Source organism: Carcharhinus amblyrhynchos, chromosome 24, assembly GCF_965287045.1.
Source record: "Carcharhinus amblyrhynchos chromosome 24, sCarAmb.v2.hapA, whole genome shotgun sequence".
NCBI lineage: Eukaryota > Metazoa > Chordata > Chondrichthyes > Carcharhiniformes > Carcharhinidae > Carcharhinus > Carcharhinus amblyrhynchos.
This window is the reverse complement of record NC_137347.1, coordinates 26,105,319-26,177,407: the sequence shown is the minus strand read 5'-3', so window position 1 is coordinate 26,177,407 and position 72,089 is coordinate 26,105,319. Positions and strand designations below refer to the sequence as shown.

The following is a 72,089-nucleotide window of genomic DNA, read 5'->3' as shown; positions in this document are numbered from 1 at the left end:
GGGGTGTTATGGCTGTATTTAGGTCTGTGTGTGTGACTGTGTCTGTTTGTATGTGTGTGTATTTGAGACAGTGGCTGGAATTTTACTGGAATCGGGGTGCAGAGGCTTGCACAACATTTAAAATATCTGCATTGTTGTAAATTACCTAAAACTTGTTTAAAGATTATATGGTAACGTTCTCTGATGGTTCTTTTTCTTCAGAAAGATTTGAGTCAGTTCTTCAGCGCCATTTAAGTGTCTGTGGGATTGGCCTTTCTCACCCCTGATCAGCTGAGGAGTATGCCTGATCTGGAATTACTCCAAAAAAGGGGCAAGGATTATATTCCAGTTCAAGGTGGAATTCTGGAGCACATGATAACAGCATTATTTTAGTGTGTTTGAGTACTGGGCTGCCTAGCAAACATTCAAAGTGGCAAATTAAGCAGGAGGTTGAGAATATACAATTTTGGCTCAATTAAACAGCTCCATCAGTCTTTCAGATAAACTCTGGCAACCCCTGGGTTATAATGAAGAGACAAAGATCTGAATCTCCATCCATTTTTCCTGCATTGGGGGAAAGCTCAGTTTGTTGGAGCAGAGGCCAGGAAGGTCAGCCACGTAACATTTTACGGCATTCTGGACTGATTTTACAACATGCATAAAAATCCTGAAGTAAACATTTTCTTTTTAGTAACAGATCCATAATGGACAATGAAGAAAACAGGCAAATGTTTGATTATTTTCAGCATAATGGCATCTTATTTGTTTCACCACTACAGTCAATTGAACATCTTAAATGGTTAAAAGATTTCAAAATGGATGCAGATATTCATCTCATTGTCAGTTAACTCAAAACAGGCCAATATGTTGCAATCAGTCATTGTTGTGTTCAGTTACTGCACAACTGAGTTTGTCAAAACATTTACGAGTTGCTTTTCCCCTTTTAATTTTTTTCCCCTTTCCTTTTATCTGCTGGCGTTGTATCTGATATGCTATAAATATGCATTTAACACACAGGGGGCTTTACTTAATGGTGTCTGGGATTCTCCGGTCTCATATGCCTTTACCATCGATGCCAGCAAGAACAGAGAATTTGACGCTTAGCCAAATCTCCATTCACAGCAGCAGGACTGGAGAATCCCAACTGTGGACTAGGTCAGAGAATTCTCTGATTGGATTGGATTTGATTTATTATTGTTACGTGTATTACTACAGTGAAAAGTATTGTTTCTTGTGCACTATACAGACAGAGCATACGTATATAGAGAAGGAAAGGCGAGAGTGCAGAATGTAGTGTTACAGTCATAGCTAGGGTGTAGAGAAAGATCAACTTAATGTAGAGTAGGTCCATTCAAAAGTCTGATGGCAGCAGGGAAGAAGCTGTTCTTGAGTAGGTTGGTATGTGTCCTCAGACCTTTGTATCTTTCTCCCGACGGAATAAAGAGGATGAGAAAATGTCTGACGTGCTTCAACATGATTCACTCTGTGTGAGCAGGGCCAATTCCCACTCAAGAGACCGGCAACGTAGCATTGATTGCTGGCCCGCCATGCAACACCCCATTCCCCCATTCGCTAGCTTTCCAACCCCTGCCCCCTCACCTCCTGATTACTGGCCTTCTGGCCCTCCTTGGGCCAACCACGACTGTGCCCACCACGACTGTGCCCACCAGCAAACACCCCCCCACCCCATCCTGCCCACCCTTAACCTGGCCCGAAATGTCAATTACCATGTTGCTCATCAGCTCTGCGCCGCTTTCCATTGTGGAGCTGGAGCTGATTGCATCACAAATCTTAGGCTGGGAGACTCGTGGAGGCCATGACACCCATCAGGAAGCCTGTGAAACAGCCAATGCTGTTGTCTCCCAGCTGTAAGAATTGTCTCAATGTTGCTGTTACTTTTTGGTTCCAAGAAGCTATTAGTAATCATCTCGGGGGAATATAGTCCAGCAGCTGGGGAAACGCATGCTACAACGGCCAGCCCTGAGCTGTGCTCCCCACTGTATCCCTGAGCTCTGCACCGTCCCCTACCCCTGAGCTCTGCTCCTCACTGTATCCCCGAGCTCTGCTCCCCTACCCCTGAGCTCTGCTCCCCACTGTATCCCCGAGCTCTGCTCCCCTACCCCTGAGCTCTGCTCCCCACTGTATCCCCGAGCTCTGCTCCCCTACGCCTGAGCTCTGCTCCCCACTGTATCCCCGAGCTCTGCTCCCCTACCCCTGAGCTCTGCTCCCCACTGTATCCCCGAGCTCTGCTCTCCTACCCCTGAGCTCTGCTCCCTACAGATTCCCTGAGCTCTGCACCCACCCCTACACCTGAGCTCTGCTCCCCTGTATCCCTGAGCTCTGCACACCCCCTATTCCTGAGCTGTGCAGCGCCCAACTGCTGCTTCTTCCACTCTTCCCTCTGTTGCCTCAAGCAACACTGAGCCCCGAATCCCGAGGGATGCATTCCCAAACAGCTGTTGCTGCTTTCTCCCCATCCTGACCCCCCCCCGCAACATCCCCCCCTCCACGCTGCCGCCCCCCACCACCACCACCACTACTGCTGGTCCCAGCCAGCACTGAGCCCTGAGCTCAAAATCACATGACTGGTACCATTCCTCCACACACCCCAACACACACGCAGACTCCCCCCAACCCAATATGCAACATGCTGCTTCCGTGACCGTCACTCCCCCATCCCCCCAAATCGGAGGCTGAGGTTGAAGCAACTTACTCCTCGCTTTTCCTTCAATACTGCTGCACCTGCAGCAGACCTTTATGGAACAGATGGCATTGTTCATTCCAATGTGCCATGGATAGCACATTCCTTGTTGGCATGATGTCCCGCCAACGAGGTTGTTAAGGTAAGTAAGGGGAGGGGGAAATGACTGCAAGTGCAGCGCATTAATGATATTGAGGTGCATGCTAATATGTGTAAGTTGATGTTTCAGCCATTTTGGCGTTCTCCTCATCAAGCCCAGTAAAACGGTGTGGTAAGATGGGAAACACAAAATACTGTGGATGCTAGAATCGGAAACAAGGGGTCATCTAGACTTGAAATGTTACTCTATTCTCTCTCCCCAAATGCTGTCAGGCCTGCTGAGGTTTTCCAGCATTTTTCTGCTTTTGTTGTGTTGGTAAGATGGGAACTAGCAGAAAAATGGTCACAATTCCCTTTTTTTTCTCCTCTCGTGATTTACAACCTCATCTTATCGAGAAACGGGTCGTATGATCACCCCCATGGAATGTTTTTGGAATGATTCCACTTCCTGTCTTTATTATCAAGCAGACATTACAGTTGACTAGCCGTCATGATCCAGTGTAGATTGTACTAAATCCACAGCAGCTGCCAACTATCTGAATGTTCTGTTCTTGTATTTATTATCAGACTATTTATGTTGCCAGAAATCTCAAGGATGTGATTGTGTCATCATACTGCTATCACCAATACTGTTATTTGAAGGCACCAAAGGTTTTTCTCACTTTCTGGAAGGAATTGTTGAAGGAAATGGTAACTTATTTATTAACAGTTTTGCTCAGCTCTTACCAAAGATATTAATGTGCTAAAAGTTTGTTTGAAATTATCAAATATATTTTGGAAACAATTCTTTTTGGTACAGAACACAATATGTGCTTAAGATATATATATATATATAAGTTTACACTGAGTATTGTTAGTGAGGTTTTATTTCTGCAAAGAAGTTGTATATTGATTGTTTGAGGGTTTACTAGACTCCATAGGACAAGAGGAGGCTATTCAGCCCCTCAACATATTCCAGTCACAAACAAGAATCTTAAGCAAAGGTATGAACGGAGAGCTGGCTAAATTTGATGGGTGATCAGATTATGGGTGAAATAACCAATAGGAAAGATTCTCAACAGCAGGACAGACCTAGCAGAGGTGGCGGAACAATGATATACAGTCAGGTGAGTTATCCTAGATTTCCTCAACATGGACTCCGGACCTTATAGAGTCCTTTGGCATCAGGTCAAACCTGGGCAGGGAAACCCCCCTGCTGATTATCAGGTACTGTTCGCACCCCCCCCCCGCACCATCTGATGAATCAGTATTCCGCCATGTTGAACAACATGTGGAGGAAGCATTGAGGGTGGCAAGGGCACAGAATGTACTCTGGATGGGGGAACTTCAATGTCCAACACCAAAAATGGATTGGTAGAGATCACAGATTGAGCTGGCCAGGTCCTAAAGGACAAAGCTGCGAGACTGGGCCAGCGACTGGTAGTGAGGAAACCAACAAGAGAGAAAAACAAACTTGACCTCATCCCTACCAGTTACTCGCCATACTTAATTGCCTTTTCATTGTTTATTGGATCTTGGTTTGACCACATTAGAGACTGGTATAGCCTTAAAGATCAACTCAGCATCTTTGTAACATATGAGGATATGCAGAAGGTAAGTTTGTTTTTGTATCTTATCACTAAAGGTGCTTAAATAAATCATGAAGTTTAAGCACCTGATGCAATTAATATTCTGATTTTAGGTTTTGTAGGAATTGTATGGATGGTTAATTTTTTTTTCAAGATTTCTGAACCCTATAGAGGCCAATATCTTTTAAACAATGTTTGTATTTCCAGTGAAAGAATCACATGACAAAATTTCAAGTTTTAAGAATTTTTCTGTTACTCAAAATAAAAACAATATTGGCTAAAGAGAGTTTCAGCAGCAAAGTGATGCTCTAAGCTTTGGAAATGTTTCCCCATTTAACTTTTAAAACTAACCAAATGTTCCTCTCCACTGCTCAGTGATGACCGATTTGGGTTTTGCCAGGGCCACTCAGCTCCTGACCTCATTGCAGCTTTGGTTCAAACATGGACAAAAAAGCAGAATTTCAGAGGTGAGGTGAGGGTGACAGCCCTTGACATCAAGGCCACATTTGACAGAGTGTGGCATCAGTGAGCCCCAGCAAAACTTGGAAACAATGGGTATCGGGGGGGCAATCTCTCTGTTGGCTGGAGTCATAAGCCTAGTACCAAGGAAGATGGTTGTGTTTGTGAAGGATCAGTTATCTCAGCTCCAGGACATCTCTGCAGGAGTCCCTCAGGGTAATGTCCTGAGCCCATGACCTTCCCTCCATCATAAGGTCAGAGGTGTGAATGTTCACTGATGATTTTATAATGTTTAGCACCATTTGTGACTCCTCAGATACTGAAGTAGTCCATGTTCAAATGCAACAATGTCTGGACAATATCCAGGCTTCAGCTGGCAGTAACATTCACACCAAACAAATGCCAGGCAATGACTATCACCATTAAGAGACACTTCAACCACCACTCCTTGACATTCCGTTGTGTTACCATCACTGAATTCCCACTGTCAACATCCTTGAGGTTACCATCGACCAGAAACTCAATTGGACTTGCCACATAAACGCATTGACTACAAGAGCAGATCAAAGGTTAGAAATACTCGCAAGTAACTCATCTCCTGATTCCCCAAAGCCTGTGTACCATCCACAAGGCACAAGTCAGGGGTGTGTGTGTGTGATGGAACTCTCCCCACTTGCCTGGATGGGTGCAGCTCCAACAACGCTCAAGAAACTTGACCCCATCCAGGATAAAGCAGCTGCTTGATTGGCACCACATCCACAAACATCCACTCTATCCACCATTGACACTCAGTGCAGACTGCTGCTACTATCTACAAGATGCACTCAGCAAATCACCCAAGATCCTTAGACAGCATTTTCCAAACCCACGACCACTTCCATTTAGACGAACAGGGTCAGCTTTACATGGGAGCACCATCACGTCCTGACTTGGAAATATATCACTGTACTTTCACAGTTGCTGGGTCAAAATCCTGGAATTCATCCCCTAATGGCATTGTGGGTCAACCCACAGCATGTGGACTACAGCGATTCAAGAAGGCGGCCCACCACCACCTTTCAAGGGCAACTAGGGATGGGCAATATGTGTTGGCCAGCCAGTGATGCCCATGTCCCACGAATGAATAAAAATAAATTATACTCTACATCATAAGTCAGCAAGTAATTCTCCAGGAACAGTCCAAAGCTATTCTCAGCTCCCAATGACTTGTTTCCTTTTTCTGTGACCAGCCGGATAATTTTGAAGCCCCTAATTGACTGTCACAGTGAGGGTTATCCTGGAGATTCCCCCCTCTCGCGAAAGATAATGTGAATCTTTCAGCATTGTTTAAATCCTCATCAACCTGGCCTCTTCAATCCAAGCGGGAGCTTCCATCTGTATTCTGCATGGTTAGAAACAGAGACAAATTGCCTCCATCTCCGATTCTTGCAGACTCAGCTGGCTCTGTCATGTTCAATCTTAGAAGATGCTGCAAGCTGATACCATAGTGACTTATAATGGATCTGCTCGGCAATATCTAAGACAACGTGAGTCTGAATCCAGGTAGAAAAGCTAATTAGCTAATACCCCAGCGGCTCTATTCAAAGTTGCAGTTGAATAGATAGTTTAAAGTATAACTGTTTCAAGATTAACATCCCTAACACTTTCCTGTAAAAATGCCCCCTCCCCTTTCCCGCGACATATTTTTCTACAGTGGAAACAGCCCATCATTAACCACCAACGAGATCGTGCAGTCGAGCCGAAGTTAATGGCAATTTGCATGACATGCCCATACTGCTTCCAGGGAATCCACAGTGGGGGTCATCTTTAGCAGGACTGAAAGATCCTTCCAGTGGGAAACCTTTTAGGACTGAGGTATGGAGAAATTTCTTCATCCATACAATAGTGCATGTGTGGAATTCGCTGCCGTAGAAAGTAGTTGAGGCCAAAACCTTGTCTGATTTCAACAAGTGCTAAAGGGATCAAGGGATATGGGAGGGAAGAGGGGATCAGGATATGAAATTTGATGATCAGCCATGGTCAGGCTCGGAAGGCCGAATAGTCTATTCCTGCTTCTAGTTTCTATTTTTCTATGTTAAGAGCTGGAAAATCCCACCCTAAAAGTCGATCTACCGTCACCACAGCTACTCTGGTCATCATTTGCAGGTGTGAATATAATGCACTTTCTTCCCAGCAAGACAACCTGAATTTCCCTTTAATCTTTAACAGCCAAACCACCCAAGTTTACACTCTGACAGAATTTAGGATATATGACCCCCCCATTATTCCTCCATTTTACCCTAAATTGAAGAGACAGTCCAAAACATAACAATTTTACAAGCTTCATGACTAATAGCACTAAAACATTGAGCGTTAAAATTGTGGAGTTTAAATTGAAGTTAGGTGATCGTGGAGAACCAACAAATGTGAAAGGCAATTTAAGGGAAGAGTTCAAAAGCATGAGAGACCAGACTGAGCAGATAGTGAGAAACCTTTGTCATTGACAGATTGAGAATTCAAGGTGGCTGATAGTAGGACCAAATCTGACGAGGAAGAAGTTTTCTATGCAGCATGTGGTTAGAGTAATGGAATACACTCCCTGAGAGTGTGGTCCAGACAGATTCAATCAGGGAATTGTATAAGTAAAGAGAAAAAGATCGCAAACTTTGTGGAAAGGTTGGCAGGATTGGGACTAGCTGAGTTACACTTTCAGGGTGCTGGCATGGACATATCAAGCTGAATAGCCTCTTTCTGTGCTGCAACCATTCTGTGATATTCTCCAAAGTCCCATATACCCATTTCTCTTGTTTTCATTCACTTACACAGGTCCTTGTCAAGCATTGTTTCAATTTTAAAATTGTCGGAGACGGGGTGTGGGGAGGTGGGGGATGTTAATTTAAACAGCTTTAATTTTTCCTCTCACCATTTGCCTGGAAACAGAAAGATTCTCTTGTGAGGGAACCTAAAACTAGGGGTTACTGTTTAAAAATAAGGAGTCACCCACTTAAAACAGAGATTATTTTTTTTTTCCCCTGTGAGTCATGGTCTTTGAAGCTGTTCCCCAAAAAGCAGTGGAAACAGAGGGCAAGATTTTCCAGCCACCTACGCCCCAAGACTGAAAATTCCTGCCCGAGGTCAACACACGTTTGCGTGGGCCGCTGAAATTTCTGTCCAGCCCACTACGATTCTCATAGCTGGCAGGACAAAAACATTCCGTCCGGAGTCTATGAATGTTTTTAAGGCAAACAAAGTAGATTCTTGTAAGCAAAGGGATGAAAGGTTATTGGAGGTAGGTAGGAAAATAAAAGTGAAGTTGCACTCAGATCCGCCAGGGTCTTATTGAATGACAGAGCAGGCCTGAAGGGCTGAGTGGCCAACTCTTGCTCCTAGTTTGAATGTGTGTATGTTCCTATGTTCAGTTCTCTGGTGTGGGGCTTGAAGAATCAACTACTGACTCAGAGGTGAGAGTGCCGCTGAGCCATAACTCACACATACTAAAAATGTTAACAATTATATATAAAAAAAAACTTCAGTCAGGCAGCATGGAGACAATTTCACAATCTTTATCTTCAGTGAAAGTCTTGTTCAATAGTACGAAAATACTGATCAATGAATCTATTAAAAAGGAATTATACTTCAGATTTATAACTGAGCAACTTAATGCTAATTTTAATTTGATAAATGATCTCAGGAGCGTGAGAGAAAAAATTGCAACTTTTGTCAATAAAAGATTGGATGAAGAAACCTTGGAGTTAATTTTGGATCATTGCAGCTTCAAGTATATGAAAGAAAATCCTGCAACGAACTACCGAGCTGCATCGAAGCTGTACAATAATGATAGTGGGTCTTTTTATAGAAAAGGTGAGTAATGTTAATCAACACAGGAAAGAACCAGGTAAATATGACCATGTCTGCTGGGGCACATAGAATACATACCTCCTTCCCAAATAGGGACAGTGAGATCCTTCCAGACTATTTTGGGCTTTCCCTGTTGATTCTTCTCTCTGGAACTTCTTTCTTCGATGGTACTTTTTCTATCTAGATGGTGCTTTCTCTAAGATTAGATGGCGCTATGAGAGCCAGCGATTGAGAGCTGGTAACTTTGGCAGGTGGCAGTTGCTCTACCTCTCTGTTCCATTTCCCCCTTCTTTTATACTCATGATGACACATCAATATTTCCCTCAATAGGATTGGTTCCAGGTTGTCAAAACCATCAGATTTAAATTTAATAGGATTTTGGTATCCAAGTGCCTGATTCAAATTGATTGGCTAAATTTAGAAGTCTGTTGTCTTGGTAAAAACTGCTGCTTGGCCTTTTGATACAAATGTTTCAGTTTGGATTCTGTGTGTACTTTCATTTAAATTTCTAAGCACAGAAAAAGCACAACCTCTTAACTTCCTAACTCCAAATCTACAATTACTCTATCCAACTTCACAGCAAGAGACTAACCATCATAAGAAGCATGTGCCCTGAAGGAACTTTCCTCAGAAGAAGACAGATCCTACATTGACGATATTTCTTGGCCAAGGTATTTGCTAAACTTGGTAGTATCTATTTTCTGTTATATAATTAAAGTTTATATTCAGTAAAATTAATGTGCAGTTAAGAGTTAAAGTTCAGTTGAAAGTTGATGTTCAGTTAAGTGTTGAAGTTTAGTAAAAGAGTTACTGAGTTGCAACTGTTTATGTTTGAGTTGTACAAGAAATATCAAATGAAGGAACATAGGACATACAGCGCAGAACAGGCCCTTCGGCCCTCAGTGTTGTGCCAACCTGTGAAAACCAATCTAAAGCCCATCTAACCTACAGTATTTCAATATCATCCATATGTTTATCCAATGACCATTTAAATGCCCTTAATGTTGGTGAGTCCACAACTGTTGCAGGCAGAGCATTCCACACCCTTACTACCCTCTGAGTAAAGAACCTACCTCTGACTTCTGTCCTATACCTATTATCCCTCAATTTAAAGCTATGTTCCTTCATGCTAGCCATCACCATCTGGGGGAAAAGGCTCTCAGTGTCCACCCTATCTAATCCTCTGATCATCTTGTATGCCTCTATTAATTCACCTCTTAACCTTCTTGTCTCTAATGAAAACAGCCTCAAGTACCTCAGCCTTTCCTCATAAGACCTTCCCACCATACCAGGCAACATCCTGGTAAATCTCCTCTGCACCCTTTCCAATGCTTCCACATTCTTCCTATAATATGGCAACTAGAACTATACGCAATACTCCAAGTGAGGCCGTAGTAGAGTTTTGTACAGCTGCAACATGACCTCATGGTTCCAAAACTCAATCCCTCTATCAATATAAGCTAACACACCATACGCCTTCTTAACGAGCCTATCAACCTGGGTGCCAACTTTCAGGGATCTATGCACATGGACACCGAGACCTCTCTGCTCATCCACATAACCAAGTATCTTACCATTAGCTCAGTACTCTGTATTCCTGTTACTCCTTCCAAAGTGAATCACCTCACACTTTTCCGCAATAAACTCCATTTGCCATCTCTCAGCCCAGCTCTGCAGCTTATCTATGTCCCTCTATAACCTGCAACATCCTTCCGCACTGTCCACAACTCCACCGACTTTAGTGTCATCTGCAAATTTACTAACCCATCCTTCTACGCCCTCATCCAGCTCATTTATAAAAATGACAAACAGCAGTAGCCCCAAAACAGATCCTTGCAGTACACCACTAGTAACTGAACTCCAGGATGAACATTTCCCAACAACCACCACCCTCTGCCTTCTTACAGCTAGCCAATTTATGATCCAAACCGCTAAATCACCCTCAATCCCATACATCTGTATTTTCTGCAATAGCCTACCACGGGGAACTTTATCAAATGCTTTACTGAAATCCATATACAACACATCAACTGCTTTACCCTCATCCATCTCTTTGATCACCTTCTCAAAGAACTCAATAAGATTTGTGAGGCATGACCTACCCTTCACAAAACCGTGTTGACTATCCCTAATCAAATTATTCGTTTTCTAGATGACTATAAATCCTATCTCTTATAATCCTTTCCAAAACTTTGCTCACTGGTCTATAATTACCAGGGTTACCTTCTTGAACAAGGGGACAACATTTGCTATCCTCCAGTCTTCTGGCAATATTCCTGTAGACAATGACATAAAGATCAAAGCCAAAGGTTCTGCAATCTCTTCCCTAGCTTCCCAGAGAATCCTAGGATAAATTCCATCTGGCCCAGGGGACTTAGCTATTTTCATACTTTCCAGAATTGCTAACATCTCCTCCTTATGAAGCTCAATCCCATTTAGTCTAATCACCTGTATCTCAACATTCTCCTCGACAACATTAGTATTCACACAGGAAAAAGACAATGAAAAATATTCATTTAGCACCTCTCCTATCTCTTGGGATCCACGCACAACTTCCCACTACTGTCCTTGACTGGCCCTAATCTTACCCTATTCATTCTTTTATTCCTGACATACCTATAGAAAGCTTTAGGGTTTTCCTTGATCCTACCTGCCAAAGACTTCTCATGTCCCCTCCTGGCTCTTCTTAGCTCTCTCTTTAGGTCCTTCCTGGTTAACTTGTAACTCTCAAGCGTCCTAACTGAGCCTTCATGTCTCATCTTTACATAAATCTCCTTCTTTCTCTTCACAAGAGATTCAACTTCTTTAGTAAACCTAGCCGGAAAGAAAAGAAAGGCATATAGAAGGTTCAGAGAGCTAGGCGATGTTAAGGATCTAGAGGAGTATACGGGTTGTAGGAAGGAGCTTAAAAAGGAAATTAGGAGACCCAGAAGGGGTCATGAGAAGGCCTTGACAGGTAAGATGAAGGAGAACCCCAAGGCATTCTACAAATATGTGAAGAGTAAAAGGATGAGATGTGAAGGAATAGGACCTATAATAGGTGAAGGGGGAAAAATTTGTGTGAAACCGGTAGAAATGGCAGAGGTGCTTAATGAATACTTTACCTCGGTATTCACAGTGGAAAATGATCTGGATGGTTGTACTGCAGGTTTGCAGCAGACTGAAAAGATTGAGTATGTGGACGTTAAGAAAGAGGATGTGTTGGAACTTTTAAATTGTATCAAGGTAGATAAGTCGCCGGGCGTGGATGGGATGTACCCCAGGTTACTGTGGGAGGCGAGGGAAGACATTGCAGAGTCTCTAGCGATGATCTTTGCATCGTCGATGGAGACGGGAGAGGTTCCGGAGGATTGAAGGATTGCGGATGTGGTTCCTATTTTCAAGAAAGGGAACAGGGATAGCCCAGGAAATTACCAACCGGTGAGTCTGACCTCAGTGGTTGGTAAGTTGAACATAAGAACGTAAGAAGTAGGAGCAGGAGTAGGCCATCTAGCCCTTTGAGCCTGCCCCGCCATTCAATAAGATCATGGCTGATCTGAAGTGGCTCAGTTCCACTTTCCCGCTTTCTCCCCATAACCCTTAATTCCCTTGCCTACCAAAAACCTATCTACCCGTGTCTTAAATATATTTAGCGAAGTAGCCTCCACCAACGGGCAGAGAATTCCAGAGATTCACCACCCTTTGAGTGAAGAAGTTCCTCCTCAACTCCATTCTAAACTGTGCCCTCCTTATCTTGAGGCTGTGCCCTCTAGTCCTGCTGTCCTTTCTGAGCGGGAAGAATCTCTCTACCTCTTTCCTATCCATCCCTTTCATTATCTTATACGTTATCTATAAGATCCCCCCTCATCCTTCTAAACTCCAACGAGTACAGACCCAGTCTATTTAGTCTCTCTTCATAGTCCAACCCCCTCATCTCTGGTATCAGCCTAGTGAACCTCCTCTGCACTCCCTCCAAGGCCAAAATATCCTTGCGCAAGTGCGGCGACCAAAACTGCACGCAGTACTCCAGCTGCGGCCTCACCAGTGCCCTGTACAGTTGCAGCAAGACCTCCCTGCTTTTATATCTATCCCCCTCGCTATAAAGGCTGGCATTCCATTCGCCGTCTTGATCACCTGCTGCACCTGCAGACTGGGTTTTTGTGACTCATGCACAAGGACCCCCAGGTCCCTCTGCACCGTAGCATGCTGCAGCTTTTCGCCCTTTAAATAGTAATCCCTCCTACTATTATTCCTGCCAAAGTGGATAACCTCACACTTGCTAACATTGTACTCCTTCTGCCAGGTCCTCGCCCACGCGCTCAGCCTATCTAGATCCCTCTGTAGACTTTCCACACCCTCCGCACAATTTGCTTTTCCACTTATCTTCGTGTCATCAGCAAATTTCGTCACCCTACACTCAGCCCCCTCCTCCAGATCATCTATATAAATGGTAAATAGCTGAGGCCCCAGCACCGATCCCTGCGGCACTCCACTAGTCACCAACCGCCAATCAGAATAGCACCCATTGATACCAATTCTCTGCCTCCTATTAGACAACCAATCCTCTATCCATGCTAACACCTTACCCCCAACTCCATGCCCCCTAACCTTCTGAAGCAACCTTTTGTGCGGCACCTTATCAAACGCCTTTTGAAAATCGAGAAACACTACATCCACAGGTTCCCCTCTGTCTACCGCACTAGTCACATCCTCATAGAATGCCAATAAATTTGTCAAACACGACTTCCCCTTAACGAATCCATGCTGCGTCTGCTCTATCAAACAATTCCTCTCTAGGTGCCTCGCTATTTCTTCTTTGATGACGGATTCAAGCATTTTTCCAACAACAGACGTTAAACTAACCGGCCTATAATTCCCTGCCTTTTGCCTGCTACCTTTTTTAAACAGCGGCGTAACATTAGCCACTTTCCAATCTTCCGGCACTTCCCTGGAATCCAGCGAAGTTTGGTAAATAATCACTAAGGCATCCACTATCACCTCTGCCATTTCCTTCAGAACCCTGGGATGCATTCCATCCAGTCCTGGGGACTTGTTCACCATCAGTCCCACTAGTCGATCAAGCACTACCTCTCTAGTGACAGTAATCGCATTCAGGCCCTCAACTCCTACCATCCTTCTATCTTTAATATCTGGCAAACTTTTCGCGTCCTCCTCCATGAAGACCGAGGCAAAAAACTTATTTAAGGCCTTAGCCATTTCCTCATTTCCCACCACTAAATCCCCCCTCTCATCCTCTAAGGGTCCAACATTCACTCTAGCCAGCCTCCTCCTCTTTATATATTTGTAAAAACTCTTACTGTCCTTTTTTATATTTAGTGCTAGTTTAGCTTCATAGTCTATCCTTTCTTTATCAACTTCTTAGTCAATCTTTGTTGATTTTTAAACCTCTCCCAATCTTCTACTCGCCCACTACTTTTAGCCACTCTAAAAGTATCAGCTTTTAATTTAATACTTCCTTTATTTCCTTCATCTAGAAAAGATGAAGTCATCTAGAAAAGTTGATGGAGAGGATCCTGAGGGACAGGATTTATGAACATTTAGAGAAGTTTAGTCTGTTCAAAAGTAGTCAGCACGGCTTTGTCAAGGGCAGGTCGTGAATTACGAGCCTAATTGAGTTCTTTGAAAATGTGACTAAACGCATTGACGAAGGAAGAGCGGTGGATGTGGTTTATATGGACTTCAGCAAGGCGTTCAATAAGGTCCCCCATGTAAGACATCTTGAGAAAGTGAGAGGGCATGGAATCCAAGGGGCTGTTGCCTTATAGATGCAGAACTGGCTTGCCTGCAGAAGGCAGAGAGTGGTTGTAGATGGGTCTTTTTCTGCATGGAGGTCGGTCATCAGTGGAGTGCCCCATGGATATGTTCTGGGACCCTTGCTGTTTGTAATTTTCATAAATGACCTGGATGAGGAAGTGGAGGGATGGGTTGGTAAGTTTGCCGACGACACGAAGGTTGGTGGTGTTGTGGAGAGTCTGGAGGGATGTCAGAAGTTGCAGTGAGACATAGATAGGATGCAAGACTGGTCAGAGAAGTGGCAGATGGACTTCAAAACGGATAAATGTGTAGTGGTCCACTTTGGCAGGTCCAATGGGATGAAGGAGTATAATATCAGGGGTAGGACTCTTCACAGTGTAGAGGATCAGAAGGACCTTGGGGTCCAGGTCCATAGGACTCTTAAATCGGCCTTGCAGGTGGAGGATGTGGTCAAGAAGGCGTATGGTGTACTAGCCTTCATTAATCGAGGAATTGATTTTAGGAGTCGGGAGATGATGCTGCAACTTCATAAGGCCCTTGTCAGACCCCATTTGGAGTAGTGTGCAGTTCTTGTCACCTCACTACAAGAAGGATGTGGAAGCTATTGAAAGGCTGCAGAGGAGATTTACAAGAATGTTGCTGGGATTGGGTGACATGTCTTATGAGGAAAGGTTGAGGGAGCTCGGTCTTTTCTCTCTGGCGAGACAAAGGATGAGAGGTGACCTGATAGAGGTTTATAAGATGTTGAGAGGTATAGATCAGATGGATTCTCAGAGGCTATTTCCCAGGGCTAAAATGGTCGCTACGAGAGGACACAGGTTTAAGGTGCTGGGGAATAGGTACAGAGGAGATGTCAGGGGTAAGTTTTTCACTCAGAGGGCGGTGGGTGAGTGGAATCGGCTGCCGTCGGTGGTGGTGGAGGTGAACTTGTTGGGATCTTTTAAGAGACTTCTGGATGAATAGATGGGATTTAATGGGATTACAGGTTATAGATAGGCCTGGTAGATAGGGATATGATCAGCGCAACTTGTGGGCCGAAGGGCCTGTTTGTGTTGTAGTGTTCTACGTTCAATGTTCTAAACCACAGTTCCCTTGCTTGACCACTTCCTCCTTGCCTGACAGGTACATATTTATCACGGGACACGCAGTAGCTGTTCCTTGAACAAGCTCCACATTTCAATTGTGTCCATTCCCTGCAGTTTCCTTCCACATCCTATGCATCCTAAATCTCGCCTAATCGCTTCATAATTTCCTTTCCTCCAGCTATATACCTATCCCTTTCCTTCGTTAAAGTAAACATAACCGAATTGTGGTCACTATCACAAGTGCTCACCTACCTCCAAATCTAACACCTGGCCTGGTTCATCACCCAGTGCCAAATCCAATGTGGCCTCGCCTCTTGTTGGCCTATCTACATACTGTGTCAGGAAATCCTCCTGCACACATTGGACAAAAACTGACCCATCTAAAGTACTTGAACTATTGCATTTTCAGTCAATATTTCTAAAGTTAAAATCCCCCATAACAACTACCCTGTTACTTTCACTCCCATCCAGAATCATCTTTGCAGTCCTTTCCTCTACATCTCTGGAACTTTTTGGAAGCCTATCGAAAACTGCCAACAGGGTGATCTCTCCTTTCCTGTTTCTAACCTCAGCCCATACTATCTCAGTAGACGAGTCCTCATCAAATGTCCTTTCTGCCACTGTAATACTGTCCTTGACTAACAATGCCACACCTCCCCCTCTTTTACCACCTTCCCTGATCTTACTGAAACATCTAAACCCCAGAATCTGCAACAATCATTCCTGTCCCTGCTCTCTTTATCCATGTCCCGAAATGACCACAACATTGAAGTCCCAGGGACCAACCCATGCTGCAATTTCATCCACCTTATTCTGAATGCTTCTGGCGTTGAAGTAGACACACTTCAAACCACCTTCCTGCCTGCCGGTACACTCCTGCGACTCGAAACTTTATTGACCTCGCTACTCTCGACCTCCTGAACAGTGGAGCTTCCCATCCCAACAGGTTCCCGTCCCCCTGCTGAATTAGTTTAAACCCTCCCGAAGAGCATTAGCAAATTCCACCCCCCCCCCCACGCAGGATATTGTTACCCCTCTGGTTCAGATGTAGACCATCCCGTTTGTAGAGATCCCACCTACCCCAGAATGACCGCCAATTATCCAGGTATCTGAATCCCTCCCTCCTGCACCATCCCTGTAGCCACGTGTTCAACCACTCTCTCTCCCTATTGCTCACCTCGCTAGCACGTGGCACGGGTAACAAACCAGAGATAACAACACTGTTTATTCTAGCTCTAAGCTTCCACCCTAACTCCCTGAATTTCTGCCTTACATCCCCATCCCTTTTCCTACCTATGTCGTTGGTGCCTATGTGGACCATGACTTGGGCTGGATCCCCCCTACCTTAAGAATCCCAAAAACACGATCCGAGACATCACGGACCCTGGCACCTGGGAGGCAATACACCAACCATGAGTCTCTCTCGTTCCCACAGAGTCTCCTTTCTGTCCCCCTAACTATGGAGTCCCCAATGACAACGCTCTACTCCTCTCCCCCCTTCCCTTCTGAACAACAGGGACAGATTCTGTGCCAGAGATCTGTACCCCCTTGCTTACCCCTGGTCCCCCCCAACCATATCCAAAATGGTATACATTGTTATACAGAGGAACGGCCACAGAGGATCGCTGCACCGATTGCTTCTTACCCCTTCTGACAGTCACCCAAGTATCTTCATTTCTAGAGTAATTACCTCCCTGTAGCTTTTATCTATAACTGTTGAAAGAATTGTGGAGTCAATTGTTCTCATTAAACTGGAATGCTTGCAAGGTGTTTAAATTAAAAGTCAGATAACACCTGGGATCAATCAGGTGAACCATCCCTGCGTGCCTCTAATACCAGTATATCTTACTTCGAAAAGGGGGCCTGTGACTGGCCACATTTACTGCACCTGCTCTCCTGATACAGCTGGCCCACTGGGAGCACTCTGTGTGTTCTGGTAAGATCTAGTGGGAGTCTGCTAGCTGCTAGTATGCAGTTCCATTAGTCATCACTAAGGGGAAAAGGATTGCAGTTTCTCTCCAACAACAGAGCAGGGTGATGGTGCTGTTGTGGCTGGAGCCTGAAGACTACGTTTCCAGCCCTGTCTCCATTGCTTTCTCTGCCTACGGTGCTCCATGAAGCAGAGTCCAAGCCATCCCTAGGCCTCAGTCAATTCTCTCTCCTGAGCCTTCCTGTTTGAGGGACAAAGACTGTTTTCCATTTGCCTTTATTTTGGACTTGTGTAAGAACTTTTGTCCCTGCTGGACTTATTGAAGCGATGTTCCAGCTGAGATTCATGTGCCCTATAAGGTATGGCCCAGGAAGTTCAGCCCTGGAAGACCCAAGCCAGGAAGGTGTGCTTCGGAAACTGTAGCTCAGGAGGGTTCAGCCCCAGCAGATGCCACTTGAGAAAATCTGGCCCAGAGGGGTGGGCCTTGGAAGAATGTAGTTGAACTTTGTGAACTTTGGAAGGTGCAACATTGACAGGCAAAGTCTCTGGAATGTCCAAAGATTTTATGGTTGTTAATGAACTGTCTGTTACCGTATCATGTGCTTTTTTTATATTGTGTTAGTTGGTTTGTTGTTTCCCCCCACCACCCCTCCCCCAACTTTTTCCCTTGCATTATTTGTTGCCTGGGGTTGAGGGTGGGGGCATCCCCCACTGGATAGAGTAACCCCCAGGGGTGTAATATCTGGTTAGGGAGAGTTCTGGGTGGGGAAGCCCCAGACATAGTAACAGTGGAGGATCACCATTCTCTTGGAAAAAATCCATAAGTGCAGCCTGGACTGAGTACCCCGGAGAACCTCCCCCACCCACCCTGGCTGAAAATGTGGAAGGGGAGGGGTGTTCTGGGATGGCCTCCCCCCCCCCCGCCCCCCCCCCCCGGCTGAATATCTGAGGTGTAATCCTTTGGATATAAGTACCTTCTGAGGATTGCACCCCCAGAGAGGGGAAAAATCTAGGAGGCAGTGCCCTGCAGGGCAAGGGATATGTTTCAATGTTTATTTTTGTTGTGTACAATTTGCTGTGTTGTACTAATGCTTGTAGATTTGTAAATTGAGATGTATTCAGAGGGCAGTGCCCTGGAAAACTGTAACTAATAATGAACCCTTCCTTTTTAGAAGGTAGTCATTCATCCATTATTGACAAATGGATGGTGTTAGCCATTGGTAATGTATCTTTTGTATTTGTACTTTGAATATTTGTAATTCTTTTGTAATAAACAAAAGAACTCCTTCGATAAGGAAACTAAAAACGTTCAGTAACTGGTCTAACTGGTGCCTTCTATAGCTTTAGCAAGACTTAAAGAACATAAGAACATAAGAAATAGGAGCAGGAGTAGGCCATCCAGCCCTTCGAGCCTGCCCCGCCATTCAATAAGATCATGGCTGATCTGTCGCTGCTCAGTTCCACTTTCCCGCCCTCTCCCCATAACCCTTAATCCCCTCTCCTATCAAAAACCCATCAACCCGCGTCTTAAAAATATTTAGCGAGGCAGCCTCCACCACTTCAACGGGCAGAGAATTCCAGAGATTCACCACCCTTTGAGTGAAGAAGTTCCTCCTCAACTCCGTTCTAAACCGCCCCCCTTTTATCTTGAGGCTGTGCCCCCTAGTCCTATTGTCTTTTTTGAGCGGGAAGAGTCTTTCCACCTCTATCCTATCCATCCCATTCATCATCTTATACGTCTCAATGAGATCTCCTCTCATTCTTCTAAACTCTAACGAGTACAAGCCCAGTTTATTCAGCCTCTCCTCATAGCTCAACCCCCTCAACTCCCGTATCAGCCTAGTAAACCTCCTCTGCACTCCCTCCAAGGCCAAAATATCTTTGCGCAGGTGCAGCGCCCAAAAATGCACACAGTACTCCAGTTGCGGCCTCACCAATGCCCTATACAGCTGCAGCAAGACCTTCCTACTTTTATATTCAATCCCCTTCGCTATGAAGGCCAGCATCCCATTCGCCTTCCTGACCACCTGCTGCACCTGCAAGCTGGGTTTTTGCGACTCATGCACAAGGACCCCGAGGTCCCTCTGCACCGTCGCCTGCTGCAGTTTTTCGCCTCGTAAGTAATAGTCCTTCCTACCATTTTTCCTACCAAAGTGGACCACCTCACACTTGCCAACATTAAATTCCATTTGCCATTTCCTGGCCCATTCGCCCAGCCTATCTAGATCCTTCTGCAGACTCTCCACACCCTCCGCACATTTGCCGTTCCCCCAATCTTGGTGTCATCAGCAAATTTCGACACTCTACACTCGGTTCCCTCCTCCAGATCATCTATATAAATGGTAAAAAGCTGAGGCCCCAGCACCGACCCCTGGGGCACTCCACTAGTCACCATCCGCCAATCCGAATAGCACCCGTTGACCCCCACTCTCTGCCTCCTATTTGACAACCAATCCTCTATCCACGCTAACACCCTACCCCCAACTCCATGTCCCTCGACCTTCTGCAATAACCTCTTGTGAGGCACTTTGTCAAACGCCTTCTGAAAATCTAGAAAGACCACATCCACCGGCTCTCCTCTATCCACCGCCCTAGACACATCCTCATAGAACTCCAGTAAATTTGTCAGACACGACTTCCCTTTAATGAAACCGTGCTGCGTCTGCTCTATCAAGCAATTCCCTTCAAGATGCCTCGCAATTTCCTCCTTAATGACAGATTCTAACATTTTACCTACCACAGATGTTAAACTAACCGGCCTATAATTCCCCGCCTTTTGCCTGGCACCCTTCTTAAACAACGGCGTAACATTAGCCGTTTTCCAATCATCCGGCACTTCCCCGGAATCCAGCGACGTTTGGAAAATAACCACCAAGGCATCCACTATCACCTCCGCCATTTCTTTCAGAACCCTCGGATGCATTCCATCCGGTCCTGGGGACTTGTCCACAATCAGCCCCTCCAGTCTGTCGAGCACCGCCTTTCTAGTAACAGTAATGTCATTAAGACCCTCCAGTCCTACCACCTTTCTATCGCTAACACCCGGCAAATTATTCACGTCCTCCTCCGTGAAGACAGAAACAAAAAAGTTATTCAATACCTTAGCCATATCCCCATCCCCTACCACTAGGTCCCCTTTCTCATCCTCTAAAGGACCAACATTCACCCTAGCCAGCCTCTTCCTTTTTATATATTTATAAAAACTCTTGCTATCCTTTTTTATATTAAGTGCTAGCCCAGCTTCATAGTTTCTCCTACCCTTCCTTATCAACTTCTTTGTCAATCTTTGTTGACATTTAAACCTCTCCCAATCCTCTTCTCGCCCACTACTCTTAGCTACTCTAAATTCCTCCGCTTTTAGTTTAACACTTTCCTTCACCTCCTTTGTTATCCACGGCTTATTACCTCTCCTCCTACTATCCTTTTTGACCATCGGAATAAATTTCCGTTGAGCACCAAGAAAGATCTCCTTAAAGATCCTCCACTGCTCCTCAACAGACCCTCCCTCCAACGCGCTCTCCCAGTCCACATTCGCCAATTCTTCTCTCATCCTACCGTATTTCCCTTTATTCAAACAAAGGACGCGTGTCCGGGAACCCACTTTCTCCTCCTCCATCTGCACCAGAAACTCCACCATACAATGATCACTCTCCCCAAGAGGATCCTTCACCACAAGGTCCCTAATTCTACCCACTTCATTACATAGCACCAGATCCAAGATAGCTCGCTCCCTCGTCGGCTCCAACACACACTGTTCGAGGAAAATATCCCGGCAGCATTCCAAGAACTCTTCCTCGAGCCCCCCACGTCCAACATGGGTCGACCAATCAATATGCAGATTGAAATCCCCCATAACTACGGCCGTCCCATTCCTGCATGCCGCACTTATTTGCGCGTTAACAGCCCGCCCCATATCCAGATCATTATTCGGGGGCCTATAGACGACACCCACCAGCGTCTTCCTCCCTTTGCTGTTCCTAATCTCCACCCACAACGATTCCATCCTCTGCTCCTTGGCTCCAGTATCATCCCTTGCTACCACCGTGATGCTATCCTTAATTAGCAGAGCTACGCACCCCCCTTTTCCCTCCTGTCTATCCTTCCTAAACACTTGATAGCCCTGTACATTCAGCTCCCAGTCCCTGTCACCCTGCAGCCACGTCTCTGTAATGGCCACCAGATCGTATCCATTTGTGTCGATCTGTGCCACCAGCTCATCCACTTTATTCCGAATGCTTCGTGCATTCAGATAAAGTGCTTTCATCCCAGCCTTCACCTGGACCCTATTTGCCGCAATGCCACCAACTATACTCACGCCCCCTACTCCCTCTATTATTGGGACATCCTCGGCCTCTTCCCTTACATGTACACTCTCCTTAACTTTAGACCTCGTAAGGTCACCTACCCTCACACCCTCCCCCCCCCTAATTAGTTTAAAGCCCTGTCTACAGTCCTCTTTACTCGATTCGCCAGCACTCTGGTCCCAGCACTTCCCTATCTTTATACTCCACTCCCTTTGACATGAAGGCCAACATTCAATTTGCCTTTCCAATTACCTGAAATTTGCATGCTAGCTTTTTGTGATTTATGCACGAGCTCCCCCCAGGTCCCTCTGTGCTGCCGCTTTCTACAGTCTTTTCTCCATTTAAATGATTCTCAATTCTTTTATTCTTCCTACTAAAGTGCATCACTTCACATTTTCCTACATTATATTCCACCTGCTAAGTTTTTGCCCACTCACCTAACCTGTCTATATCCCTCTTCGACTTTGGGCCCGATTTTTACTATTTCCATTCTAAGTGCTGAATCTGAGCATAATGCAAATCTGATTTGGGAATCTGCCTGAAAAAAACATCGCAGAAAGCGGCCTGGGGTGACAAGTGGAAGCGATGGTGCGCACACACAGCGCTGACCCCCTTATCCACCCCCCCCCCCACTATCCACACACTTCGCTGTTCCACCTGCTCCGATCACCTGCAGATTGGCAGTGGACCCCCCTACACCTCTGCATGCCCCTACCAGATACCCATCTGCTCGCCCTCTCCCTATCAGACGTCCATTTGCCTCCTCCTCCCACCAGTGAGCAATTGCCCCCCCCCCCCCCCCCCCCCCCCACAAAGCAGAGAACAATCTGGCCTCACTTATTCCCCATTCCTCTCCCCTCCATCTGGCCTCACTCACCCCTCCCTCGCTCCCAGAGGAACATTTGACCTACCTCCTCCTCCCCCACCCCACCAGACAACAATCAGCCCTCCTCCCCCCCACCCCACCAACAAAAAACGATCGGCCCTCCACCCCACCCCATCACAGATTCATCTGATCTGCCTCCTCCTCCCCCCCCCCCCCAAACCCGACAACAATCTGGCCTCGCTCCCCTCCCCTCCTGCCCCAACCAGAGAATGATCTGACCCACCTTAGTCCTCCCCTCCCCCAACCACTAATCTGAGTCAGGGAGCCGTTGGAAGCTCTGAACATGCTCTTCAGCAGCTGGAGTGCCCGATTCAGACTTTTATTTAGCAGGTCCATTATGGCACGGTTCTGGATTGGCAAACGCGTTGGTAAAGGGGAAAATACTATTAAAGTTGGGTGGGCAGTTCATTAAATGGCTGTTGTGCCAGTTTTGGGCGCGAAGTGGATCGCCACCATTCCTAGGTTTCAGTAAAGTGGCAGTCTGCAGGGGTGTGGATTGCCTCACACGTGACTTTACTACATTTTCGCGCCCATTTTTGAGCATGACCCAATGGTAAAATTGGACCATTTATGTCATTCTCACCACTTGATTGCGTATTATCCATAAATTTGACAATAGTACATTCATTTCCCTCATCCAAGTCATTAATATATTATAAGTAATTGTGACCTCAGCATGGATCCCTGTGGCACTCCACTAGTTACAGGTTGTCACCCTGAAAATATACCTCTAATTCCAATTTTGTCTTCCATTGGTTAGCCAAACTTCTATCTATGCTAATATATTAAGTAGCCTTTTGTGTGGTCCTTATTGAATGCTTTTTGAAAATGTAAGTATATTAATTTACTTGATCCTTTCTATTCTGCTCGTTGCCACTTCAAAAAATTCTAATAGATTTTTCAGACATGACTTCCTCTTCATGAAGCCAAGCTTCAAGAAGTGAATCAAGAAGTGTTTGATTATATTGCATATTTCTAAATACTTTGTTATTTCATCATTTATAATAGACTCTAATATTGTCCCAATGACAAAAGTTAAGCTAACTGGCCTATAGTGCCTATGGGCGAGCACAGTAGTTAGCCCTGCATTAGGAACCTGGGTTCAATTCCGGCCACTGGTCACTGTCTGTGTGGAGTTTACACATTCTCCCCATGTCTGCGTGGGTTTCCTTTGGGAGCTCCGGTTTCCTCCTACAATCCAAAGATGTGCAGATTAGGTTGATTGGTCATGCTAAATTGACCCTAGTATCAGGGGAATTAGTAAGGTAAATATGTGGGGTAATGGGAATAGAGCCTGGGTGGGATTGTGGTTGATGCAAACTCAATGGGCCAAATGGCCTCCTTCTGCACTGTAGGGATTCCATGGTAGTTGTTGTTTTTTGTCTTCCTCCTTTTTTGAATAAAAGTGTTACATTGGCAGTTATCCAATTCTCTGGAACTTTTCCAGAATTTAAGGATTCTTGTAAGATTACTACCAGTGCATCCACTATCGCTGTCACTACTTCCTTTAATACCCTGGGATGCAATCCATCAGGGCCAGGGTAATTACCAGCCTTTAGCCCCATTAGTTTCTCTAGTACATTTCCACTGGTGATTATTATTATATTTGTTTCCTCCCCCCATCTGCTCCTTGATTATTTAGTATTTTTGGAATGTGAACACTGACACAAAGTATTTGTTTAACTCCTTTGCCATTTCCTAATTTCCCCATTATTATTTTCAATCTCATTCTTGAAACGGGATGGGAGGTGTGCAGGCAGGCAATGTTCGCTTTACAATAAAATTATTAATTCATAAGGGAATTTTGAACAGTTAAGTAATTTACTAATACTAGTGAATGATATAGCCATATAAGGGTAAAGAAGTGGGGTTAAACACAGATAACACCCATGTTTGCAAAAGATGAACTATCAAATCAGAAACAGAATAAAGACAGAGGACAGGATGAATGAAGATACATCCTTGGAAGGATTTCTCCATACTGTCCTCCAAATCATGAGATGTCCAATTGATCTAGATAAATGAAATCAAACCACGGGTAATGTTAAGAGTGAGCAGTAGCAATGAATGTGAGTGACCAAGTGGAAAGAGAATAGACGCAAATACATTGCCGACCATGGCCTCCAGTTTGACCATCTCCATGCTGTGTTACCTCTCTATCAATTAGAATTATGATGTGGAGATGCCAGTGTTGGATGGGGGTAAACACAGTAAAAAGTCTCACAACACCAGGTTAAAGTCCAACAGGTTTATTTGGTAGCAAAAGCCACTAGCTTTCGGAGGTAAGTGGAAGTTCTGATCACAAACAGGACATATAAAGACACAAACTCAATTTACAAAATAATGGTTAGAATGCCTTGTTTGTGAACAGAACTCCCTCCGAAAGCTAGTAGCTTTTGCTACCAAATAAACCTGTTGGTCTTTAACCTGGTGTTGTGAGACTTCTTGTTGAATTAGATTTGTAGCTTGTCCTTCCATTGACGCCAGGACCAGAGGCAGCAAACCCTCCCCTTCTTGTATTCTTCTCTCAGTTGAGTGACAATTTGTCCTGCAGTGTCAGTTGATACGACAGGGTAAATAGGACCTGGTGGCAGTCGACAGCACGGGATAGAGGCAGTGAGAAGCACTGAGCAGAGGCAGGTGAGAAGCATCGAACAGACATCTAAAAGAGCTATCTAATCCTGTTCAGTTTTCGGGAATTAACAATGGAAAATAAACATATCGAGTGGCTAATTTACAAATAATTTGCTTTCCCAACTGGAAAACCCTTCGTGGGGAGGATGATTAGTATTAGCAGTCCGATTACGTTTCAGTTCTTGGTCCCCACTGGTTCAGTCAGCGCAGTGACTCAGAAACCAACTAATTATTAAAAATCTCTTCCAGTGTAACAGATCAAAACATAGAGTACAACAAACTACAATTGTAAATCAAAGCTTAAATCATGGCAATCAATTCTAGTTAGAGAATGTCAGGAGAAAGACTTCTCTGTGAAATTATTCATTACTAATATGTTTTCTCCATGCTGCCACAGACTTGTACATGTACATGAAAATGACCATTTATGGTCAAAGTCCGCTTCCGTTTTAATACTTAAAATGTGCATCTAATCGATTTGCTGCCTCCCTTGCTCTTCCTACTAAACTAGACCAATCAGGTTAGTCATGACAAACCCTTCTCCGATTGCACTTGCAGCTGCATAGAAATAAGGAGTTGTGGCTCGATTCGTTTTGGGAAGGTGTTGAATCGTACAGCTATTGATCCACAACTCTCAAACGGTAAGAGTGTTCCTGCTGATTAAGGCTGTTAATTGCTTTCAATTTGTGTATATTAAGAATATTGACAGTCTGTTTATAAAGTTTATTCCAGTTAATCTGTACAGAAACTCGGAAAATAAATATTGCTGCTCCACCCACATTTGTTGTCAATATGACTTCACAGATAGAGGAAGACCAGAACTGCAATCAGTTGTTATAAAATAATAAATAGAAAAAAATAAGGAAATCAGAAGAATATTTGCAATGTAAAGTTCTACTTCAGTCATTTTGATTGGACAAAAGTTCTTCAGTCATTTTGGTGGGCAATAGATCATATTTAAAATCATTTGATCCCTTGCAGAAGGATTTCACAACTATCAGGAAATAGAAGCAATCTGCAATGGAGAAGATAAGCAGTGTTTAAAGTAATGTTTTTATACCATTTTTGTAAGTATCCTGGATCAATTTAGAGCCATAGAGGTTTACAGCATGGAAATAGGCCCTTTGGCCCAAATTGTCCATGTGCCTTTTTTTAACCACTAAGTTAGTCCCAGTTGCCTGCATTTGGCCCATCTCCCTCTATACTCATCTTATCCATGTAACTGTCTAAATGCTTTTTAAAAGACAAATTTGTCCACTACTACCTCTGGCAGCTTGTTCCAGACACTCATCATCCTCTCTGTGGGGGAAAAAAAACTGCCCTCTGGATCCTTTTGTATCTCTCCCCTCTCTCTCCTTAAACCTATGCCCTCTAGTTTTAGATTCCCCTACCTTTGGGAAAAGATGTTGACTATCTAGTTGATTTATGCCCCTCATTATTTTATAGATCTTTATAAGATCACCCCTAAGCCCCCTAAAGGGAAAAAAAGTCCCAGTCTATCCAGCCTCTCCTTTATAACTCAAACTATTAAGTCCCAGTAGTATCCTAGTAAATCTTTTCTACACTCTTTCTAGTTTAAAAATATCCTTTCTATAATAGGGTGACCAGAACTGTACACAGTATTACAAGTGTGGTCTTACTAATGTCTTGTACAACTTCAAGAAGACATCCCACCTCCTGTAGTCAATGTTCTGACCAATGAAACAAGGCATGCTGAATGCCTTCACCACTTTGTCCAACTGTGATTCCAGTTTCAAGAAGCTGTGAACCTGTACCACTAGATCTCTTTGTTCTATAACTCTCCCTAATACCCTACCATTAACTGAGTAAGCCCTGCCCTGATTCGATCTACCAAAATATAACACCTCACACTTATTTAATTTAAACTCTATCTGCCATTCATCAGCCCACTGGCCCAATTGATCAAGATCCTGTTGCAATCCTCGATAACCTTCTTCACTATCCACTATACCATCAGTGTAGAATTGCAGAAGGACATAGATAAGTTGGTGGTCTGGACAGATAGGTGGTAGATGAAATTCAGTGTAGTAGGGATGCATTTTGGTAGGAAGAACATGGATAGACAATATAAATTCAGGGGTACAATGCTAAGGGGGTGTAGGGACAGAGACCTAAGTTTGTATATATGTATAGATTATTGAAAGTGGCAGAATAGGTGGAGAGAGCAGTTAATAAAGTGTACAGTATAGAGTTTTATTAAAAGGGGCAGATAATACAAAAGCAAGGAGGTTATGTTGAAATTAGACTTTAGTTAGACCTCAGCTGGAATATTGAGTACAGTTCCAGGTGTCACACTATAGGAAGTACAGGAATGCAGAGGAGGGAGTGCAAAAGAGGTGTATAACAATGGTTCCAGGGATGCGAAACTTCAGTTTTGGAGATAGATTGGAGAGGTTGGGACTGTTTTCTTTGTAGTGAAGAAGGCTATATGTAGATTTGATAGTCAAAATCATGAGGGGTGTGGACAGAGTAGATAAAGGAGCAACTGTTCTTGCTTGTAAAAAGATCAAGAACGAGAGGGTGCAAAATTAAAGTGAGATGCAAAAGAAATAAATGTGAGGAAAAAATGTTTTCACACAATGGGTTTGGAATACACCACCTGAAAGTGTGGTGGAGGCAAGTTTAGTCAAGGCATTCAAGAGGGCATTAGAGCATGGTAGCACAGTGGTTAGCACTACTGCTTCACAGTTCCAGGGTCCTGGGTTCAATTCCCAGCTCAGGTCACTGTCTGTGTGGAGTTTGCACATTCTCCTTGTGTCTGTGTGGGTTTCCTCCGGGTGCTCCAGTTTCCTCCCACAGTCCAAAGATGTGCGGATTAGGTTGATTGGCCATGCTAAAATTGCCCCTTAGTGTCCTGGGATGTGTAGGTTAGAGGGATTAGCGAGTAAATGCGTAGAAATATGGGGATAGGGCCTGGATGGGATTGTGGTCGGTGCAGACTTGATGGGCTGAAGGGCCTGTTTCTGAAAATGGCACCTGAGGTCAACGTACCTTTGCATTGTCTGCTCCCTGCCCGCTATGATTCCTGTGGCAGGCAAGACAGGAAAGCTCCCCCTCAATCTTTTATGCAATCAGCACGTACCTCATTTCACTTGCCCTTGCTTTACGTGTGTATAACTTCAGTCATACTGGTAAGAGAAAAGTTACTTGGACAGAAATCAATGGAATGTGGCAACTCTGTACATGGGCAATGGTCAACAAAATGTCTCATGGGCTGCATGCAGAACCCTGGTGGCCACAGGTTGCCCACCACTGGTCCAGCATAACAGTAAACTAACTCTCTTCAGAGGGAGCTTGACTCCAGCACACACAATTATAATTTCCCAAGTATTGTAAAGGTCCAGGTGAGAGCCCCTCAAAGTATTCTCTGGTGGATTTTGTGTATTTGAATTTTCAGAAGGTTTTTGATACCGTTCCGCACAGGAAGTTAGTGAGCAAATTAGAAACATGCATTAGGGGATAATATAACAGCATGAATTAAGGATTGGTTAACAAACAGAGTAGGAATAAACAAGTCATTCTCAGGTTGGCAGGCTGTGACAAAAGGGGTGGCGCAAAGACCTGTGCTTGGGCTCTAGCTATTCACAATCTATATTAATGATTTGGATGTGGGATCCAATGTAATATTTCTGAGTTGTTGATACTCAAAACTCAGTGGTAATGTGAGTTTTGAGGAGGATGTAAAGAGGCTTTAAAGGGATTTAGACAGGCTAAGTGAGTAAGGACATGGCAAAGGTAATAATTGTTATCCACTTTTATCAATGTGCCTGCCTCGAAACTTTCTCAGACCACTGAACACTGCGATTCTGGAGGATACGGAGGCACGGTAGCACAGTGGTTAGCACTGCTGCTTCATAGCTCCAGGGCACGGTAGCACAGTGGTTAGCACTGCTGTCTCACAGCTCCAGGGTCCTGGGTTCGATTCTTGGCTCGGGTCACTGTCTGTGTGGAGTTTGCACATTCTCCTTGTGTCTGTGGGTTTCATAGAACATAGAACATAGAACATAGAACACTACAGCACAAACAGGCCCTTTGGCCCACAAGTTGCGCCGACCACATCACCTACCAACCTACAGACCTATCTATAACCCTCAATCTCATTAAACCCCATATACTCATCCAGAAGTCTTTTAAAAGACCCCAGCGAGTTCGCCTCCACCACCACTGACGGCAGCCGATTCCATTCACTCACCACCCTCTGAGTGAAAAACTTACCCCTAACATCACTTCTGAACCTCCCTCCCCGCACCTTAAATCTGTGTCCTCTCGTAGCGACCATTTCAAACCGGGGAAATAGCCTCTGAGAGTCCACCCTATCTATCCCTCTCAACATTTTGTAAACTTCTATCAGGTCGCCTCTCAACCTTCGTCTCTCCAGGGAAAAGAGTCCCAGCTCCCTCAACCTAACTTCATAAGGCATGCCTCCCAGTCCAGGCAACATCCTTGTAAATCTCCTCTGCACCCTTTCAATAGCTTCTACATCTTTCCTATAGTGAGGCGACCAGAACTGCGCACAATACTCCAAATGAGGCCTGACAAGGGTCTTATAAAGTTCCAGCATTACCTCCCGACTCCTAAACTCAATCCCTCGATTAATGAAGGCCAGTACACCATACGCCTTCTTGACCACCTCCTCCACCTGCGAGGCCGATTTAAGAGTCCTGTGGACCCGGACCCCAAGATCCTTCTGCTCCTCAACACTACTCAGACTTCTGCCCTTAATAGTGTACTCGTTCATCCCGTTGGTTCTGCCAAAATGGACGACAACACATTTATCCGCGTTGAAGTCCATCTGCCACTTCTCCGCCCAGTCCTGCATCCTATCTATGTCCTGCTGCAACTTTTGCCATCCTTCCAGATCATCCACAACACCACCGACCTTCGTGTCATCAGCGAACTTACTTACCCATCCCTCCACTTCCTCATCCAGGTCATTTATGAAAATGACAAACAACAAGGGTCCCAGAACAGATCCTTGAGGCACTCCGCTGGTGACTGACCTCCATTCAGAAAAAGCCCCATCCACAACCACTCTCTGCCTTCTGCAGGCAAGCCAGTTCTGGATCCACAAGGCCAAAGGCCCTTGGATCCCATGCCCTCTCACCTTCTCAAGAAGTCTTGCATGGGGGACCTTATCAAACGCCTTGCTGAAGTCCATGTACACTACGTCCACGGCACTTCCTTCGTCAATGTGTTCAGTCACATTATCGAAGAACTCAACTAGGCTTGTAAGGCACGACCTGCCCTTGACAAATCCATGCTGACTATTCCTGATCATGTCAAACCTCTCCAAATGTTCGACTGGTTTCCTCTGGATACTCTGGTTTCCTCCCACAGTCCAAAGATGTGTGGGTTAGGTTGATTGGTCGTGCTAAGAAATTGCCCCTAGTGTCCAGGGATGCATAGGTTAGAGGGATTAGTGCGTATAATATGTAGCGGCATGGGTGTAGGACCTGGGTGGGACTGTGTTGGTGCAGACTCGATGGGCCGAAGGGCCTCTTTCTGCACTGTAGGGTTCTATGATACAGAAATTATGGAGCATACACAGCAGAATATTTCCTGGGCTGTCAAGCAACCATTCCTGGTGGGGAAATTAAGCAGGAGACTGGGAAGAACCCATTTTAGTTTATTTAAACAGCCCCATTATGCCCTTAGTCATATTGAAGGGGCACAAATCTGGATCTCCACCCACTTTCCTTTACATTTGCAGCAAGGGAAAACTCAATTTGCTGGAGCAAAGGCCTAGAAAATTAGCCTTACAATATTTTGCAGCATTCTGGATTGATTTTACAACTGTCTGCTACAATGAGTGCAAAACAAAATCCTGAAATGAACCTTTCCTTTTTTTTAGGTAACAAATCCACAATGGAAATGGCCAAGAAATCGTTCGAGTATTTTCAATATAACGGTGTAACATTCGTTTCACCGATTCACTCTATTGAACAGCTTGAATGGGTGAAAGATCTCAAAATGGATCCAGATATTCCGCTCCTTGTCAGTTATCCCAAATCTGGTAAAAAAAAAGTCATAATACCTAGAGATACTACAAATTAATTTTTAAAAAGCATTTTAATGTATATTTTCTCCTTTTAATTTTCCCTCCCTTATTTGTGAACCACCGTTTTGCTGTGCAGTTTTATCTGTTAAAACAGATTACTGTTGAGTATACAGTAAAAGCATATATAACACACAGGCTCTTTACATATTGATAAATCATTTAAAAAAAAAATCCTGTTGCCTATGGTTTGCATGGTATGCACATTCCCTAGTTTTAAATAGAGCCATTATAAACTTGCAGAAAACTCTGATTTGACCCACTGTCTATGCTAGATTGTACAATTGGAGTAATTGTAGTGCTGTCTAGGTGCTGCTTTTTTTTGCCAACTGAGGTAGCATGTGCCGGTCAGTGATGGGGAGCACTATACAAGTGTCAAGGAATTACCATCTCCTACAAGAAAAAGAAACTGATCATAGAATCATAGATAGGTTACACCACCGGAGGCCATTTGATCCATCATCACTGCAAGAGCGACTCACCTAGTCCCATTTCTCCTTTTTCCATAGCCCCGCAAAATTTTACTCTTCAGATAATGATCCCATTTTCTTGTGAAGCCTTCAATTGAATCTGCTTCCAATCCTATCTTTGGCAGTACAGTCCAAATCTTTACCACTTGCTGTGCAAAATAGTTCTTCCACATATTGTTATTGCTTTATTTAATTAATTCATGGGACGTGGGCATCACTGGCTGGCCAGCATTTATTGCCCACCTCCAGTTACCTTTGAGAAGGTGGCGGTGAGCAGTCATCTTGAAACGCTGCAGCCCAGATGCTGTGGGTTGACTGACAATGCCGTTAAGGAGGAACAGTGACTGTGTCCCAGCGACTGTGAAGGAACAGTGATATATTTCTAAGTCAGAAAGGTGAATGACTTGGGGGTAAACTTGCAGATGGCGATGTTCCCATGTATCTGCTGCCTTTGTCCTTCTAGATGGAAGTGGTTGTAGATTTGAAGGGTGCTGTCTAAGGATCTTTGGTGAATTGCTGCTTGAGTGATGTTGAAGCTGCACTCATTCAGGCAAGTGGGGAGTATTCCATCATATTCCTGACTTGTGCCTTGTAGATGGTGGACAGGCACTGGGGAGTCAGGAGGTGAGTTACTCATTGCAGCATTCATAGCCTCTGATCTAACTTGTAGCTACTGCATTTATGTGGCGAGTCCAATTGAGTTTCTGGTCAATGGTACCCCCAACCAGTGTTCTCTGCTTCTTGATCCTTTTGCTAACAAAAACAGTTTTGCCATATCTACTCTTTCCAGAGCTGTCGTGATTCTGAATAGCTCAATCAGACAGGGATCGAAGTGTTTTTTGCAGAGTGCAAGGTTTTGATTTTAAGGGGTTCCTTATGTTATTCTCACAGCCCCTTTATTAGGTGATTCAGTCATGAAGTGATAATTTTCGTATTTGTATTTTTTATGGATTTCCTTCTTCAGATAGATTATCTAGTCATTTACCTTTATCCATTTTGGTCACTTTGACTGAAGGATAACTATTGTCCTGGACGCTGAGGGAAGTTCCTTATACCTACTTGAAAACTGCCATGGTGTCAATTAAGTTCACTCAGGCAAACAGATGAGGTTTTGGTTCAACAGTTTATCTTAAAAACAGTCCTTGGAATTTTGAAATCCCCAACATAGCAATGAAGTGCCAGACAAGATGATGCACTCTGGAATGAGACTTGAACACACAAGCCTGAAGCCAAAGTGCTACCAGAAAAGTTGAGAGCGTTCTCCTGAGAACATAGTTTGTAATAAAAGAGAATGTAAATTCTTAAAATTTGTTGACAACTTTAAAATAGGAAGTAGTAGTAGTAGAGAAACATCAAACAGAAAAAAATTTAGTTCAGTACTTGGGCTTATTTGGAAAATGGGTAAAAGTTAAATTTAAAAACACTGAAAGCCAATATAAAAACTCAATATAAAAGAACAAATACATTTCATCTCTCTATCTCGCACCTTTAGTCTAATATCAAAATGCTGGGGTTTACCATTGACTAGATCTTGAACTGGGCTAGCCATATAAATATTATGGCTACAAGAGCAGGTGAGAAGCTGGGAATTTTGTAGAGAATAACACACTTCCTGTCTTCCCAAAGCCTACAAGGCATATGTCTGGAGTGTGATGGAATATGCTCTACTCGCCTGGATGAGTGCAGCTATATCAACACTTAAGGAGCCCAGCACCATCCAGGACAAACCAGCCTGCTTGGCTGGCACCACACCACCACCTTCAACGTTCACTCTGTCCACCACCAACAGTGGCAATACTGTGAATTGCTGCAGTGCACCTACAAGATGCAGTGCGGCAACTCACCAAGGCACCTTTGACAGCACTTTCCGAACATAAGAACATAAGAAATAGGAGCAGGAGTAGGCCATCTAGCCCTTCGAGCCTGTCCCGCCATTCAATAAGATCATGGCTGATCTGAAGTGGCTCAGTTCCACTTTCCTGCCCTCTCCCCATAACCCTTAATCCCCTTGCCTGTCAAAAACCTATCAACCCACATCTTAAATATATTTAGCGAGGCAGCCTCCACCACTTCAACGGGCAGAGAATTCCAGAGATTCACCACCCTTTGAGTGAAGAAGTTCCTCCTCAACTCTGTTCTAAACCGCCCCCCCCCCCCTTTATCTTGAGGCTGTGCCCTCTAGCCCTACTGTCCTTACTGAGCGGGAAGAGCCTCTCCACCTCTATCCTATCCATCCCATTCATTTTATATGTCTCAATGAGATCTCCCCTCATTCTTCTAAACTCTAATGAGTACAAGCCTAGTTTATTCAGCCTCTCATAGTTCAACCCCCTCAACTCCAGTATCAGCCTAGTAAACCTTCTAAACCCTCAGCTTCTACCACCTTCAATAAGAACAGCGGATGCATGGAAACACCATCACTTGCAAGTCCCGCTCCAAGCCAAATATCATTCTGGCTTGGAACAATATTGCTGTTCCTTCACTATTATTGAGTCAAAATCTTGCAGCTCCGCCCATTCAGGACAAGATACCTCTACCATTGGTACACATTGGCTGCAGCGTGTCTCATTTAAAGACGCACTGCTACTTGCCAAGACTCCTTCATCAGCACTTTCCAAATAGTAACCACCACGATCCAGAAGGACAAGAAAAGCAGCCACATGAAAACATCAAGTTTTTCTCCAAGCCACACACCATCCTGACTTTGAACAATATCATCAATCTTTCACTGTCATAAAGTCAATATTCTGAACTTCCCTAACAGCACTGTTGGTTAATCTACACGACATATAGTATAGCCGTACATCATAGATTTCAGCAGTTCACATTGGTAGCTCATCCCCATTTTTATGAGGGCATTTAGGAATGGGCAATGAACAAATATGTAAAAAAAAGCATATTTAAGTCTCAAACTGTTCTTGCCCAATGTCAACAGAATTTCATTCTCAGTGAAAGATTAACAGTTTTATGGAATTTTGCACCCAGTGTCTAGGAATCAAGTCAGTTATGAAAATCCTGTTGCTCCAGTTATGATCAGCTCATTCAGAACAGACCATGGATTATAATAGTGTATATTGCAAGTTGATATACTCCATTCAAAACTAGGCAGAACAAGTACCAACCAAGCCATGGGGGAAATATAATTCATGCTTTATGAAGAGAAGACTGAATTAAAATGTATTTTTGCAGCACAATCAATTCTGAAGATATTCAATGCAAGAAGAGATTTAAAACAAAAGTTGTAGGATTCACACAATCTGAAGCCTCATGCCTTCCTTCAGTATTTAAATATGTTACTGTAATAGATTGAGGGCATTTGATTTCAATCAAAGGCTTTATTGCCAAATAACACACAATTCACAACAAGGTCAGACTGCTGTACTCAACTCCCTGGCTTCAATTGCAAGCCTCTAGTTAACCCATGGAGCACTCCCTCCTGCTGATTTAACTTCCCCTTTTGTGACCTCTCATTCCCTCTAAAGAAACCAAAACTGTCAATCAGACATAGAACCAATGTAAGTGAGAGGTCGGGGGGTGGGGGGACACTGAGGTTGGGCCTGGGTGGGGAGGGGGGAGGAGGTGCGGGGGAGGGGGGCGTGGGAGGAGGTGCGTGGGTGGGGAGGGGGCGCGTGGGGGGGGAGGTGTGGGGTGGGGTGGGGCGGGGGAGGGGTGGGGTGGACGAGGTGTGGGGAAGGTGTGGGGTGGGGCGGAGGAGGTGTGGGATGGGGCGAGGTGTAGGGAAGGGGTGGGTGGAGGTTGTGGTGTGGGGTGGGGCAAGGTGTAGGGGAGGGGTGGGTGGGGGTTGTGGTGTGGGGTGGGGCGAGGTGTAGGGGAGGTTGGGGCGGGGTGAGGTGTAAGGGGAGGGGAGGGGAGGGGCGAGGGGAGGTTTGGTGGGGCGGGGGGTTGGTGAAGGGTGGTGGGGGGGACGTGCAGGGTGTGGGATGGGGTGGAGGCGTGGGGGCGCTGGAGGGGTGTGGGGTGGGTGCCGGGGCTTGGGGAGGGTGGGGGGGTGTTGGGTCAACCTCTTCTGTGCAGTGGCAGGGGAGGAGGGAGGATGTCTGTCTTTAATGAAGACTTGGTACTGCTTTTCTGGTCTAATGAGGCAGCATGGTGGAACAGTGAGGGATCCGGGTTCGTTTCCCCGCGTCTGCGCGCCTTTCCCCGCGTTCACCGCGCCTGCGTGCGTTTCCCCGCGCCTGCGTGCGTTTCCCTGTGTTGCTCCGTTTTCCTCCCACAGTCTGAAAAACATGCTGGTTAGGTGCATTGGCCATGCTAAATTCTCCCTCTAGAACAAGCATCAGAGTGTCATTCCTAGGGGATGTTCACAGTGACCTCATTGCAGTGTTAATCTAAGTCTACATGTGACACTAATAAATAAACATTGTGGAAGCATAATAGCATTTTTTTGGTGGGAGGGGCACTGTGCACAGTGTGACTGGCTAGCGGGTTCCCTGAGATAAGCTCATTTGCATCTTTTAGGTGGATGAAACCCCATCTGACAGATACTGCCAGCGCCAGCTGTTTTCCTGCTGGTGTGGATGGGCACTTAACCTGAAAAGGGGTGAAATCCACGGTGATTTTCCTCCCTGAATCAGGACTTTCCTTGAGAGGCTTGCCTAACCTCTACCCTCTCCACCAAATTTTGGAATATGTCCAATTGTATTCTAAAATGGCATCACATCAGTAACTCAGCTAGCATTATCCCTGTGGTCATGTTTGTTGTGGTGTTATGTGATGTTAGAAAACTGGCTATCTGTAAAGAAAGGGATCTGTTTACTTGTTTTTTTTAATGATTACTGAAAGGTTTGTACCATGCGCTCTGCCAGTCCATTTAATGCTGGGAGGCAAGATGCTGACCTCATATGGCACTGGATCACTGGTCGAAGCTGGCGCTGCTGTTCTGGTCCATCCAAGTCAATGGTAAAGGAGAGCTGTACAAGGACCGGATTGAGTGGCATCAACTAAATGGCTTCCTTGTTGGTTTCCTGAGCGGTGACGGGGAAGGTAGCACTATACTTATGACTTGAAGGTGATTGTAGCCAGCTTTTAAATCAATGGCAGCAGAGAGGCACTGCCGAGGTTCCAGAACTTCTTAGTGCTCTGGGGCAGGAAGTATGCTGCGTACTTCTTGCAGTAAACCACAAGGCTATGGTGGTGGCGGCGGCAGTGGCGGTGGCAGCGTGAATCGTGGTCCAACGTGCAATGCCAAGGCGGAAGGACATTGCCCTGATGAAGATTTTGCAATCCATGCTGAGGGAGACTGGACACAGGTTTTATTAGCAGGTGGGGATCTCTCTTCTTGGGCAAAGGGAAATAAAGGGCCTGCAGTACGAAATGGGCATCTCTTTGGTCACAATACCGTCACCCAGAACCTCACGTAGTCATTCTCCAGGATTTCCAAGAATGTCCTAAAGAGCTCCATGGTCAGCCTGAACAGCCTGGGTCTTGTACCTGGAGAGGCTGTCCAAGGGAGTAGGGTAGTGATCACATGTCGCTGGCTGGGTCTTCATTGGCTGGACCATTCACCATAACATCCACCTGGTCCAGGACCATTACCAGAGGAATTGGAATTCTGTCTCTTGAGTAGAAGGCATTTGACCGGGTGGATCACCAATACTTATCTGAAACTCTGGGCATTTGAGATTGGGACGCAATTTATTGCCTGGATCTGACAGCAGGCAGTCAAGAAGGCAAATGGTATGTTGGCCTTCGTAGTGAGAGGATTTGAGTACATGAATAGAGATGTTTTACTGCATTGTACAGGGCATTGATGAGGGCACATCTGGAGTATTGTGTGCAGTTTTGGTGTCCTTACCTGAAGGAGGGTGTCCTTGCTATTAGGGTGTTAGCGCGAGTGGGTGAAATGACATAGTTCAATAATTTATTTTCTTTTACGTCGATGGAGGTGCAGTCAGGACATACAATCGGACTGTCCTGAAAGCACTCTAAAGGTCCACCGCAACGGGCTATAGTTATACCTGAACTTTGGTGTAGTATGTGATTCAAATGCTAATACTTTATTTACAGTATTCGACTTTAGCAATCCTGGCTCGATGTTTTCGAGTGTTAGGACGATTGTTTTAAGTGTGTGTTAATCGTTCTTGTCTGGTTATTAATGGTCTAGAATCTCTGGGCTTTGAACAATGGGTGTGTGATTGATCTCAAAGATTTTGAGGGGCCAGGGACGTTTCCTTAGCTATGTTAATTTTTAGGTGTCTCCATAGGTTATTTGACTGGTTTAGAAGTGCTGATTTGGTGGGGTAGGGATGTGCTTTTTAATTTAGTTCCTGTAGGTACCATCCTGTCCAGCTTCCCTTGTGTGCTAGCCCTCTTTTGCATTCTAAAAGCATGCTCTTGCCTGCTAATCTGTGTCTGTTACTTTGTGATTTTTAGCGGAGAGGCTCTGAGTGTAATTTTAGCCTGCTTCCATATTGTGTGCCCAATTTCATAAAATTTGTTGTCCGATAACCAGGGGGAGTACAGTGAAGGTTTACCAGGCTGATTCTTGGGATGGCAGGTCTGTCATATGAAGAGAAAATAAGTCGGGTAGGATTGTATTCATTGGGGTTTAGAAGAGTGAGAGGGGATCTCAGAGAAACTTATAAACTTTTAGCAGGATTAGACAGAGTGGATTCAGCAAGAATGTTCCCGATGGTGGGTGAGTCTAGAACTAGGGGGTCATAGTTTGAGCATAAGAGATAAACCTTTGTAGGACTAATGTGAAGAGAAATTTCTTCATTCAGAGAGGGGTGAATGTGTGGAATTCACTATCAGAGATAGCAGTTGAAGCCAAAATGTGTGATTTCAAGAAGAAATTAGATATAGCTCTTGGGGCGAACAAGATCAAGGGATCATGAGGAACTCGGATCAGGATGTTGAATTTGATAAGCAGCCATGATCATAATGAATGGCAGAGCAGGTTCGAATGGTCTACTCCTGCTTCTAATTTCTATGTGAGGAGTGAAGTACAAGTCACAAGGTGCCCATCCCTTGTACTGTTGTGAAACATTGTTAAATCATTGTTGTAGCTGTTCTTTCTCTGTCCACAATGGCCAGAGCACACAATCGTGACTTGGAAATGGACCTTCATTAATGGTGTTGCGTTTCAGCAGGAATCCTTGGAAAATGTAGAAAGAACTTGAAAGTTAATGGGCAGGATTTTCCAGCTGCACTCGCCCCGAAACCAGAAAATCCTGCCTGAGGTCAACAGATCTTTCCATGGTCCACTCCTCGCCTGCTATGCTTCCTGTGGTGGGAGGAATGGGAAAATTCACCCCGATGAGACCAGCATACAGTAAATCCTCACGATAGGTCATAATTTTGCTTGAAGTCATTTTGTTTTAATCTTATTTATTTTTAGGGTGTTTAAAAATATATATTGCCATTTTTGATTATATGTCATGTGCACTGCCTCCTCCTCCCAGACTGGGAAAGGGGAGAGAGAGAGACTGTGGGATGGGAGGGGAGAGGGAAACAGAGAGAATGGAAAAGGACAGAGACAGTCAGAAAGCAGAGAGAGATATAGAGACAGACAGACAGTGGAGGAGAGTGAGGGAAAGACAGAGTAGTAATGGAGAGAGAAAGCGAGAGTGGGGGGAAGGCAAAACATCGTAAGAGACCTGAGCTTCACTATGCTTATTTGGGTGATATAGTGTTATTTAATTTCAATGTATATAATATTTAAGTTGCACATTGGCTTACACTTCCGGCCTGAATCTCGGTTTGACTTGATTGTGCGCTGCACTTGGGCGTCAGGACAACATGGGGAAGTTCTGGTGCATGTACATGTTCGCTGGAAGAGCGCCAAGTTTGAACTTCCGGTTTGAATTTGGAAAGATGCTGGGACGGATGCGTTGAGCTGCAATCTCCCCATAACTTGCGCTGATGGTAGGTGAGTTTCTGCCCTTATTTGAACTCTTTTTTTACTAGCTGCAGCGAGTAGAGGCAGCAGTCATTCTTTGGGTAGATTTTTCTGTAAATGGTTTTTAAAAAATATTTAAGAACATAAGAACATAAAAAATAGGAGCAGGAGTAGGCCATCTAGCCCTTCGAGCCTGCCCCGCCATTCAATAAGATCATGGCTGATCTGTCGTGGCTCAGTTCCACATTCCCGCCCTCTCCCCATGACCCTTAATCCCCTTGCTTATCAAAAACCCATCAACCCGCGTCTTAAAAATATCTAGCGAGGCAGCCTCCACCACTTCAACAGGCAGAGAATTCCAGAGATTCACCACCCTTTGAGTGAAGAAGTTCCTCTTCAACTCCGTTCTAAATCGCCCCCCCCTTTATCTTGAGGCTGTGGCCCTAGTCCTACTGTCCTTTCTGAGTGGGAAGAGTCTCTCCACCTCTATCCTATCCATCCCATTCATCATCTTATATGTCTCAATGAGATCTCCCCTCATTCTTCTAAACTCTAATGAGTACAAGCCTAGTTTATTCAGCCTCTCCTCATAGCTCAACCCCCTCAACTCCGGCATCAGCCTAGTAAACTTCCTCTGCACTCCCTCCAAGGCCAAAATATCCTTGCGTAAGTACGGCGACCAAAACTGCACACATTACTCCAGCTGTGGCCTCACCAGTGCCCTATACAGCTGCAGCAAGACCTCCCTACTTTTATATTCAATCCCCCTTGCTATGAAGGCCAGCATCCCATTCGCCTTCCTGACCACCTGCTGCACCTGCAGGCTGGGTTTTTGCGACTCATGCACAAGGACCCCGAGGTCCCTCTGCACCGTCGCCTGCTGCAGTTTTTCGCCATGTAAGTAATAGTCCTTCCTACCATTATTCCTACCAAAGTGGACCACCTCGCACTTGCCAACATTAAATTCCATTTGCCAGTTCCTGGCCCATTCGCCCAGCCTATCTAGATCCTTCTGCAGACTTTCCACACCCTCCGCGCAATTTGCCGTTCCACCAATCTTGGTGTCATCAGCAAATTTCGACACCGTACACTCGGTTCCCTCCTCCAGATCATCTATATAAATGGTGAATAGCTGAGGCCCCAGCACTGACCCCTGGGGCACTCCACTAGTCACCAACCGCCAATCCGAATAGCACCCATTGACCCCCACTCTCTGCCTCCTATTTGACAGCCAATCCTCTATCCACGCTAACACCCTACCCCCAACTCCATGCCCCCTTACCTTCTGCAATAACCTCTTGTGAGGTCCCTTGTCAAACGCCTTCTGAAAATCAAGAAAGACCACATCCACTGGCTCTCCTCTATCCACCACCCTAGACACATCCTCATAGAACTCCAATAAATTCGTCAGACACGACTTCCCCTTAACGAAACCGTGCTGCGTCTGCTCTATCAAGCAATTCCCCTCAAGATGCCTCGCTATTTCCTCCTTGATGACGGATTCTAACATTTTACCTACAACAGACGTTAAACTAACCGGCCTATAATTCCCTGCCTTTTGCCTGCCACCCTTCTTAAACAACGGCGTAACATTAGCCATTTTCCAATCTTCCGGCACTTCCCCGGAATCCAGCGACGTTTGGAAAATAACCACCAAGGCATCCACTATCACCTCCGCCATTTCTTTCAGAACCCTCGGATGCATTCCATCCGGTCCTGGGGACTTGTCCACAATCAGTCCCTCCAGTCTGTCGAGCACCGCCTCTCTAGTAACAATAATGTCATTGAGACCCTCCTGTCCTACCATGTTTCCATCGCTAACACCCGGCAAATTATTCACATCCTCCTCTGTGAAGACCGAAACAAAAAGTTATTCAAGGCCTCAGCCATTTCCCCATCCCCTACCACTAAGTCCCCCCTCTCATCCTCTAAGGGTCCAACGTTCACCCTAGCCAGCCTCTTTAACATTTTTGTAATATACAGAAAGTGAAAGAAAACAAGAAAAAATACAACTTTGTCATGACAACTAATTCCACCAAAAGTCATTTGTAACAAGGTAATGTTAGTGTGAGGTTATCCACTTTGGCAGAAATAATAGTAGGAGGGATTACCATTTAAAGGGCGAAAAGCTGCAGCATGCTATGGTGAAGAGGGACCTGGGGGTCCTTGTGCATGAGTCGCAAAAACCCAGTCTGCAGGTGCAGCAGGTGACCAAGAAGGCGAATGGTATGCTGGCCTTTATAGCAAGGGGGATAGAATATAAAAGCAGGGAGGTCTTGCTGCAACCGTACAGGGCACTGGTGAGGCCGCAGCTGGAGTAGTGTCTGCAGTTTTGGTCACCGCACTTGTGCAAGGATATTTTGGCCTTGGAGGGAGTGCAGAGGAGGTTCACGAGGCTGATACCGGAGATGAGGGGGTTGGACTATGAAGAGAGACTAAATAGACTGGGTCTGTACTCGCTGGAGTTTAGAAGGATGAGGGGGGATCTTATAGATAACGTATAAGATAATGAAAGGGATGGATAGGGTAGAGGTAGAGAGATTCTTCTCGCTTAGAAAGGATAGCAGGACTAGAGGGCATAACCTCAAGATAAGGGGGGGCAGTTTAGATCGGAGTTGAGGAGGAACTTCTTCACTCAAAGGGTGGTGAATCTCTGGAATTCTCTGCCCGTTGAAGTGGTGAAGGCTACCTCGCTAAATATATTTGAGTCGCAGGTAGGTTGGTTTTTGACAGACAAGGGAATTAAGGGTTATGGGGAGAGAGCGGGAAAGTGGAACTGATCCACTTCAGATCAGCCATGATCTTACTGAATGGCGGGGCAGGCTCAAAGGGCTAGACGGCCTACTCCTGCTCCTATTTCTTATGTTCTTAGTGTCTGGAATAAATTTCAACTGAAAAGCATTTGGATTTTGATATTTCTTTTAAGTAATGTTTAACCCAATTTTAAGAGCCTCTCTGATGCAATGTTGATCATTGTGCATCTTGGCTAGTTCAAATGCTTTAAGAAAGTGTATTCTTTAAGATGACATACGCAAGTCTCCTATAAGCTGATATGAATATCTCTCTGATAGGTATTATAGAATCTAGTGCAGATGTTCCACTGCTGCTGGTATATCATGCTTTTAGCTTGGCTTCTGAACTGAAGTTCTTTTTGAGATTTTGACGTTGGCATGGAAGGGTCAAACTACATGTAAAATTCAAACCCTTCCCTTCCCCCTCACTCCTTTCCTCCTCTCCCCTTTGCCCCTCACCCTCCTTCACTTTTTTTTTATGAAACAACAGAACTGTTGTGTTAATGTATAAAAATATTTTATTGACTGTTGCTAGAGAAAAGATTTTTGTAAGAAATTTGATGAGGCAACAAAACAAAATATCATACTGCAGCTCCAATGGTAAAATGTTTAGTTAAATGTTAGCATGATATTAAAGTTTTGTATTTCTAACATTATTCTTGTTAATAAATATTTTTCAGTAAACTACAAAATGCTACTAAAGCTTTATTAAAACAAAACATTTAAATACGAAATTAATCAAATTATTGAAACTGAACTGTTATAAATGAAGTAGACAAGGCAGAAGAATACTAATGATAAACACATTTAAATTTTCCATAGCCCAAAATGTAGGCCGGAATTCTCCTAAAAAAAAACTCTTAAGGGCGCGATTTTTGAGGCCTCGTTTGGGTGACATTGTAAGATCTTGCCTGAGGGCAACGGAGATTTCCGTTCTGCGAGCCTCGCCTGCCCCAACTCGTGAGACAGTAAAACTCCAACCTGTGTCAAATTCATGGGAAAACTGGATTATTCATGTTGGTTTTTTCAGTGGAAGTTCACACTAGAATCTCCCACATTCTGTTCACCAGTGTGAATATCATTAAATTTCAGGGGGCAGAGTGTATTCCCACCTAGGAGGCTGAAACCAGCAGGTCTCTGCACATGCGCAATGGCCCTGAACTGTCAGCCTTCCATTAGTAGCCAGCTCGATCACTGGGAACTCCACAGTGCTGCTTGTCTGATCCACGCCCCCCCCCCCCCCCCCCCCCCCCACAGTGCAGACATCCTTCCAGGAGACCACCCCCCTAACCGGCCCTGACTGCTGGCCTTCCTCCTGCTCTGATTGGACCCTAATGCACAGTGGCAGTGGGAGCTCCCATCCCATTGTTTGCCTCTTAAGCCCTGCCCCATCAAGCCCCATTCCTCATTAGACCCCACCCACTTGGCACTGCCTTATGCCCAATGGGCAATGCCAAGGTGCTCCAGGCATGGGCACTTTGCCCCATGGGACAGCAGGGTAGCACTGGCAGGGTGCCCATGCCCAGGAGCCTCCCCCTCACCCCCATTGCTTGGGGCCCTGAGTGCCCCCCACCTTTCACTCCAATGGGATTGTCCCAACTGTAAAATGGCACTAGAGTGAAACACCTTTCCGGAGTGGGAAAGGCTAGTGGACCTGAAGAATTCAGTCCCGGGCCCACTAATTACATTTAAATTATATTAAAATTACTTACCTGGTCTTCCCGTCAGTTTCCAGCACAGATCTGATGGGGCCAGAAATCAGACACTGGGAGATGCGCTTGCGGTGGGAATGCATGCATGAATCCCGTGCGTGCCCAGCCGTGAGATTCTGCCACCCTGCTGTACTAGAAAAGTAGTGTGGCGGGGTAAGAGAATCACCCCCGTGAACTCTGCACAATCTATTGCAGACATCCAAATCATGGTCCAAGAAGTTCTGACCTCTTATCGTGCCAATTAAATTTTCAGTTTTCACACTGTAAATTAAAACATATGAACACTTATAAGCATGCCTAATGTAAAATTAAGCAGAAGTTTCACAGATTTAGAATATTCTAAATTAAAACATACACTTATAAGCATGCCACGCATAAAGACGTAACAATACAATGCAGACTTAAATAGTTTCACAAATTTCGGACAAATAACAAAACCAATTTATACATTAAATAATACTCATCTTCAGTCATTAAAATGATAAATACTTTTTAAATGAGCCAATAACAATAGGATTAACTACTTAAAATAAATAGTGAAAGAAAAGTTTTAAAAAAAGCTTCAACAACCTTTTATAATAGCAGGGAAATCTCTCTCTCTTTTCAATGCAAAACTGCTATTTCCAAACTGGACCTCAGTGGACGCTCCAGTCTGGCCACTTCTTGACCTTTTTGGCTAAGATCAAGTGTAGTATCAACATGCTTGCGTGAAGTCATTAGGTTACATTTTAGCTTCATTTGAAGCAATTTTTAAAAGCCGAGTCTCGGCCTTTGGCCAAGATGCAAATGAGATCAAGCCTTGGAGGAGGAGCTATTCCTACTCATATCAGTTTGGATCATGTAGATCAAGCCCAAGACAGGAGGTGAGAGCCCTGTCGTGTCAGCTTGGATTGGGAATGCCTCAACTTGTTGAGACTCAAAATTGGACTTGATTGAATTGGAATAAAGACAAAAGAGGGTGTGGTTTGAGGTCTCTTGCAAGATGTTGGGTCTGGGGATATGGTTCACTGAAGGCCAAAAGCTGCTGCTCCCATTGGGAGTTCCGGCACAATTTTTCAGGGCAGGTAAGTACGCAAAAATTTCTTCTATTTCTGGCAGCCCACAGCTTTCTGCCGATGATTGGACGTTATGGGCCATTATTCTAGCTAGGTATGCAATGTGCTGCAGATGTACGGCACAGTATTTCAACTTCACACTTTTTTGCCAGGCAAGAAATATCCAAAGGGACCTAACTCAGGCTTTAACACCTATTCCTATGGAAACCCACGATTTACTTAATATTGTTACACTTAAAGTCACGGTTTTCAAGGGCACAACCACAAATTTAAGTGAGAACTGACTGTAAACTATTTTCTTCAAGTATTTTGAACACCATTATATTTCAATCACTAATAGTGGGCAGTGTGCTCCTGGTACTTTCAGAGCAATGATATTTCCCCAAGTATTCTGATTTTCCTGCTTTGAGTGCATCTGTGCACCACTGGGCAGCCTCCCCTTGTAACCACAGAATTGTTCATTTTGTGATGATATTGCTATTAAAACTGAACTGAAACAGAAGTCTTACCAATAAGGTAAAAATGAATTACACACAGACTTGAAGCTCCCAAACCAACATAAAGTGCCACTTTTCAACTAGCTTTTGACCAGTATTTATTTTATTTTCCAGGAACTACTTGGGTACAGCAGATCGTAAGTCTGATTTTAAGCAATCCCAATGATACTGATGAAAAATCCAAGAACCTCTCTCAAAAAGCCCCATGGATAGAGTATACTTTATTCAAGACAGATTTCAATAAGCATCAGCTGTTGACAACACATTTAAACCACGAAATGGTTCCAAATGTTGTGAAAAGCAAAATGATCAAGGTGCGTTTTAAGCAAGCTTTAAATAGAATTGAAATGTAATGAGTTACTTGATATTGCATATTGCTACCTCTATCTAGATTGACAAATCTATTTTTCAGAAATAATTACAACTTTGTGAATTATTATGTTCAAGTTTACAGAAAAGAAACACTGATCATACTGCTAATAGTGATTTTTTCAATGTGATACACTTTATTCTAGAGTAATGGAAGCTCATGCTTTTGTATCTACATCAGTGGGAGGGTGATTTTCCAGACTCACTGCTCCTGGCACAGATTGTGTCAACCCAGAAAATTGCATGCAGGCCTAAAAACGGCTTTTGTGCCCGGCGCCAAACAACTTACAATCATCCTGGTCCCTTTCTAGTGGTGCAAACCAGATCAGAGCGTGAGGCTAATTAGCATGAAATTGACTGAATTTCAGTCTCGTTAGCGAGTTCAGCACGTGATCACTGCCCACTTCCAGAATGTTTCCATCTCTCCAGTCTGCTGTGGGAGGCAAGCAGGAAATTGCAGGGGCTCTGGCACAAAATGTTTAATTCCTCTCTGGCCATGGGGAAAATGCCTGAGAACCAGAGGAGAGCTAATGTGGTTCCACTTTTCAAGAAGGGTGGTAGAGATGAACTAGGGAATTACAGACCACTGAGTCTTATATCACTGTAGGGTAACGTTTAACGAAAATTCTGAAGGAGAGAATTAATCTCACTTGCAAATGCATTAATTGATTAGGGATTATCAGCATGGTTTTGTCAAAGGGAGGTTATGCTTAACAAATTTGAAAGAATGTTTCAAAAAGGTGATCAAGTGTGTGGATGAGGGAAGTGCAGCTGATGTAGTTTACATGAATTTTAGCAAAGCCTTTGATAGGGTCCACAAGACTGATTGAGAATCATTGAATCCCTACAGTGCAGGAGGCCATTCAGCCCATTGAGTCTGCACTGACAACAATCCCACAGCTTGACCCTATCCCTGTAGCCCCACGTATTTACCCTGCAACTCCCCCTGATATATGGCAATTTAGCATGGCCAGTCCACCTACCCAGCACATCTTTGGGCTGTTGGAGAAAACTAGAGGAAACTTGCGCAGACACGGGGAGAATGTGCAGACTCCATACAGTCACCCGAGGCTGGAATTGAACTGTGAGGCAGCAGTGCTAACTGCTTTGCCACCAAGCTGCACATTAGCTATGCTGTTTAAATGGAATGTTTGTCTTTAAACCCATTTAACTAACACTAACACATAAACAATAACCAACAATAAAAATATATTAACTATTAAAATAATACATGCCAAAAAAAACTTAGAAGCTTACAAAAAGCACTAACCACATGAACCACTTAAACAAAGGACTGAAACAACTTGCCACTTGCCCCTTAAAATTTCAATCAGGATGTCATCTACATCATAGGATCTTGCATTGCAGAGTTACGATGTCAACCACCAATAGCTACCCAAGGAGAAAATCATTTCAAAATGGAAGCATCTGGCTGTATGTCAAATAATTCCATTTTAAGGCCATTACTGGCCAATTAACATTCATTTTCCCAGTTAAAACTGACCCAATTATCTGTATTTTTATGCCAATATTGAATTAATTTGGGCTGTGAAGCATAGATGAGAAGCAGGAACGTTATATGCACTGGGCTTGGGATAAATGAGATAAAAAGAATGTGAAATGCAACAGACATTCACTGAGAATTGTTGAGGTATTAGAGTCTGAAATAGACAGAAATATCAAAAAGTTACGTTACAACATAAGCCCAGGCAACATACTGGTGAATCTCCTCCTGTTTGTTTTTATAGAAAGTAGCCCTGTTTCCAAAAAGGCCCCCACAGACTCTTTTTAAGTTTTGAATATTTATTGATGATTTGACTGGTGCAATTTGAAGGCATCATGGCAAATTTCTGGGTAGTTTGCAAAGGCGTGCATGATGATCTTTTGGTAATTGTGAACCAGGTGAACATTACTGAAGCATAATTCCTTTCAGCTATGTTTCCCTGGACATGTGGGAATCCAGTCAGTACAGCAAATCTGTGCTTCCTCTCATTCTGACAGGCTTAATCAGGAGTGGAATACATGTAATGAATTATATGTTGACCATGGCAAACATGATATTGATCACCTGGGAGATGTGCGTGTGGGCAAGAATGAGAATTTCAGAAATTATTCTTGGAAGGAGCTGGACGAAATGAAATTTCGAGCTGTGGTGACATTGACTGGCAATGCATCCCAAACTGGTCCACTTGACGAAGTTTTCTTGAAGAAGGATGTAAATGTCAGCAGCCACTTGATGGGAAAGCCTGAGCTTCCTAAAATACTGGTGTTCAGCCATGTGCAGAAAGCTAATTCTCTGCCAATATACCAAATGTTGGGGATATCGTTTCTTGGAAGCTGGGGCTTCCTCGTCATTCCTTCTGTTCTATGAAGTGGTAGGTGGTTGAAGAGAAGCCAGCTGCTGCTCCTGTTGTTCGTGTTGTTGCTCTTCATAAGATGTCTAAGGTAGAGTTGCATTAGCAGCTCCTATGCTTTTGTGAAGTGACAACCAATAAGTGCAGGCCAAAGGCAAAAACCTTGATGATAGCAGCAATGACCTTCAAAGTTTTGGACACCACCTCCAAACCAGTGAAACCACACTTAGACACTTGGGTCAAAACTCAATTTAATTTAATGTTGGATCTATTTGACCAGTCACACTATCAGATATAACTCAGGTTTCTATCTGCTTCCTAACATGCCGCTAATTTTTCATCGTTTAATCTGGTGCCCAAACACCTGTCCATATTGGGAGGTTAAAATTTCCCCCAATGATTTTTAAAAGAATCACTGCAAATCAATCAAATTAACTGACAAGACCAAATTAGCAGGCAAGACGAATGTACGTCCTTACAGATTGTGAGTGTACCTACACCATCATAAGGACTGTAGTGTCAAGAATGTTGCTCACCACCATCTTTTCAAGGGTAAACAGGAATGCAGACTTTGCCATTGATGCTCCCATACAGCGATTTGTTTTAAAGTGGAACATCTCTTCAGTCATGAAGTAAGTTGAACAAAATAATGAATGGGCAGCAAAAAGCTATGAAGCTGATGATATTGTTGGCAGCAATTTAAATTAAACCACAGAATCCCTACCTTGCAGAATAAGGCCATTTCACCTATTGAGTCTGCACTGACTCTCTGGAAGTACATTTTATCCAGGCCTGCCACCACCACCACCACCAACCCACCCACCCTATCACAGTAACCCCGAGCATTTTTACCATGGCTAATCCATCTTACACCTTGTGATTTTGAGAACGGTTTTGGTGTTTTTTCGTAATCCCTGAAACAAGGTGACATTTCTATAAGAGGTAGTTAGCAAGTGAAAAATGTTAAGATAGTTACAGCAAACTAAGGTGTTTGGATTGGTTATTGCCTAATATAGATAGAAATAAATCCAAAGCAGTTGGGGACTGACTTTGATTTCTATTTATTTCCCAACCTAGATCATTTATCTTGCCAGAAATCCCAAGGATGTGATTGTGTCATCATATCACTTTCACAAATACAGTCGTTTCTTGACGGCACCAAAGGATTTTCAGGACTTTCTAGAACAATTTGTTGAAGGAAATGGTAAGCTTTTTTAAGCTTTCTTAATTTTTATCAAAAAGGATTGTATTAATTTGTTTAAATTGTCAAATTATTTAAGATTTGTTGGACTAGAAATTCAGTGCCAAAAGCCAAAGACCGTCAGAATGGCCTGCACAGCACTTCAGACTGCTTCTGAAGTGATCCCACTTAACTGTGCATAAAGCAAAATACCATATGCGTGCCAAAGTCTACCAACTTGTCAAATCATGCTGTCAAACAGTTGTTCTGGATGATCTAAGCATTTTTTTTTAAACTTGGGCCATGCACACATTGCTAAGCATTTGTTTAAAGGGTTAACCAACAACATGCAGGTAAGGTGATTTTTGACCAACTCTGGTTAATGCAAATATAGAGCAAATATTGTGATGTGTTCTTAGGAGTATTGTGATGAGTTTCTGGATTTGCTAAGGAGTGTACGGCCCCTTCACAGGGAGGTTAGAGGATGCGGTGATTTGCCCAAAAGAAGGCTGCAACAGGTATGAGGGCTCTAAAGAGTGGTTGGGATTTTAATGGCTCTAGGTAGACCCGCATTTATAGACCAAATGCAGATTCTGAGACAACATAGGTCAATAGCGGGATCATAGCAGCAATGTTCCTGATGGCAGCCACAGAATTGGCTGCTGCTTGGGCCCATTGGCTAATTCAGGGAAGTGAATTGGCTCTCCAAGCTGTCAGCTAGGCAGGCAGGCACGCCTCAACAGATGTTAGTGAGGTCATGATGGATGGCCATTGTCATGGGGAGGGGGGCCTTCCGTGGGCCATGGAACCTCTGGATACGATGCACTCTCTGTCCTGCTGAGAAGCCTTGGAAGGCTGCCCGAATGCAGCTGATGGCCCCACCACATTAGGGCTGCTCCACTGCTGGTATTGTCAGGAGCCTGGGGAAATCGCCATTAATTATTCAATCTTGTTATTATTCAACGTCCTCTTGATCAAAATCCAGCAATCAAAGCCATTACATCTTTATCAAATTATACATCCAACTATATAAACAAAAATGAACTGTTCACCCTTAAGAACATAAGAATGTAAGAAATAGGAGCAGGAGTAGCCCATCTAGCTCTTCGAGCCTGCCCCGCCATTCAACAAGATCATGGCTGATTTGAAGTGGATCAGTTCCACTTTCCCACTTTCTCCCCATAACCCTTAATTCCCTTGTCTATCAGAAACTTACCTACCTTCTAAACTCCAACGAGTACAGACCCAGTCTATGCAATCTGTCCTCGTAGGCTAGCCCCCTCATCTCTGGTATCAGCCTAGTGAACCTTCTCTGCACTCCCTCCAAGGCCAATATATCCTTTCGCAAATACGGTGACCAAAACTACACACAGTACTCCAGTTGCGGCCTCACCAGTGCCCAGTACAGTTGCAGCAAGAGCTCCTTGCTTTTATATTCTATCCCCCTTGCTATGAAGGCCAACATTCTATTCGCCTTCTTGATCACCTGCTGCACCTGCAGACTGGGTTTTTGCAATTTGTGCACAAGGACCCCCAGGTCCCTCTGCACCGTAGCATGCTGCAGCTTTTCGCCCTTTAAATAATAATCCCTCCTACTATTATTTCTACCAAACTGGATAACCTCACATTTGCTAACATTATACTCCATCTGCCAGGTCCTCGCCCACTCACTCAGCCTATCCAGATCCCTCTGCAGACTTTCCGCGCCTTCCACGCAATTTGCTTTTCCACTCATCTTCATGTCATCAGCAAATTTTGTTACCCTACACTCAGCCCCCTCCTCCAGATCGTCTGTGTAAACGGTAAACAGTTGAGGCCCCAGCACCGATCCCTGCAGCACTGCACTAGTCACCAACTGCCAACAGAATAGCAGCCATTGATTCCAACTCTCTGCTTCCTATTAGACAACCAATCCTCTATCCACGCTAACACCTTACCCCCAACTCCGTGCACCCTAACCTTTTGGAGCAACCTTTTGTGAGGCACCTTATCAAACGCCTTCTGGAAATCTAAAACACCACATCCACCGGTTCCCCTCTGTCTACCACACTAGTCACATCCTCATAGAAATGCAATAAATTTGTTAAACACGACTTCCCCTTCACGAGTCCGTGCTGCGCCTGCTTGATCAAACCATTCTTTTCTAGGTGCCTCGCTATTTCTTCTTCGATGACGGATTCTAGCATTTTTCCAACCACGGACGTTAAACTAACCGGCCTATAATTCCCTGCCTTTTTGTCTGCTACTTTTTTTAAACAGTGGCGTAACATTAGCTGTTTTCCAATCTTCCGGCACTTCCCCAGAGTCCAGCGAATTTTGATAAACAATTACTAAGGCATCGGCTATCACCTCTGCCATTTCTTTTAGAACCCTGGGATGCATTCCATCCAGTCCCGGGGACTTGTCTACCTTCCATCCCGTTAGTCTATCAAGCACTACCTCTCTAGTGACAGTAATTGCATTAAGGACCTCACCTCCTACCATCCTTCTATGTTTAATATTCAGCAAGCTATTTGTGTCCTCCTCTGTGAAGACCGACATAAAAAACTTAGTTAAAGCCTCAGCCATTTCCTCGACACCCACCACTAAATCCCCCCTCTTGTCCTCCAAGGATCCAACATTCACTCTAGCCAGTCTCCTCTTTATATATTTGTAAAAATTTTACTATCTTTTTTATATTTAAAGCTAGTTTAGCTTCGTACTCTATCTTTCCTTTCTTTATTGCTTCTTAGTCATTCTTTGTTGTTTTTTAAATCTTTCCCAAACTTCTAATCGCCCACTACTTTTAGCCGCTCTGAACGCGTCAGCTTTTAATTTAATACTTTCCTTTATTTCCTTCGATAACCATGCTGGTTATCTCTTCTCTTACAGTCCTTCTTTACCATCGGAATATATTTCTGCTGAGTACTGAAAAAGATCTCCTTAAAAATCCTCCACTGTTCCTCAGCCGTCCTACCAACCAATCTGCGCCCCCAATCTACATTCGCCAATTCCACCCTCATCAAACAGAGGACACATGTTTCCTTTCTCATCCTCCATCTGCATCAGAAATTCAACCATACTATGATCACTCGTCCCAAGAGGCTCCCTCACAAGAAGATCCCTAATTCTACCTGTCTCTTTACACAGTACCAGATCTGAGATAGCTCGCTCCCTCATAGGTTCCGTTACATACTGTTCAAGGAAACTATCCCGACAGCATTCCAAGAACTCTTCCTCAAGCCCACCGCATCCGATTTGGGTTATCCAATCAATATGCAGATTAAAATCCCCCATAATTATCGCTGTTATGAGTCTCCTTAACTGTCCTGGTGCCCCTACAGAGTACCACTCCAATGACTGCTGTACAGAATGTGCCTCAGTAAAAAGTCTGACAACATCTGACGAAGGGACTAACCCCGAAAGCTAGTGAGTGTACTATCAAATAAATCGGTTGGACTTAAACCTGGTGTTATCAGACTTTTTACAGTGTTTACCCCAGTCCAACGCCAGCATATCCACATCAGAATGTGCCTGCCAGCTGATTTTCAGTTGTGAAGACTGCAGATGGTTTTGCAGGCAGCCTTAGAAAGCTGTGGAACTTGAAGACACAGCTTTGAATTGTAGCACCTTGCACAGCATCTGGGTTGGCTGGATTTTAGGCAACAACAAAAGCACTGACAATGGTATTACCATCACTGAGTTCCCCAGCATTAACATTATGTGGTGTGTCAACAATGATTAAAATGGACCAACTTTATAAATACTGTGGCTACAAGGATAGGTCAGAGGCTGGGAATTCTGCCGTAATTCACCTTCTGACTCCCAGAACTTGTTCATAATCTTAAAAACACAAGTTGGGACTGTGGTGAAATATTCTCCAGTTACCTGGAAGAATTTAGCTCTAACTTCAAGAAGCTCAACACCATCTAGGACAAAGCAGACCTCTTGACCTACACTCAATCTACCACCTTAAATTCCCTCCACCACAAACACATAGTGGCAACAGTGTACACCTTCTACAAGAGGCAAAACAGAACATGTTAAGGCTCTTTCCTAACCTACTGCCTCTTCCACCTCAAAGAATAAGAATAACAGATGCAAGGAAACCTCACCAACTGCAAGTTCCCCTCCATACCACATGCCATCCTGATGTAGTTCTAAGTATAATGCTGTTCTCCAGGGTCAAAATCCAGGAACTCCATCCCTAAAAGCATTATGGAATGTCAGGTTCAATAAGACAACTCACCATCATCTATTCAAGTACTATTAGGGATAGGCAATACTTCTTGTCCTTGTCTATTTTGCTGAAATCCATTTGAAAAAATAATGAGGAATAAGTTCACTGTCACCTCGCAGGTTCATGCTCAACATATTACTGTCAATTCCTTGGGTCAGTGACTCAACAAAGCCAGTAATCTTTTGGAGCACTGACTGCTGCAGTGCTGTCTGAGCTTGCATATCCTTTGAACAATGAAATCAGCAGTTATGATGGCACCAGTTGAGTCTACATGGCAGCAAGCATAGATCCAGTGACCTCCATCAACTCCACAGCAGCCTTTGTGGCTTCCAACAGTGCTGCAATGAAAACTGACTTCAGCCACTAGATGCTGTGCCAAAGGTGAATCTATCGTATCAGAGCTATCGTATCATTGGCCTCTATGGTGGAAAGGATGGATACGAAGCACTATATTGCATTAGTGACTCATCTATACTCTTTGAAAGTATAAGATACAGTCTGGCAAACATTTCAATTCATCATGCATCCAGTGTGCATGTTCATCAGCTTTCTCCTGCATGCCACCTAATCAAAGTCCTTATTTGAATCTCCTGTAGCAGAAAGCATCTGTGACTTCATCACCTGCCCATCTTATCCTGTGGCTCACCATGTGCAGTTCCCAATTCTATACAACTCACTGACATACGCACATTGACAGTAGCTGAGTTGTGAGTTTAGATTACGATACTTCTTCGTCAGGGCTGTGGTGCTGCACTTGCCCTTTAAAGCATACATGTATAGTCTGAATCCTACATTTCAAAACTCATGAAAATTTCCAGTGTCTTTGTGGTGTGTTATGGACATTGTGTAGATCAAATTTAGGCTGGATACTGTATTCATGTACAAATGATTTAGGAAAATGACACATACATGCATAAAGAACCATTTTGTCTTTTGTACATGTATGCCTTCAAATTAAAGAAATCAGTTAATCAATACTTGCAGTGGTTTTGGAATTGGAACAAATGTTAAAAGTTCCTTCTTCGCAGTATAATTGTTTATTCATCATACTTGTCTTTTAAGTGTTTTATGGATCATGGTTTGACCACATCAGAGACTGGTACAGCCATAAAGATGAACTCAACTTCCTGTTTGTGACATATGAAGATATGCAGAAAGTAAGTGAATAAATAATGAATTTTGTAGACTTGAAGTTATTATAAAGCAGGGAAAATATTTATTTTTTTCAGTGTTGAGGTTTTGTGTGAATAATAATATTTAGCTTGTTTCTTGGAACCAAAACTTAAGATTTATGAATGGGAGGGGGAGGAGCCAAAATGGCCTCCATTTTGGGAAAAGTAAACCATATCATAAAAAAGATCAATCAGACTTGAAACATTAGCTCTATTCTCTCTCCACAGATACTGTCAGACCTGCTAAGATTTTCCAGCATCTTCTGTTTTTGTGACATAGGGGGAGGTTCCAGTAGCTGGCTTTATTAATTGATTAATCAACAACCAAGGAGGAATTAGTCACAGTTCTCTATGTTGTTAGAAATAGAGAGCAAAGCAGCAATGAGTAACTGGGATGGTTAGTGTTAACAAAAGACTATGAGGAATGGGTCAGAATTTGGAGTTGGACGATAAACAACAGGAGATCAGGTTCTGAAGATAAAGGTAGTCAGAAAATGCTGTAGAACGGACCTATATTTTCTGGAGTATGGAAGAGTGAGGGGGATCCACTGAAAAGAATAAGTTACAGGGCTTAATGGGATATATCTAGAAGTAGGAATCATAGGGCAGATGTGGTGACAAACCCACTTCAGTGGGATCTAGGGCCGCATCTTGTCTGTGGCAACTACTTAATTGGTTGCTGCCAGAGCAACTGTCCTTATTAAGATTGGCCACCTACTCCTAAAATCTGTCAGCCAATCAAAAGGTCGGCAGCCATGCAGCAGCAGTGCCAGCCCTATATAGGGCTGCACTTGGTGGAGTATGCACTAATAGGCATGTACTCTCAGAAGTGATTAAGTGCAATGTGGGGTCCAGAGCCAGTCAGGAAATCCTGATAAGAGGTTAGTGAGGGCAGATAACGCCATTGCTACTGATTACAGAAGTAGGTTTGTCAACACTACTATTAGTGGTGACTTGTGGATTAAGCGGGTGCTCCATGCTCTCTTGGAAGGTATCCAGCAAACCTTGAAGTCTCCTGGGGGTGGGGATGGTGGTCACTCATACTGTGTCTGATTGAGAAATCCAGCATTGGGAAAGGAGTGCACTGAAAACCACCCCACTGCCCCGATTCATCACAACAATCCTCATCCTTTGGCTTGAGGTTCCACAGTGATCTTGGGTATCTGTTAGGTGCATTGCTGCAAACTGCCACCACTCTCTCGGTGGCAGAACGCGAAACCGTTGGGGTAATAGCTCATCCAGTGACAGCACTTACAATTGTGCATCACACCCTCAGAACTGTGTTGAAGTGTAAACCTAGATTGTTTCTCTGGAGTAGGTCCTGAACCCACAAATACCTGACTCAGTGAAAATGTCTTGAACCATGGTTGACACAATGGCTATCAATGACTACTTAATTGCTGCAACTATGTTGAAAAATCTGATTTATAATAATTGAGGAAGAATGCAGACAATTTAATGATCTTTATTCAAAATTGTGTTGCTAAGTTTGTTAGTGCATGTGTATACTGTTGTAATATCGCTCTTAAGAATGATACCCCTTTCAGCAGCTTAACATGCAGATGAATCAGGTACTTGAGGTGTCATCATTTAACCAGGAGCTGCGGTATCTCTCTGGACTGAAGTACTCTAAGATGTGTTGAGACTAGAGAATGCTAGACTGCTTTGCTGTAAATAAAGCCCACCAGACTTCCTTGTATAAATGGAATTCACATACCTCATATTATCGTGCTCTTTATATGTAATACAAATAACTACATATACTTTTATAGTAAGGTAAAAGGGTAAAGTCACCATAATCCTTTGGCCAAACGGGCCATCTAAAATGGTGATTTGTAAAGCACTCTGGGACAATTGGGCAAGAACTAAACCGACAGGCTGCAGTTTAAAGACAGAGACAAACAGGCTACAAGCCTGACGAGTGAATAAACAGGTCATCTCCAGGATGAAAGGGACTTTATAGTCACACTGGCTTGTTTCATCTCCAAGATGAAAGAGACTTTCTGGTCACACTGGGTTGTGTACCAGACATAAGGGCACCACGAACCCTTATTTAGGAGGGAGGTATGTGACGTATGTGCCTACAGACATGGCCGTTGGGGACACATCCAGAGATCGGTGTGGTAGCACCTGATTAGACTCTTATCGATCAGGGTGATCAAGTCCTGATCAATTGATTGGCAATGGCCAAAAAGGGGCATGAAACCAAATGGGGTATAAAGGGTGCTGCACAACCAGGAATCTATCTCTCTCTGACCCCATGAACGAGCTCCAACAATGGTGAACATTGCCAGCAAGAGGAAAGCCACCACACCCAAAAAGGAATAAAGACTAGAGTCAGAATGCCAGACCAGACCAAAGGACCAGACTACGCAGACGACTACCGAGACCGACGCACAGATAAAGGCCAATATCTGCTTGGGTACTTGCCAGTCATGCAAGGTTAAGTCAAGATCTTGTATTGGACTTGAATTCTAGTATTTTCTGTAAGATGACTTATTGTTGATCGGGTGGGTGATTATTGTGTGGGTTTAAATAAATATTGTTTGTATTAACAAGACGTCTACTTGTAGTTATCTGTCCACTGTATAAGGGTTAAAACAGACTGTGTGCAGCAGGCAACAACCCAAATGACCACAGGCTGCTCTCCCCTTTGAGCGGAAGAGCTGACTGGTGTGATTTAACCTGAGGACCACCACACCTCAGGCAAGGGACAAGGCTGAGAAGACAGGCCTCCATGAATAACTTCAACTGATACAGGAACTGATACCCTGCTGTTGGCATTGCTCTGTATCATGAACCAGCCAGCCCGCCAACTAAGTAAACGGCTCCCATACTATAATGGCAGGAAAATGCTAGTCAGGCTAATTTATGCTGGAAAGAAATTATATCTTGGATTTTTAACTCACTAACCTAACAGTAATCTTAATGTGTTAAAGGATCTCAGGAGTGTGATTGAAAAAGTCGCATCTTTTCTGAATAAAAAGCTGGATGCAGGAACCTTAGAGTCAATTTTGGACCAATGCACTTTCAACGCTATGAAAAAAAATCCCTACACAAACAGCCACAATTTGTCAGGACTGTTTCACTCTGACAAAGGCTCTTTTTATAGAAAAGGTGAGTAAAGCACTGATTGCAGGTAAGGACTAGATCAGTACAAATCAGCTTTGTTTTAAAGGTTGTTTGAGTCCTTATTGCAATGTCAAGAAACTTAACACGAAGTATGCAGAAATAATTTGGTTCTGGTTGAGTATTCTCACCAGTAGTGATCTTCAACAAAGGTTCAAATTTTATAAATGCTTGTAGCTACCACAATGAGTATGTGAAATTAGTTGCCCACTGGGATAGATTTTGACTACACTTGAGAAGTACTACTGGATTTATTTACATTAAACCTTTTTGCTTAAAGAAAAAATTTAGGTGTTAGTGTAGAATGCTTCAGGCTATGCAGGAATGCTTGCACCGTGGATCTTTATCTCTCTAAGCAGGATTCCAGAATCCAGTGTTCCCTACAGTTGGGTTGCTCATAAGGATGAAGAATGGGATCTTAGTGCATCACTGGTGTACAGTTCACGGTTCCAGATGCATTCATTTTAATGGCCTTTGTTTTCCCAAGATGCACATTCAATGAGTACCACTCCTCATTAGGAATGTTGTATCATAGAATCATCCAATCTGTGTTTCTGGACCTGGTTCAGTTTTGTACCAATATGCATTACTACACATGCATAATGTTGAAATTGTTAATCTGTTACCATATTTGTATATATTAAATTTAACAAATTTAGAATTAATAAATTTCATTTAATGTTTAATCTGGTATTATTTAATTTTAGGGATTGTTGGAGACTGGAAAAATCACTTTCTCGTGTCTCAGAATGAGTGGTTTGATTCTATCTATCAGGAGAAGATGGCGGACTTCCCCGTGAAGTTTGACTAAGATAATGTTGATTTATTTTCCAAACAAAGTGGCAAACTAATTTTGTAGTATCAACTGTCTCTGCCCCTGCCTCAGCTACTGTTGAACACCGATCCAAGCATTTTGATCACTTCCAGACAACTATTTCAATGTTCTCCTTGCTAATCTCTCCCCTTCCTGTTCTCCTTGCTAATCTCTCCCCTTCCACCTTCTCAATTCAATAAACTTCTTATTCAAAATTCTGCCACCTTTTTCTCAACTCAAATCAAGTTTGGTTCATCTGTCATAGCTTACAGTTCATTAATAAAATCAAATTCTCGTTCTTCTGTTCAACCCCCTCAATGGTGTCATCCATCCTTATATCTCTGTAATCTCTCCAGTCCTAGAACTCTCTAAGGACTCAATGTTCACCCTTCCATTAGTGGTTATTTAGGCCCTCAGCTCTGTGATTCCCTCCCTAAAACCCATCGCCACTCTACTGCATGAAAACATCACCACTTGCAAATTCCCCTTTAAGTTACACACTATCCTGACTTGAAACTATATCACCATTCATTGTCATGGGATGAAAATGAATCACAAACTTCCTCCCTGACAGTACCTCCAGTCTATAAACTCCTTATTCAATATTCTGTCACTTTTTTCTGCAGCAATTCAAGAAAACAGCTCACCACTGCCATCTTTTCAAGGGCAAATAGGAATGGGCAATAATGCTGACATTGTAAGGATGCCAACATCGCATGAAAGAATAAATAAAACCTCTCCTCCTTTTAAGACGCTGTTTAAAACTTACCTCTTTGACCAAACTTTGGTCACCAATGCCAATGTCTTCTTATTTAGGATCGATACCACTGCTTGCTCTCGTGAACCACAATGAGACTTATTATGTTAAAGGTGGTGTACAAATATAAATTGTTGTTGTTGTCAATATTGTTCAAATTTGTAAAATTTAGCATCAAATTTAAGAGAACATTATTTTAACTCCTCTCAAATTTTCTCCCCTCCCCACAAAAAATCCAATTCTTTGAGCTTCAGCCATTATGGGAACATAAGAACAGGAGTAGCCCATTTTGTTTCCCAAGTTCTATCATTCATTGAGATCGTGGCTGATCTTTGACCTAATTCCACATAACTGCCTTTACCTTTATGCCTTAATACCTTTGGTTAATAATCTATCTCAGATTTAAAGTTAATAATTGACCCATCATCATTGCTATTATATCTTGTTTAAATGATAGTCTGATTGGCCTATTTGTTTTCTCTATGATTTTTAACCTTTGTGTTCAAACCAATGTTTGGCGGTCATGTGGTGGCCACCAATTTCACAGATTCCATAGAGAGTCTTTGTGGATCATGAGTCCACGGACTCTGGTTTGGGAACCTCTACTCCAGTGAGTTGATTACTGACTTCAATAAAACTATGGCACTGGCAACATTAATTTTGACATTGTAATTTAGTTATTTTAAATATTCAATTAACTCGATTAATTTTGTGTCCATTTCTGCCAAACTTCAGTTTGGAATTCCCTACTCAAACAGCTATGGCTGCTTAGTGTTGGAGCAGTCAAAATAAAGGACAATATATTTTTGCATACTCAGGGAATCAAAGGATATTGGGATAGTGCAGTAACATGGAGTTGAATTAGAAGATCCTCTGTGACTATGTTGACCAGTGGAACAGGATAGAAGGATGGAGTGGCCTACTCCTGCTTCTTAGATCTTTTGTTCTTACAGTACAAAACACACTCCATTGAATCAGCAGCGTGTCTTTCATGCTGCACAATTTTCATTCAATGAATTGAGCAGAGTGTAAGACGTCCTTGATTTATTATCATCCATTTTGTGCTGAATTTCACATTCCAACTTCCCAATGATTATCCATAAGGTGTCAAGTGCATTGTATGTAAATCTCACATCGGAAGTTGTGGAAGTATTAAAATTAATTCAGTTAAAACAGATTTTACAAAATTAATGTATACCTACCTTTTTAATGCCTCTGATTTTGTGATGATGATAATGGTGAGGGTATTACCATGAAACCTCTACAGTGCACAAGCTATTCTGCCCATTGAGTCTGCATTGATTGTCCGAAAGAGTATCTTAACCAGGGCCACCCTGCACCCCCTCCACACACCCTGTGTGACCTCACACATTTACCATTGCTAACCTAACTTATACATCTTTAGACACTAAAGGGCAACTTAGCAAGGCCAATCCACCTAACCTGCACATAGAACATATAACACTACAGCACAAACAGGCCCTTCGGCCCACAAGTTGCACCGATCACATCTATACCAACTAAGCCATAGACCTATCTATAACCCCCAATCCCATATACTCATCCAGAAGTCTTTTAAAAGACCCCAGCGAGTTCGCCTTCACTCACCACCCTCTGAGTGAAAAACTTACCCCTAGCATCTCCTCTGTACTTGCTTCCCTTTGGACTTCGGGAAGAAACTAGAGAACCCAAAGGAAACCCAACCAGAAAGGAGAGAATTTGCAAACTCGACACAGACAGTAACCCAAGGCAGGAATCAAAACTGAGTCCTTGTGCAGCAGCGTGCTAACCACTGTGTTACTGTACCAGCCAGCTTTATTAAGGAGTAAATCAGACAGTGTATGTATAAGATGAACCCCATTTTTGGCCCCAGAAATCAGATAGTAAGCTCTGGCATCTGCACATGTGCAGTTAAACATGTAAATCAGGAAAACTGTCTGAATTTTCTTGCTCCTCCAAAAGCTTTGCTCCAACAATGATTATCTGAGAGAATCAGCATTCACATACGTGGAAGGATGCAAATTTAAGAAATTAAGAACTAGGAGTAGCAATAGACAAATCAATCTCTCAAACTGCCATTTAATATGATCATGGCTGAATCCACAATTTCATGATCCTTTGGGAGTAGTTTCTCCTCATCTGTTTTAAATCTGCTACTCCTTATTCTGAAATTATGACCTCTTTTTCTAGATGGCCCCACAAAAGGAAGCATCCACTCAATATCTACTTTACCGTTTATCATCTTATATACTTCAATTAGATCTCCTCTCATTCTTATAAACTCTAGAGAATATCAACCAAAATGGCTCAATGTCTCTTCATAAGACAAACCTCTCATCTCTGGAATCAATCTAGTAAACTTGCTCTAGTCTGCCTCTCATGCCACTACATCCTTCCTCAAAAAAATGGAACCAAAACTATACAACAGGTGTACTCTCACCAATGCCTCGTATTGTTGCAGCAACACTTCTTTACTTTTATACAAACAGTCAATATATACAGTTTAAACCACTGATGTATATCAGATCATGGCTGATGAAGTCTAAATCAATATATATGTAGTAATAATTGCAAGTCAATGGAAAATCCTATAGAAAGTAAGTGTAATGAATTGTGACTGCTGTTTATTCGCTGCTGAGTGCAAAATCTGGGTGAATATGAATTTACTTTCTTATAATGTATACAAATATATACATTAAACAATAATGCTAACATACTTAAAAATATCGTAAATTGTGGTGGATAAGGTGAACCCCATTTTTGGCCCCAAAAATACAAGTTGTCCCCATTTTGGTATTTCAAAAGGCTTCAAAGGTTGACTTATATGCTAATATGTATGGGATAACACACTTTAGGGCTAATTTCCCATTCCATTAATCCATCGAACAGCTTTACATTATAACCTTTATGATATAATGCTACCAAGAGAGTCATCCTCAGATATTGTTGAGATACTCTGAGAGATTTCTCTGCCTCACTAAGCATGAACAAATATATTTTCCATATAGAATGCAGAGGTGAACATAGAATGTTACTACTATTCATATTCTTCAGTGATGAACTGATGATTTATATAAGGTGTGGCAGATGTATTTTGTATTTTATAAACAAATACTATATTCACTTGTTCATATTACTGTGTGTTGATTTTGACATGTATATTTGCTTTTAGTGATTCCTAACAATAAAATGAGAAACTGAAAACAAATACTTTGCCCTGCATTGTCATTGAGTCATGTAGGTTCTCCGTGTTTTTCAAAATGGTGGCTGGGACCTGGATGTGAATGTCAACCCTGGCTCAATGAAGTGTACAGGACAGCACTTCTCTCCTGTCACCGAACGAGACATCATAAAATGAGGTGTCAACCTGATGAAGCTACAATACAGGATTACTTGTATGCCAAACAATGGAAGCAGCATGTATGAGACAGAGCTAAACGATCCCACAATGAATTACTGTGTGCAGTTTTGGTCACTGCACTTGCGGAAGGATATATTGGCCTTGGAGGGAGTGCAGAGGAGGTTCACTAGGCTGATACCGGAGATGAGGGGGTTGGACTATGAAGAGAGACTAAACAAACTGAATCTGTACTCATTGGAGTTTGGAAGGCTGAGGGGGGATCTTATAGCGATGTATAAGATAATGAAGGGGATGGATAGGGCAGAGGTAGAGAGATTCTTCCCACTTAGAAAGGATAGCAGGACTAGAGGGCACAGCCTCAAGATAAGGGGGGGGGGGGTCAGTTTAGATCAGAGTTGAGGAGGAACTGCTTCACTCAAAGGCTGGTGAATTTCTGGAATTCTCTGCCCGTTGAAGTGGTGGAGGCTACCTCGCTGAATATATTTAAGTCACGGGTAGATAGGTTTCTGATAGGGGAATTAAGGGTTATGGGGAGAAAGCGGGAAAGTGGAACTGATCCACTTCAGATCAGCCATGATCATATCGAATGGCGGGGCAGGCTCGAAGGGCTAGATGGCCTACTCCTGCTCCTATTTCTTATGTTCTTATGGATCAGATCTAAGATTTGCAGTCGTGCCACATCCAGAAATGAATGGTGGTGAACAATTGAACAATTAACTGGAGGAGGTGGCTTCACAAATATCTCTATCCTCAACGATGGGGAAACCTAGCACATCAGTATAAAAGACAAGATTAAGCATTTGCATCCGTCTTTAGCCAGAAGTGCCAAGTGGATGATCCATCTCCTAAGGTCTCCAGCATCACAGATGCCAATATTTATCTAACTTGATACACTCTGTGACGTCGTGAAATGGCTGAAAGCATTGGATCATGCCAAGGTTATGGGCCTTAACATTTTGGCAACAGTACGGGCAAATTAGCTAACCAAACTGCTTCAATACAGCTAGAATATTGACATCTATCTGATAGTGTGGAAAATTACCCAGGTTTCTTTTTCTTAGCACCATTCCATCAGTCTACTTGCGATCATAAAGTGATGGAAGAGGATGTTGACAGTGTTATCAAGTGGCATTTAGCTATAAATAACCTGCTCAATCACACTCAAATTTGGGTTCTGCCAGGGACACTCATGACCCCATTACAGTGTTGGCCAAAACAGCTAAACTCCAGCAGTGACAGCCCTTGGCACGAAGCAAGGGAGTCTTGAGTGAGGGGGAGCTCAAGAAATTTCCAACCCATAATAACTATACATTCATCCTAAAACATCAAGTTAACACAATCTGTAAATTACCATGATAATATTAATGATATAATCTCAATGTGTGAAAACCTCAAAGTATTCCAAGATCACTGCCCATTAATTTCTAGAACTTTTATCATCCAAGTCAAAAACTCCAGGGTGTTTTATGAAGTCAGTCTTGATCATAAGTTTTGCAGTTGAATTTGGCATGGGTAAGCATAAGATGATTCAAATGACCCACTATGCAATTGTTCATGGGATGTGGCATTACTGGCTGGGCCAGCACTTATTGCCCATCTCTGAGTGCACTTACGAATCAACCAGATTGCTATGGATCTGGAGTCACATGTAGGCCAGACCAGCTAAGAGTGGCAGATTTCCTTCCCTAAAAGACATTAGTGAACCAGATGGGTTTTAATGACAATCAACAGCAGTTTCATGGTCATCTTTAGACATTTAATTCCAGATTTTTATTGAATTCAAATTTCACCATCTGCCATGGTGGGATTTGAATCAGGTCCTCGGGGCATTAACCTGGGTCTCTAGATTACTATTCTAGCGACAATATCAGTCCCTTTCCATTGTCTCACCATGTTAGGGAGTTTTTATCAAACAAAATTTATTTAAGATACAATTATCATATAGTAAGAAAATTAACAATAATTTTTTACCAATTATAAACAAGAAAAAAGCAACCATGATGTTGTATATACCTTAACAGCTAAATATACTGTCCCAACCAAATACATCCCTACAAACACACAGCTTGGATAGGTTTTAAACCAACATTCAACCAATATAATCCCAAGGACTCACAGCTACCTTGAATAGACTTCCATCCAGCTTCCTATATGGACTCTATTCCATTGACATCTATCACATCACAAACCCCAAGGGGCCAACAGCAGACCCAATGAGGCAGCCAATGAACTGGAACAGCCGACACAGAGGTCCATGGTGCAACGACCAAAGACAAAGAGTCGAATTGGACCTCTTTGGAAGGCTGCTGCCCTTGACTTGACATGTTTGCCAAAGCCATCAGGAAACGTGTCAATGCCAGATTCATCAGCCACATACAAGACAACCCCGGACGTCACCCAAGCACAATGCAACGCCATCCGTGCTCTCAAGACCAACTGCGACATTGTCATCAAAGCAGTAGACAAAGGAGGGGCCACCATTATACTGAACAGAATGGATTACTGCAAAGAAATGTACTGACAACTGAAAACCAGAAACACTACAGTTACTTGCAGATCCGACCATAGAACACACCCTCCAACTCAACAGATTGATTAAGACCTTTGATCCTGACCTTCAGAGCACCCTCTGTGCTCTAATCCCATATACTCCTTGCGATGGAGGTTTTCACTACTGCCTCCCGAAGATATACAAAGCCAATATGCCTGGCCATCTCATCGTGTCAGGCAATGGGACCCTGTGTGAGAACTGGCTACATCGAGGGCATCTGGAAACCCATTGTACAAGGAACCCCATCTTCTGTCGCAACACAACAGATTTCTTACAGGAACTCAGCATCCATGGAGCAGTTGAACAAAGAACACTTTGTCACAATGGACGTCTCAGCATACTACACTAGCATTCCCCATGATGACGGCATTGCTGCAACTATCTCAGTACTCAATGCGGACAAATGCCAATCTCCAGATGCAATTCTACAACTCACCCGCTTCATCCAGGACTACAACGTTTTCACCTTCAACAACCAGTTTTTCATCCAGATACACAGAAAAGCCATGGGACCAAATTCACACCTCAACATGCCAACATCTTCATGCACAGATTCGAACAAGACCTCTTCACCGCACAGAACCTTCAACCGACTCTATACACTAGATGCATCGATAACATTTTTTCCCTTTGGACTCCTGGTGAAGAATCACTGAAACAACTACATGATGACATCAACAAGTTCCATCCCACCATCAGACTCACCATGGACTATTCTCCAGAATCAGCTGCATTCTTGGACACATGCATCTCCATCAAGCACGGTCAACTCAGCAGTTCACTGTACTGCAAGCCCATGGATAACCTCACGACGCTCCACTTCTCCAGTTTGCACCCTAAACAGGTTTAAAACCATCCCCTATGGACAAGCCCTTGTGTACACAGGGTCTGCTCAGATGAGGAGGAACACAACAGACGCTGAAAGACACCCTCGTAAGAACAGGATATGGCACTTGACTCATCAATCGACAATTCCGATGCATCACAGCGAAAAATTGCATCGACCCCCTCAGAAGACAAACATGGGACATGGCCAACAGCGTATCTTTCATTATCCAGTACTTCCCTGGAGAGAAGAAGCTACAACATCTTCTCCGGAGCCTTTAACACGTCACGGATGAAGATGAACATCTCGCAAAGACCATCCCCACACCCCCACTACTTGCCTTCAAACAACTGCGCAACTTCAAGCAGACCACTGTTTGCAGCAAATTACTCAGCCTTCAAGAGAACTGTGACCACGACACCACACAACCCTGCCCCAGCAATCTTGCAAGGCGTGTTGGATCATCAATACAAATGCTATCATTTCATGTGAGAGCACCATCCACCAGGTACACAGTACAAACTCATGTGACTCAAGCAACATTGTCTACCTGATGCGCTGCAGGAAAGGATGTCCTGGGGCATGGTATATCAGCAAGACCATGCAGATGCTACAACAACGGATGAATGGACACTGCTCGACAATCACTAGGCGGGAGTGTTCCCTTCCTGTCGGGGAACACTTCAGCAGTCGAGGACGTTCAGCCTCCGATCTTCGGGTGAGCGTTCTCCAAGGCAGCCTTCAAGACCCACGGCAGTACAGAATCACTGAGCAGAAACTGATAGCCAAGTTCTGCACACATGAGGACAGCCTCAACTGGGATCTTGGGTTCATGTCACACTACCTGTAACCCCGTGACTTGCTTGGGCTTGCAAAATCTTACTAACTGTCTGACTTTAACCTGTGCTTAACCCTCTCTCCACCCACATTGTCTCTACCTGTAAAGACTTGATCGCTTATTAAGATTTGCATGCCAACCATTATCTTGCAATTAAATCTGTGTCTACATATGCCCTGTTTGTGAACCCAATGCTTCACTCACCTGATGACGCAGCATCACTCTGAAAGATTGTGCTACCAAATAAACCTGTTGGACTTTAACCTGGTATTGTGACACCACTAACTGTATCCATCACATCAGTTCAGAAATTGCAACATTTTGCATTCCTGCTTACAATATGTCTTCCATCTTTTACAACAGAGAATTTCACCCGCTTCCCCAAAGTCCACATGGCCCTTGACTATGTCAGTTCTGCACAGGTCTCACCCCTTAAAACCCAGGACCATGACAGGCCTCCCCATCAAGTTCCACATTTAATGAATTGCCCTCCATCATTTTCATCTTTAATATGATTCCAACGCTTCCCTTTCAGCATTAAGAAGGGATTCTTCCCTCTAAAACACTCTGGTTCACTTCTTGGTCATCCCCAACATCCCTTCCATTTCCATGCAAGCACTAGAGATGCAACTCCAGCTATTTTTCCTCCTCCCTTCTCACCTTGCAACTCCCTAAACACTGTGTCCAAATGTAACAGTGATTTGCTTGTACTTATTTTAAGTTGATCTACAGTATTGTTGCTCATAGTGTGATCTCTTCAACATTTAACAGGCCAAACCCAAGCTGGGGAACATCTCCATTCAATCCACATGTGATTCTGATCAGGACTAGAGAAAGAAATCATGGGCCCTGGTGCTGCTTGTTGTGTTTCTGTGTCTCTTATCCCTGGCTTTAACCCTTGAAAGCTAACGCCAATTGCCTTCACATTGTGCACTGGATCCTATAAAAGAATAATGTAGCACAGGAGACCATTCTGCCCTGAAGTCTGTGCCAGTTCTTTTGAAGAGAAATCCATTCAAAGAACAAACAAAGAACAAAGAAAATTACAGCACAGGAACAGGCCCTTCGGCCCTCCAAGCCTGCACCGACCATGCTGCCCGACTGAATTAAAACCCCCTACCCTTCCAGGGACCGTATCCCTCTATTCCCATCCTATTCATGTATTTGTCCAGACGCCCCTTAAAACTCACTATTGTATCCGCTTCCACTATCTCCCCTGGCAGCGAGTTCCAGGCACCCACCACCCTCTGAGTAAAAACTTGCCCAGTACATCTCCTTTAAACAAAGAACAAACAAAGAACAAAGAACAACCCAGCACGGGAAACAGGCCCTTCGGCCTAACGAGCCCGCGCCGCCGCATCACCCTACACCTATTCTACCCTGCGTGTCTACGAATGGAACCCCTAACTTAGCCGGATTCAGGGGAGAATAGTGTCAATTTGGTAAAACCAATCAGCCGAAGAGCACACCTTTGGGGTGTGGGAGGAAACCGGAGCGCCCGGAGGAAACCCATGCAACCACAGGGAGAATGCACAAACTCCCACAGACACAGGCCCAAATCCATGTATCTGCACAGCTAGCAGTGCTAGTCACCGAGCTGTTGCGGCGCCCGTCTACTGGTCCAGGATCAAGCACACACACCGACACGAAGTACTAGGCCACTCCCGGAACCTCCAAGAGCAGCCCACGCACGACCCACCGTGTGCATGCCCTCGTTTGACACGAGGTGGACCTCCACCTGCGGAATAAAAAGACAAAAATGTTAATCTTACAAGTCTGCTTTTCCGGTGTCTCCCGAAGTTCTAACCTTATGTAATAGCCCCTACCATAACCCTCCATCCTCGTTTCACTCATGTGTCTATCTAACTGAACCTTAAACGAGTCCAATGTTCCTGCCTCCACCACCCTACTCGGTAGCGCGTTCCATACCCCCACGACTCTCTGCGTAAAGAACCTTCCTCTCACTTCCAAATTATACCTCTCCCCCCTCACCCTTAAATCATGACCTCTCGTATTTGTACCCAGTCTAGGGAGCAGTCTCTCACTATTAACTCTATCTATTCCCTTCAGTATCTTATATACCTCTATCATGTCCCCCCTCAATCTCCGTCTTCCCAAGGAGAATAGTCCCAGTTTCTTCAATCTTTCCTCGTAACCCAGCCTCTCCATGCCAGGCAACATCCTGGTAAACCTCCTCTGCACCCTTTCCAGAGACTCCACGTCCTTCCGGTAGTAAGGTGACCAGAACTGGACGCAGTACTCCAAATGCGGTCTAACCAACGTTCTATACAACTGAAGCATTAGACGGCAGCTTTTATACTCTATACCCCTTCTTATAAAAGGCTAACATTCCATAAGCCTTCCTAACAACCTTCTCCACTTGTGATGCAACCTTCATGGATTTGTGAACCTGCACTCCCAGGTCCCTCTGTATTTCTATACTCCTAATCTGTCTACCTTTTATCACATAGCTCCTCTCTGCATTATTCCTTCCAAAATGCATCACCTCGCATTTGTCAGGATTAAATTCCATCTGCCACCTATCTGCCCAATGCACCAACCTATCTATATCCTGTTGTATCACCTGACAATCCAGTTCAGTACCTGCCAACCCTGCCATCTTGGTGTCATCAGCAAACTTGCTGATCACACCACCTACGCTCTCTTCCAAGTCATTTATGTATACTACAAAGAGGAGAGGTCCCAGTACTGAGCCCTGCGGCACACCACTGGTCACTGGCCTCCAGCCCGACAAGGTCCCCTCCACAACTACCCTCTGTCTCCTATTACCCAGCCAGTTCTCAATCCACCTAGCTACCTGACCGCGTATCCCATGCACCTTAACCTTTTCTACCAGCCTACCATGAGGGACTTTGTCAAACGCCTTACTGAAATCCATACAGATGACATCAACGGCTCTCCCATCGTCAACCGTTTTTGTCACCTCCTCAAAGAATTCCACCAGATTCGTAAGGCAAGACCTCCCTCTAACAAAGCCATGTTGCGTATCCCTAATCAGATCGCAACGCTCCAAATGCTCATACATCCTACCCCTAAGTATTTTTTCCATTAATTTCCCTACCACCGATGTCAAACTCACCGGTCTATAATTTCCAGGGTTATCCCTACTACCTTTTTTGAACAGCGGTACCACATTTGCTACCCTCCAGTCCTCTGGGACCTCACCTGTGTCCAAAGAAGAGACAAAGATTTGCGCCTTGCCTCTTGCACCTTAAATCTGTGCCCCCTAGTAATTGACTCTTCCACCCTGGGGAAAAAGCTTCTGACTATCCACTCTGTCCATGCCCCTCGTAATTTTGTAAACTTCTATCAGGTCGCCTCTCAACGTATGTTGTTCCAGTGAGAACAAACCAAGTTTCTCCAACCTCTCCTCTCAGTCCTACTACACCACATTCCCAACATCTGCTCTTTCCTATCATGTTTTTCTATAAGTATTTATCCAATTTCCTTTTGAACAGTAATTTGAATCTCAGGGAGGGTATGCATTGCAAATCCTAACCATACTTCCTGTAGAAGATTTTGCTCCTGTCACCTCCGGTCCTTTGGTTAACCAACTTAAATGTGGACCATCTAATTATCGTTCCTTCAGCCATTGGAAACAATTTCTAATTATTCAATCTAAATCCATCATAATTTTATGTACCACCATGAAAATCCGTTCATACTTCCTGGCTCAAAGGACTACAACTCCACATGTTCTGCAATCCCTCATACTTAGAGCCAGTCTAGTAAATCTCTTCTAAACCATCTAAAAAGCCTTCATATTTTTCAGGTGGCCAGAATTGTGAGCCAAAATCACAGTGGAGTCAAACTGTTTTGTATAGGTTCAGCAAGGTTGCTTAGCTTTAGTATTCGACGGGATGAATTTTCCCGTCCAGTCCACTACAGGAATTGTAGCGAGCACGGTTTTGGCGGGGGGGGGGAGGCGGGGGTGACCATGGACAGTCCATTGATCTTGGGAGGGATTTTCTGTTTTTAGGATGAGCACAGCTGAAAAACCCTGCCCTATGTCTCAATTTATAAAGCCTCTTGAAAGCTCAGATTTTAGTATGATATATCTTACAACCACAGCTTTTGAAGACAATTCCGTACAATTTGACCATTCATATTATGCACTCAGCTCTGCTTCTCTGAATCTGGATGTACACAATGTCCAGACACCTCACAAGCACTGCCAACAACAATCTCATGTACAAATGAAAACTTCTTGAACTAACAGCAACATATTTGATTGGCGCATGGCTCCTGGTTTCACTACCAAGTTTAAAAGTAGCAAAGATTTCCAGTAAATTAGCACTAACCAATTCACCAGTATCAATGCGCCACTTCTATCCATACAAGTGAGCTTTAATAGAAAAAACACTTTGCACTGAGTGATAAATATTTTTTCATTTTAAATTGAAACTAACCAAATTTACAAATGTCCAACATTAAGCATCTAGCAGGAAAGCAAAGTACTGCAGATACAGGAAATAATAACTATAAACAGAAATCGCTGGTCAGGGATCATCTATGGTGAGAGAAAGAGTCAACAATTCAGGTTCATGATCTGCACTAGTTCTGATGAGGACACAAGAGCGCAAGAAATTAAAGCAGGAGTAGGCCACCTTGACCTTGAAACCTACCCTGTCATTCAATACTATCATGGCTAATCTATCCAGCCTCAGCTCCTTTTCTGTGCCATTTCCCAACAGCCATCTATTCCTTGATCAATCAAATATTTATCCTCCACCACATTACATACTTCTAATGACCCAGCCTCCACTACCCTTTAGGCAGAGGATTCCAGAGATTCACCA

The 72,089-nt window shown here is 43.8% G+C and overlaps 1 protein-coding gene across 1 annotated transcript; it reads left to right on the top strand.

Moving 5' to 3' along the window:
* Window positions 1-25,770: 25,770 nt before the first annotated feature.
* On the top strand, window positions 25,771-61,243 carry LOC145357729 (amine sulfotransferase-like). Its single transcript, XM_080211162.1, has 7 exons — window positions 25,771-25,877; window positions 31,109-31,270; window positions 45,814-46,013; window positions 49,500-49,626; window positions 54,884-54,978; window positions 57,933-58,110; window positions 58,830-61,243. The coding sequence occupies exons 2-7, from the start codon at window positions 31,123-31,125 to the stop codon at window positions 58,931-58,933; spliced, it is 852 nt and encodes a 283-aa protein (XP_080067288.1). The 5' UTR covers window positions 25,771-25,877; window positions 31,109-31,122; the 3' UTR covers window positions 58,934-61,243.
* The last annotated feature ends 10,846 nt before the right edge of the window (window positions 61,244-72,089 follow it).

What these genes read in the sequence shown, in the direction of transcription:
- LOC145357729 (XM_080211162.1), top strand. Translation starts at nt 31,123, where the DNA reads ATGGAAATGGCCAAGAAATCGTTCGAGTATTTTCAATATAACGGTGTA. An exon ending in ACAATTTGTTGAAGGAAATG is followed by an intron (nt 49,627 to 54,883) that starts GTAAGCTTTTTT and finishes TTGTCTTTTAAG; the next exon opens with TGTTTTATGGATCATGGTTT. An exon ending in CATATGAAGATATGCAGAAA is followed by an intron (nt 54,979 to 57,932) that starts GTAAGTGAATAA and finishes AATGTGTTAAAG; the next exon opens with GATCTCAGGAGTGTGATTGA.